The sequence below is a fragment of the Perca flavescens genome, chromosome 13 (assembly GCF_004354835.1).
Source record: "Perca flavescens isolate YP-PL-M2 chromosome 13, PFLA_1.0, whole genome shotgun sequence".
NCBI classification, from domain to species: domain Eukaryota; kingdom Metazoa; phylum Chordata; class Actinopteri; order Perciformes; family Percidae; genus Perca; species Perca flavescens.
The window spans coordinates 17,213,978-17,286,066 of NC_041343.1; the positions used below are offsets into that span (position 1 = coordinate 17,213,978).

General features: G+C 40.2%; 2 protein-coding genes across 6 annotated transcripts; both read right to left on the reverse strand.

The window, feature by feature from the left end:
• Positions 1–2,631: 2,631 nt before the first annotated feature.
• On the reverse strand, positions 2,632–33,522 carry grik1a (glutamate receptor, ionotropic, kainate 1a). Of its 5 annotated transcripts, XM_028595071.1 has the most exons (18): positions 33,081–33,522; positions 24,693–24,860; positions 23,841–24,098; positions 22,634–22,815; positions 21,842–21,895; positions 21,595–21,765; positions 21,085–21,228; positions 19,920–20,027; positions 19,626–19,670; positions 16,783–16,899; positions 16,108–16,311; positions 14,375–14,598; positions 13,573–13,691; positions 11,911–12,128; positions 10,258–10,483; positions 6,361–6,611; positions 5,418–5,584; positions 3,104–3,189 (listed from the first exon to the last, which is right to left on the reverse strand). In XM_028595071.1, exons 1-17 carry the CDS (start codon positions 33,160–33,162, stop codon positions 5,459–5,461), a joined length of 2,697 nt encoding a protein of 898 aa, XP_028450872.1. In that variant the 5' UTR covers positions 33,163–33,522; the 3' UTR covers positions 3,104–3,189; positions 5,418–5,458. The 5 variants fall into 5 exon arrangements, with proteins under 5 accessions (XP_028450871.1, XP_028450873.1, XP_028450872.1 ...); XM_028595070.1 differs by lacking the exon at positions 5,418–5,584 and having other exon boundaries at positions 2,632–3,189; XM_028595073.1 differs by lacking the exon at positions 19,626–19,670.
• A 1,636-nt stretch (positions 33,523–35,158) lies between these two features.
• LOC114566691 (T-lymphoma invasion and metastasis-inducing protein 1) lies at positions 35,159–55,735 on the reverse strand. The gene is made up of 15 exons (XM_028595365.1): positions 55,456–55,735; positions 54,971–55,183; positions 53,540–53,673; positions 43,273–43,497; positions 42,867–42,935; positions 42,617–42,742; positions 42,149–42,257; positions 41,564–41,743; positions 41,278–41,396; positions 41,070–41,178; positions 39,863–39,921; positions 39,439–39,535; positions 38,099–38,186; positions 37,800–37,972; positions 35,159–37,683 (listed from the first exon to the last, which is right to left on the reverse strand). The coding sequence occupies exons 2-15, from the start codon at positions 55,122–55,124 to the stop codon at positions 37,013–37,015; spliced, it is 2,313 nt and encodes a 770-aa protein (XP_028451166.1). The 5' UTR covers positions 55,125–55,183; positions 55,456–55,735; the 3' UTR covers positions 35,159–37,012.
• Between the last annotated feature and the right edge of the window lie 16,354 nt (positions 55,736–72,089).

A 72,089-nucleotide genomic window follows, 5' to 3' on the forward strand; every position in this document is an offset into this window, starting at 1 on the left:
CATGAACACAGGTGAAGACAGAAACATTGTCCAACAGCAGAACATTGTTCAGGTGAGGTTATCTTAGGTTAGTAAGGAGGAGAGTCCTGCTCAGCCGAGGCCAGAGTTGTAATCCATGGCCTCATTCGTGAAGGATTAGATAATGATAAAAAAAAATATATACTGCCTTTGGTTTTGATTAAGAATTATGGGGTTAGAAGATTAGAGACAACCAAACGCTATTACATTGGACTGAGACCAATCCCAGAATTAATCTGAATACCAAAAAGAGAAAACTCATTACATGAAGAGATTAAGAAAAGCTCGGTCCAATTCTCTTAGGATGCACACAAACCCATGCACACTATCCACCAAGAGAAATGTCACAACAAAACCTCTGACTGAAAAAATTATATCCATTTTGCTCTATCCTCTTCAAAATGTCATCACATTAGCTGGTAAATGCTAGGTCAGTTTTAAAAGTCCTGACATTATTGATAATGAATTGTATTAAGATTTAATGGTTAGAGTGCTCCATTAACATTCTTCTTTCCATTTCCACTAGTTAGTTTCTGACCAACTTTAGGACATGTTGACATTGTCAGGATAATTGTTAGTGTTGAATGATTACTGTATATTATTTATGTTATTCAGATTTTACAGATGGTAGTATTTAAAAAATGTCAGGAATACTGAATTGCTGGCTTCAAATAACACATTCCACTAACAGAGTACAAGGCAGGTGCAAACTAAAGGGGCAAAGGAAGGACAGGAAGTTGATGCTGCTAAAGAGAAGAGATTTAAAGGTTGGGCAAAGAGTTGGCAAATAGACAAAGAGCATGAGTAAACTCTTAAATTCTCTAATTAATTTATTTTAACCTTAAGTCAGCTTCAGAGGACATTAACAATCATGAGGATTTGGAGAAGCTCTAAATGTAGCATTGAGCCCAGAACACAGTGGAAATGAGATAGATTTACAGGACATGTCAATGAAAATGTTAATTGATGCTCTTTGTATTCATGCTGCAGAGGGGTAATTGTGCTGCAGCTGCTGAAAAAATATTCACCCCTCATTCTGATTACCTAAAGTACAGAGGTTTAGGCAAATATACTGCATACACTGCTGTCAGGCAATGGATCTTCCTGCTTTAAATTTGTAAAAAAGCAAACTTCCGTTTTCGTGAGTACTGTAAAGGCAAATTGAATGTCTATTAAAAAACGTTTTCAGCACCTATTTCAATCAGGAGAGACTTCATTCAAGAGTGAAATAAGAGTCTTTGGCGATTAGACTCCATCGCAAATGTTAAATTATAAGGGGTATAGAGGCCATGGATATATAGGAAAATCCCCCCGATGGAGTCTAGACATTGGTGTCGGTGATGAAGGGATAAAGGAAGAGCCTGAAGATCTGGATGCATGTGATGTGAAGAGGGGCTTCTGATGGAGGAAGCCTGGGCGCTTGGAATGATGAGAACTGGAGGAGAATGGGATGGAGGAGGGTTGCATCGATTTTGCCTGAGCTGACAGCAGCAAAGAGTATAACAGATTTAAAGTTTGAATGCAAACATTTGACAGCTCACAGAGATTGAGGAAAAATCTGGTTGGTTTAATTGAAAGGATGAAGCATATTCCTGGAACTTTTTATGGGAATAAAAGTTAATAAATGGTTAATATAATCGTTCTGTCTATGGATCATAATCTTGTCACAAATTATATTGCACCTAAATCTTCCTTTAGGTAAGCTATATAACTAACAAGCTAATGTCACATGTAAATAGACTGTGAAGTACTTAAAGAGAAGCTTTTTACTTTTTTAACTGCACACATCTACCATATCCACGGTCATTACTGGGAGACAAGATCTTCCCTCTGGCTTTCAAATTTGACAACTGAAAACAGAAAAAAATCCTTGAATTGAAAAACAAGACCGTTATTCCCAGAAGGACAAGGGAATTGTCTTTGACCTACTGAGAATTTCATGCATAACATAAAAATAAAATAAAAACTTCTCATTTCTCCTTTCCTTCTCCCCATATCATATCCTTTCTCTGATGCACATGCAGCATTGATATATCATGATCACAAGCATTTGTGAGTTTGTGAGGCTGTGTGTGTGTGTGTGTACGTGTGTGTGTGTTCATAAGGTCCGCCATACTTTCCTAGGTTTGGATTAATCACATGCTTTATCAAAGCATGCTTTCATTCCAACTGAACACAACACCTGCTGAGTTCAGTATTTAGTTTAGTCTGGTTAACATCACAATAATGTACTAGGTTGAAATTAAAAAGAAAAAGGTTTAATTTGCCTTCCATGGTCCTGATTGGATATCACATACAAATAAAATTGAGGCTGATACTGTAATTAATCCGCTGATATATTGTTTGGTCTATAAATAAAATAGTGGGAAAATGCCCTTCATAATTCAGTTTTTTTTATAGGGAGGGGGGGGGGGGGGGTGCTGTTTGTGATTTTGAGCTTGAAGGGTATAATATAACAGCAGGTGTGTTCTTGACTTACTTAGAGGTCCTCTCTTTTTACTAGCCAGGGTTGGCTCAGCAATCCGCTCTGAAGCTACTTGTGCTGCCTGCCAGTAGGCACACAAAGAAACATGCGCACACACTGCTGCCAAACATGAATCGGTCAAAAGCTTAGAAAATGCAAAAATCTTTTTACTTTGAAAATCACTGAAGTTGCCATACATTTACACAATGGGTATCTATAAAGTGTGTAGATTCAACTGTGCAAACTGCTCAGAACAGTGAACTACAGACATGAGGAAACAGCAATGGCTTATGCTATGAGAGAGCGCTCATTCTTGTCATCACCTGTTTTAACGTTATCAATGTTGATACAAGGCCAAGACTTTGTAAACTACATATACAGTAGAATGCTTTATGTATAATTCAGTCACATAAAGACAGGGGTGATGAGGGAACAACTTCATATACAGTAATTCTGTGGCCCACAAACAAATCTAATGATTTGAGAGCGATCAAGTAGCAGTCTCTGATCCAAGTTCCGTCAGTTTTTTGATCCAAGGCTCACGTGCTGGAGTCCCGTCTTGCTCCTTCCCTCTTTGCAGTGCGTTTGGGTTGACAGAGGATGCAAGCTGTCCTTGCTCCACTGTGGGGTCCCAACCTCATCCGGATGCCTTTGTAACACTGCAGGGAGATACCCAACTCCTCCATCAGGGCGCTAAAAGACACGCACTGCCAATGAAAATGACAATTAAAGGCCTGGGTTAAGACACAAATAAAGCTGATTTCCAATATAGCCATTATGACCTTTATCAACTTTTGCCATGAGTTTAATGACAGTGTGAATGTGCCAACATAAAACAAAATTACTGCTGCTGCATAATTGGATCAACTAAGGAATTATTGGATAAAGCATTAATTGAAAGCTATAAGTTTAATCCTAAGGCAATGACATTTGATTCAACTTTGCAGGAGCTTGCCTGCAGCTGAATGTGAGCCAGGAGCCAATTACTGAAAGTTAGCACTAAAGTCTGACCAGGCAAACACAAATGACAAAACACACATGAAATGTAAATCTGTTAAAGACTTGTAAACTCTGTTGTCTCATTCTGAAATCCAGTTACACAGACAAGAGATGAAGGACAATGTCTGCTGTGCAACATCCTAATGCAAGGAGCTATGAATTCATAATATGGTAATAATTTGAAATTATCAAAGAGAGAGCCATCTAAAATGAGAAGCCTAAGGCTTATTTGATTCTGCAGAATAATACATTGCACTGAACTCATTAATTTTCGATCATGTTTATTTGCCTTTTATTTTGCTCCCCTCCAGAGGGGGTGTTTGCTAAATTTATTTTTCAAATTATCATTTGCAGCACAAAGACATCCCGTTTTTATCTATTGGTCTTTGCATCCAACGACCATAGAAGGTCTTCCTCTTTCATCCTCAGGCTTTGCTTTCTCAAATGAATGTGGCTTACTGCTGGGTTACCCACGGCTACCTGTAACACTCTGCAACAGTGGGAAAAACCTGGTACCAACCTCAGAGAAAGAGGAGCAAAAACTGCAAGTTGAAATTCATGCATGTTTGGGTCTTGGTAGAACACTGTAAAACATAAACCATACTTACTTAATAGGAACTGAATCAAGTAAGAACTTTAAATTAATTTACTTGTTAAATCCCACATTTAATGTTTCCACTGAAAGCATTTGATAGTCACCTTTGGAAACAACTCCGACCATAGATCTTGTTGATTCTGGTACCTTTTATCTAGTAGTTCACACAATTCTCTAATGTATACTGATTTTACACCCTTTAATAACCTAGTATCAATAATTATTCATAGTGGTTTATATTTTCTAAAACTCACTGAATATTTTCTTGTGTTGTATTTTACTATATTTTGGAGAAAGACGAATCTTGCGACTAGATGAAAAGGTGAGTCCAGGGGAGCAGGGAAGACCTTGAAAGTCACAATCCCTCTGTGATCCCATCCATCATTACTTCAGTTTAAATGTCCTGCAGTCAGCAGATATTATTTATGAAATTACAAATGTACTTTTGGCTTTGGATATGTGCCAGGGGATATCTTAACTCGACAGATTGTTCCATCAGCGTTATCCAAATTTCAGCCAACCAAACCTGTACCAATGAGCTTAATGAGGAGAAAAATATTCAAATAACTTTTCCTATCTTTTGATTTCCCAGAAGGCATATAGTGTCTGCCTCAGTAGGCATTTGTGTATACAGAGACACTGAATCAAGCAAAACTTGTAGGAAGGCTACTTACCAAGTGCAAGCATAGAAAACAGCAGGGCAGAACTGCAGAGCTCTGCACTGTTTATATGAACTTAAATTTACATTTTCCTGAATGTGAATACATGTGTGCTCAAAAGGACATAAACAGGTGACTCACACATTTTATATAATAACTTGCGCCTAAAAAAAGTGTTTGTCCTATTCTGTATTTTTAGGCTTTTATTAGTTAAGTGCTCCTTGCATGCTATATAACAAAAGCATGCAAATAGGAGGCTTTGCATGCTTTTGTTATATAGCATGTAAGGAGCATGTCAGGAGCATGCCCCCCTCAGCCCTCAGGGGGTGATCACTTATGAAGCAGAAATGCTCTCTTCACAAAACATTCTTCTTAGTTCCTAAGAAAGTAAAGTATATGACTGCTTAAATATACACACTTGAACAATATAAAACCACACAGTAATCTTAATACACTTTGTCATAATTTAACATTGGCCTTCGGACAAAAGGAATACATTTGAGACATTTAACATTTTAGTTGAAACCAGTTCAAACCATTAGTAAAAAGGACATAGTAGTGTGACACGAGGGGCAAGGTACTGGAGGTAAAATACTAACATAATTGGGATTGGCTGACACAGGTGCAGATATACTGGGGTATTTTCAGCAGGGGGCAGAGAGAAGGACACCTAGTTACAAACCTATCGTCTAGTGTGTATGTGTTGTAAATGTGCTGCCATGGCTACTCTGTGTCATCCCCCAGTAGCCTGCCGCTCTCCAGATCAGTAGATAAGGAGGTGCCAGAAGAGGAGGTGGAGCCACGCCGCTGGAATTGACGGGACTGCACCCCATAAAAGAAACAGAAGGCCTGATGCAAGCATGCATAGAAAAAAAAAGAATGGAGGAGAAAACAAAAGAAAAACACAAAAGAGATCAAAACAGACATCTAAAGAACAAGTTAAAATGTGACAAAGAAAATAAGAACATAGCAAATAAGACACAAAAGCAAGGCAAAGTAAAGAAACTAATCATGTGAATGTTATTGTTTTTCTTTCATAGTAACGCCTTTGATAACGATAATGATAGTGTGGAAAGGGATGTTCTTGTTCTGGAAAGCAGATAGAACTCCTGCTTCCGCTAAAAAAAACTAATAATAGTTAGTCATTTCATTTTGCATTTGTGCTTGATTAGCAGACAGAGAAGATGTAACTAAACATTGCGAGTAAGTTCACTAAGTCCAACCCACTGTTTACTAGGACTGTCAGACACTGATAAATCATAAATCCATCTAGTCCCTTTCTTGTTAACAGCAGGAAGTGCGAATATGATTTTGAGTAAATTAATTTTGATCAAGCAAACATCTAACAAGCACTTCCACAGTTAGAACATAATAATTAGTAAGTGATAAAGAAAAACTGAACAAAGCATTTTCATCAGTCTCTGAAAATGTGTGTGAGAATAAATTAGCATAAGTATAATTTTCTTACAATACTTGTGATTTTAAACAACCTGCAATAAAACTGCATCCTTTCTTAAACAATACTTCTCATTAAGAATGCAAGTTTCCTCAGCAGATCTGGTAACCTTTAATCCGGTTAATTTGTCATCACTTGGCCGATGAACAGCAGTTCCTCACCCACTCACCTCCTCTATGTCGGCGTTCCTGCGTGCCTTATAGATGAACTCTCCAATAGCCACAAACACAGAGAGAACCAGACCAGCAGCGAGGACGATAAAGATGCCGCCAATGTTTTCCACGCCCAAAGCATTGGCCTCCTTGTTGTCCTCCTCTGGGCAGCCATTGCCTCTCCACCACTTCTCCTTCATCATGTGCAGCTTCCCTTCCTCCTGCAGCTGAAGGATGGCAATGGTCACTTTATCCCTGTATGGAGACCCTGGGAGGGAGGGAGAAGGCAAATAGAAAAACATTATATACTGACAAAGCATTTATAAATAGCCTACCTTTAAATGCCCCATTATTAAAACAAACCTTGGCAGCCCTGCCGAGGCGACCATCTGTTGACAGTGTTTTATTGAAATTATTCTGTTTTCTGTGAAACATATTTCAAGGAAATATGTTACGAGAACAGAATTAACTGTATGTGACAGGAAACATGAATCTACATGTATCTTGATGATATAAAAGTCCAATTTGCATTTGTAATGTTTATTGTTATTCAAAATCCACTTCACCGGCTGCAAGCAGAGCAGACAATAGGTGAGTGCAGGAGAAATGGATAGGGCCAAGGAGTTAAAGGAAATAAACCACCACTTAATAGTTTTGAGACAGAGGCTAGATCATTTCCCTCTACTATCCTCCAATGACACTCCAGGGCCTGAAACATCTGGGACATTAAAGCCTGCTTATCAGATAAGAAATGAGCTGAATAGACTCAGTCAGATCAGTGCAGCTCAGCCCAGGCACGGCTGCATCTGATCTGAGGGGCATCATCCAGGTATTCTGTCTGGATGTATAAGGTAGGGGGTTATGTTCTAACTTATAGGGGTATTTCAGTAGTCAACGAAGAAAATACCTGACACACAAAGTTGGGAAATCATTTTAATTACAATCATTTACTGGAGGTTTAAATTGCTGGGGTCAAATTGCCCCCAAGGATAAAAGATGTTAGTACATTTGAGGATAACAGGAGGGTCCTGGGCTGTGGAAACCATCCTGCCAAACACACCAAACAACTAAAAAAGCCATATGTTAATTGAAGGGGAAAAGTCATCACTGGACATCCTGCACTTTGCTTAGCAGCTAGACTGTGGTGGAGAATGGCATAATTTTTCTGCTTCAAATCATATTTTTTTATTTGGATTTAATGCTATATCACCTGCCCTGCTCTGGACTACAGTCAGCCACAATATGTACCAGGTGCATGACAGGCTGTCACCTATCTCACATCTCTGCCTTCAAATCAAGCTTGCTAGTTCTTGTAGCTTGCACCAGCAGGGCTGTATACAGACAAATGATGAGGGGTGAACCACCTGCAGCTCAAAATCAAACTTGACTGGATGAACTGCCCTCTACAAGAGTGCCAACTGAACTTTCTGAAAAGGATCTGGTCATTTGCCATCTACAGTCCTATGCTGCAGATACTCATTTACTCAGTGGTGGTCATCCTTATATCCTACACAGATTGGGTCAGAGTGAGAGCAGCTGAAAACCCTAGAATCAACATGCTCATCAGGAAGGTCGGCTTGTTGGTGTGAGTGGAACTTGGGTCACTGACGGAGGTGCGTCAAACTACAGAGGATAATTAACAATCCTTACATCTGCTTGAATCCTACAGAAAGTCCTTTGTTTCTCTGGCCATCAAACTGTACAACTCCTCCCCCTGCTGCTGGGAGGAGAGCCTTGCAACATTTGACTTTTGGCTTTTGTTTAATGTTACATTTTTCTTGTATATAATTTTTTTCATGATTGCACTTCTTACTTTTACACTGCACCTTTCTCTGTTGTAAATTCATATGAGTAATCCTTTGTAGGATTATTTCCTTTAGAATAAATATTGTTTTATCTTACTAAAGAATAGAGTTGATAAAAGAGGTAATAATTGCTATGTAATAATATAGAGTATTTAGTTGTCAGAGATACTGACAGCCAGCGAACATCTCACGGTAATCATAGAAATGAAATAAATGGGGGTTGCCCCACCTGCCTTAAAGGGGTGATAGAACGCAAAACCGATTTTACCTTGTCATAGTTGAATAACGACAGTTTGGTGGGTAAATAGGACATACGTAAAATCCAATTGACACCTCTTTCCTCTGCAAATCTCACAATTTGAAACTGCCTCTGAAAACGGGAAAATCTCAACGAACCACCGAGTTGACGTCAAATCGGTGGCTCCTCCTTATTTGGCTCTAGTCTCTACCTTTGTCACGCCCCAACATTTACATAGGCTACACCACTGATCTGAGATCAGGTAGTCTTCTGAATAGGTCGTGCAGATCTCAGAAATTGTATACATTGTTTGTCTGCTATTTCGTCACTAAATTCACTTCTGAGACTTTTTTTATGCCGTTTTACGAAAATTGATGGCTAATTGCTAATTTTGTCCGACTGTGTGTTGGAGTTCAGCACAAGCTCAGCAGGCTAATGTGACAGCGGCCGGTGCTGCCTCACCGCCCGGTGTGTCCTCCTTCACAGACCCCGACCCACTGTGAGCTAGATGGATCTCCGTCATGGCCAGCAGCCCGCGGCTCTCCACACCCGCGCAAAGTCACAATTTCTGGGTTACAGGACTACCAAATGCCGAAGCCCTGATGAAGCTCCAGGGCCTGCAGCTGGCCGGGATCTTTACCCATAGGATTGAAGGGACACTAGCAGCTAACGAAACCCCTCAAATTCACACAAGCGTTAGCTTTGTAAGACCTTATAATATAAGTGGTGTAACGAAATTCAAACTGTAAATATACTATAGTTCGCTGAGCCCCGAGCCCCATTAGTCCAGTAACCCAGAAACGGTGACTTTGCCCTGGGTATAGAGCACAGCGGGCTGCCGCTGTCTCGTCAGACTGTGTGGACCTCCTGAAGTCCAACACGCCTTACCAAATTTGCAATTAGCCATCAATTTTCGTAAAACAGTCCATATTTGAGCTTTATACAGTTGATTTCACGCATAAAACGAAACATTTCAGTGTCTGAAATATGAGATCTTCTGTCTCGTCTCAGATGTATGTGCATGTGGTTCGCTCAATCAATCAATCAGCGCGCAGCTCATCTAAATATTCATGAGCATACCATATTTGGAAGAAAAGCTCTCGTTCCAAATAGGGCCAAAACGCAGGGATACATAAGGGCCCATAGAATTGCACCTGGCCATTTTCAGCCCAACCAATGTTGCATACCCTATTAGGAGACCTTAAGGAACAGTGTGAAATACCCTATATAATCATTCTATCACCCCTTTAACTCCATTGTCGTGCCCATACCATAAATTTAAATGTATGGCTTGTACTTGCCAATTTATGCATATGTGGAGAATGTTATTGGTGAAGATTTTAGGTTATGCTCAGCTAAACCAACCAAGTTTAAAAATATATTGTAACTGGCTCTACTTTTTTTTTTTTACATCTCGAGAGGAAAAGAGAAAACACAAGAGAGACACAAGATGTTAAGGCCAGCTTAAGTAAACATCTGACTGCAGGCACGGTCCAGCAGGTTGACTTGCTTCCAGTTAAAGTTCTCAATCCAGCAAACTGGCCTGAAACCTTGCAAACATTTGCAGTGAACAGCTGGCAGATATTTTGGACGGACTTGCATTTGCATGTTGAGGATACAGGATAGCAGCTCTGTACTCTAAAATTCTAAATAAATTGAAGTCAAGACATTTGGTCTCATTTTCAATATAATGTGAAGTTTCTTGAAAATCATTGCTCCATTACAGTAACAAGACATTCAAATTTGATAGTGCTTTCTCGATCAACAGTTCTTTGGGGCTTTTCATTCTCCACTGACAAAGATGGTGGTGATGATGGTATAGACACACTTTTCTCCACGTTTCCAATCTCTTACATTGTCATTCTTCTTACCGATTGGTGTTCCTACTCCGTAGCCCTTGGAGTCGATGAGACCTCCGATCTGTGTGAGGTTGCAGTTTCTCTGGCTGATATACTCAATGCTGGTGGACTCCATCAGCATGGCGTAGTCCGTTGTCAGAACCCGAGTGATGCCTTCCCTGTTGTTCTTAACCAATGCAGTGTTCTTCCTGCTGCTCATAAACGCCCACATCTTCTCATAGGTGGAGATCTTTGATTTCTGCCAAAGGAGCCAAACAGGCAAAATTTGGTAAGAAGTGTTGTGCATTTATACTCTGTACTGTGTGCGCGCACACACACACACACACACACACACACACACACACACACACACACTTTACTATATTTATATTATATAAATGTATATATTATATTAAATATTATAACACATACGTTTAAGAGCAGGATCTATCTTTGAGAGTGCATACTGTGTATACGTGTGTGTGTCAGAGAAAATGGGCCAGCTGTGTTCTAAATCTCCTAAAGCTGATTCAATTTGTTCGAGCCATCAACACAGCCTGCTTCTTCCTATCCAGGGAGCCGTAATCACTAGCTGCAATCTGGGAGGATAAAGCACTGCATGGATCACGCCTGCTGAGCCACCAGGATCCAAGGGGAGTGGGTGGTGATGGGGGAAGGATGTGACAGTCCTGCTTGGGGACATTGGTACAGCGATATATTATATAATACAAACTAACAAGTTAACATATGTTTAACTTCAACACAGACACCCCAAAATGCAAACACAAGTAGTCCTTATATGCATCTTCTCCACTTCTCATCATAAACTCACCTCTTGATGCATCTACGTTGCCTTTCATTAAAGTAAATGTCTTTTTGTCTGCTTCAGTCTTTCAAATTTTTTCTTTTTCATGTGATGTTTGGCAAATATACAGGATGATGGAGGGAGCAGCTGAGAAAACCCCTGATGACTCTGATTTTATGGAAGTGAAGGTTCTGTTTCACAGATTCATACTCACGTCTAAAGGTAGGGCAAAGATCACAGAATACAACGTTTTTTTCAACTATTTTGTGAATTTACTCACATGACCAGACAGGAGTAAACTACAAATTTATCAGAGATGAGCACACACTTTTGAGACTATGATGTCCAGAGGTTGATATTAATATTAGTTCTAGTGTGGTACTAAGTAACCTGAGCTATTGGTGTTGTATATTTAAATACAAAAACACAGCATAACTTAATCACAAAATTTAGGATTACAGCTGTCAGATGTCTTGAATTAATTTGAAATGAGAAACATGCATGTTCTTGGTTTTACTAAAAGACAAACATTTTATTTAAGAAGGGGATATTTAAAATAAGGATTGTATGCATTTAATTTGTGGAAATTATTTTGAAATTTGAAATTATATATATATATATATATATATATATATATATATATATATATATATATATATATATATATATATATATATATATATATATATGGATGAGGGCTTTATTTAGACCTGCTGCAATACTTATTAAATTCCCCAATTTGTATAATATAATTTGACAGTATCTACAACTTAAAAAAAAAAAAGTAAACAGCCACTTCTGCATAGTAATTTCAACTATTACTTTTTCTGCTGTGACTTTGATAAGGTTACAACATAATTAAGAGCCTACACCAGTTGTACCTTGAAGAAGGTCATGGTGGATCCATCCCTTACTGCCCCATATTCAATCCTGGTCTGCTTCGCCAGGTCGTCTGCTGAGTCGATTGGCGCGTCCATTCGTTCCACAGTGAGGAAAGCAGCCAAGTTAGCCGTGTAGGAGGAGATGATGATTAAGGTAAAGAACCACCAAATACCCCCAACTATACGAGTGGACAGAGCCTTAGGCATCAACTCCGAGCCTGGAAGCACAGCAATTGGGGACAAAAGGTTAAAACATAGCTTAAATCAGTATGTGACAACAACAATGGTAAGAAGTGCAGTTTGTGTGTGTACTACTGTATGTGTAGATGCTCTATAAACAAAAGCAAAAAAATCATCTATATTCTTCTAAAGCAAAGCCAAGTACCCTGGTCCAAATGGGGTTTTCCTAACAACTGGATTCACATCAGAGCTCCAATTGGTTTTCACCTCAGCCCTAAATAATAAATTGGTCTACTCAAAAAATAAGATCAATGTGAAAAAGCAGACCTTATAAAACTTCAATAAAAACAAATGTGAGGGACAAAAGAAGGCTGAATACAATGCAAATGAGGGAACATATGCCCAAAACATAATGAAACATAAAATTGAAAAAGCAGAATGAGAAGAATCTTTTCCTCTCTGTGCAGAGAGAAGAAGCAATGAAAACAAATTCCCAGGTTTGAAAACATTTGTGCCTTTTTTTCAAAACCTTTTTCACTTGTAACTACACTTTTAGGGTAAAAGACAGATGCTGGAGGGTTGGTTTGACAGCCATGTATCTAAGGTAGTAGTTAGGCTTCTCTCAGACACAGCATCCAACAGAAAGCTCAAGGCCACCAAACACTTGCTAGTCTCTTCATTTATCAGTACTGTTGCATTTCTGAAGAACTGATACATTTGACAAATGTAGCTTGCGGTCAGCATAATCATAAATTTTCATCTGCATCACTATTATGTTGTTTACTGGTGTTGTCAGTAGGTTTGTTGGCCATCCAATCAGGCATGTCGGACTTATCCTGCCCAAATCTCCTGCCTGGAGGGAGGTCAAGTCCCAATGAAGTGCAACATGATTGTTATTACAGGGTATGGTTGCAATTAATGGGAATGGATCCAGGCAACGTGGAAAGGACATTCACAGAAAATACGAAGCAGATATTGATGTTTTGAATTAAACAGCTTAGAGCAGAGTTTACAGTGTCAGTACAGTCTTTACTGCTGTACAGGGAGTTCTCTCGACAGCTCTACAGTATTGCAGTTGCACTCTTTGCCTTTAGTAAGCCTAAATAATTAATAATTAATAATTAATAATTATTAATTTTGTTAGTGTTTCTGACCATCTGACAAATTTAAGTCCAATATTTAATCTCCTTTAGCTCAGATATGGTCTCTACTTTAACTCCTGAGGGAAATACTTGTTATGTTAGCTGCTAAATGCTCCACTGCAGTTTGGTGCTGGGTAAGGTAGTGTACAGTGGGTTATGTCAAAGATTTCTAGCTAAAAACAGCTGCCTACTGCGATCAAAACCAACACTGGTGAGAGCGGTGAGAGTGAACCAATTAACTAAATAAAAAATAGTGAAGTTGTGGGCCTGAATACCAAAACAATCCATTGTTAGTATAAAACATATTGATAATGATTGCTTTAACTTTGACCCAAAATACCTTGCCGCATGAGAGCTCCGACACCAAACCAGAAACTGTTGAGTAAAGTGAAATTGTTCTGTATTAGAGTCGAGGACGGGTTACATGGATGTGGGTTGTACCACTCGTACGGAGTAAACCTGCAAGACAATAAAAGAACAGAGAGAAAAAGATATAAAATGAAATTACAATATTAGAAGAAAAGATGGAAAATCTAAACAAGAAAAACCTCCTCTATGTAATGTAGCTAGTCTGCAAGGGGAGGGGCAAACTGACAACACACTCACTTTCCAGTTTATCTACATCACAATCTACATGGTCCACATTGATTTGCATTTAGATTTTTACAAAAATGTATCTTAGTTAGGATTGCTAGGTGCAACCCGCTGGAAGGGGGTTTTACACACTACCTGAGAGGGAGTTGATGTGCGAGCTCGCAATTACTTTGCACAATGAAAGCCAATCTGGCAGTTGACCGGCAGCTAAATCACGTTTGGTTATTTTAGAATAGCAATGGAAGATTAGAAATTTCCTGAAGAACAGCCATGCTAATTATTCCAGACTATTTGTGATTCTTGTCGTGTGAATTTGATACAAGAGCCATGACTCAATGCTCAGTGCTGGCACCATCTCGCAGTTTTGTTGTCCGTTGCACTTTCACATGATTAACAAAAGAGCTTGTGGTAATGCTGACCCTGGCTCTGGACAGCTCAGTAAGCAGTCCCCATCTAGCCTATCCGACAGTATACATTCAGCAACACTTCTATTTTTCTATCCCATCATACATCATCTTATTATCCCAAGCATCTATCCACCCTCTTACCTGGCAATCACAAAGAGCACACAGCTAACTCCTGTGCAGGCTAGCAGCACGTACATCCAGATGTCCGGAGACAGGGGATTAAGAAAGGAGAACACGCCCGGATTGGTGCCATTAGGTTTTCGGTAGAGGATGCTGATACCTAAGGTCATGAAGGGCTTGGAGAAGTCGATGACTTTCTCTCGAACGTACGTGATGGTCAAGGGGGCCACAGCAAGGTCTGCAACCTTGAAAAGCCAGAAGACAAAGTAAGATACTACAGGGAGAACGAGTTCTGCTCAAAGTTACATATGGCTTCTTCCGGTATTTGTTTCTATTCATACAAATGTCAAAACTTTAAACCTCATTAAAGTTTTGTATTCTTCCCAATAAAAATCTCTTACATTGAATTAATTCATAATACAAAACAATATAATGCTACAAAAATATTATAAAGCTATAAGGGTTTAATGGAGATTTCTAACTTCCTTTGTTCTCCCTTTCTTGGTGATAGAGTATGAGTGCAACAGGCTTCATTAAACCAATCAGTGTCAAACGTCATGTGAAAAAATTTCAGTGCTATTTATATGTAAGTGTAAAATGTATTCATAATTTATGACCATGGTCAACCTGTTTATATAGCCAGAGGCTAAGTCCATTGATTATACAATACTGTACCTCCTATTGATATTATCGAAGACAGCAATGTGATTTTCTGGACTGTAAACACATCACCTTTCGAACAGGCTTTGTTACCATCTGTGAACTTAATTTTCCACTACACATTACGACCCTTAGGTGCAGAGCGGATTCATGAAGCGGTGGACCTTTAATTCATTTTTGATACAGTAACCCAAACTTCACCTGGTCTGGAGCAGATTAGTCATGAGGAAAAGTAACTCAGTACATTTACGCAAGGTCTGAGGTACTTGTACTTTACTTAGGTATTTTCATTTTATGCTACTTTATACTTCTGCTCCACTACAATTTATTGACAGCTAGAGTTACTGCATACTTTTCGGATTAGGATTTTACATTATAAAAACATAAAATAAGCTTATAAAATACAATACATTGTTAAACCAGTGGTCCCCAACCTTTTTGGCTTGTGACCTCTACAAGCCAAGAGCCAAGAGGTAATGTTAGCATTTCCACCAAAGAGAGAGAGACTTATCTATCAAATATTTCACAAAAAAGCTAGTTAGACATTTGTCCAAAAAAGAAATACAGATTTGTTTGACAGAAATTACCCCATAATCATCTCACAACCTCTCAGATTTATTTGATGGCCCTTTAGAGGGGCCGGACCCCCAGGTTTGGAACCACTGGACTAAACTAGCTTTATAAGTATATTCTATAAGTATTTAAAACAGTAAATTACAAACAACATAAACATAAAATAAACAAACATTCATTAATCTACTAATGTCATATATTTAAAAAAATAAATCAGTTACATGGGACATTTATCTGCAGAGTAAGTATTTTTTACTTTTGATACTTTAAGTACATTTTGCTGATAATACCCCTGAAATTTTACTTGAGTAGGATTTTAAATGCAAGATTTTTCCATTGTGGTACTGGTACTTCTACTTATGTATCTAAATACTTTTTCTACCACTGAGAATAGGTTATCATGGTGGCCACCTTCATGAAGAAAAAACAGGGTTATGCCCAAATGTCGCTCCAAAATACCTCCCGGCCAACTAATATCCCTGTAAACAGAAACTCCTGTAGTCTGACTGCTGTTAACTCACGTGGTCTATCAGCTCCCGCACCATCCCGTTCCACTCTCCCTTGTCATTCTGGGCTCCGTATTTTCCATCAGCCACCAGTCTGACTTCATACGTGAAACCCAAAATGTTGGAGAGCTCTTTCAAAAGGTCCAGACAGTAACCCTCAAAACGATCATTTCCAATCAGCTCCTTGTCGGACTTTTTCTGCATCACATATGGATTTTCCTGTACAGCAAAAGAAAACACTGTATTTCACTGTTTTCAAGCATTTCCTAATTCAGATTCAATCATTTTTATGCTAAGTCCTAAGTAAAAGGGAACTGAAGTCGGGGTTCACCACTTCATCACGTCTCAGAGCTGACAATCCGTAGATGAGTGGCAAAATGTCCAAACAGCAAATCCAGTTGTGTTTAAATAAATGGGCCTGAATATTCTATGACTTTGAAGACTAAGAACCTACTTAAATATATTTTCTTTTAGGATACATTTTTTCTGTGTACATGTATGGCCTGTGAGCATAACTACTAATAATACAAATTCAAACTATCCAGTTAAATTTTCCTCTCCTTCACACCCCTCTCTTCCCTTTCCCTTCTCATTGTATTTTCCTTTATTGTCCCCCTATCTGCGCTCTACACATCCCATGCACTCCTCTCCTTCTCCCTATGCTGTCCTCTGTTTAACCTTCCTCCTCACCAGTATTGTGGTGACAATAAGAGTCCTGTTAGCCAGAGAGTCTGTCACATTGTTATTCTTGTCTCGGCTGGACTTCTCGGTCAGGTTCATACCCCTGTAGGAGTTCCACACAGCAATCTGAAAAAGCAAATGGAAAAGGCATTTTTTTTCTTTGATCAGAAAAGGTACTAAGGAAGAAAAGTGTATAGATATTGACTTCCCTAGGCTGTATTTGGATAATTAATGATTACTGACACTCGTTGCTGTGTTAAAGGAAAGAAGCGGATTGATTATTCTTATACCGACACCAATAATACAAAGCCTGATTTAGTCTCTAAGTCTTAACAGGAAACTAGTAACTGTTCAGATACATTGCATATTAAGAATTTTTCTGAATCGTCGAACAGAATAATTTGAAAGTAGAGGTTAAAAGACCTGACACTCCTGGCTCATTTTCAGCGTTGTGGATATAGACTAGTTGCAGCCCTACTTAAATATGATGGTGAGGATTTGGATATCACACCAGCAAGGATGGTATGAATGATGAATGTCAGGATCAGACGAGGGGGAAAGAGGAAGACATGGTGTCTGCCCTCCATACTGTCACAGTAACTTGTGTCCAGTTCAGCGTATCAGGCGGTATAATCCAGACAGTTATCAGATTAGAAACTGGCATCTGGCATCTGGGTTTTGACCCTTCTAAATCCCCTCACTGGATAAGAGCTGATCAAAGGTCAAGCGGGCTCCTGAGTCCTGACGTTGATGCAATAAAGTTAAGTGCATTAAATGATCAAGCTTCATTGTTAATAGAAATTAAGTAAATAAAATTAAGTCTGTGAACAAAAAGTAATGCTTTTGGGTATTTTTAGTCAGAAACAATGGCATTCACTGCGTAAGAGGACGAGTAGTAGTGAATGAATCAGTAAATCTTATTAAACTGAGCACTACAGAAGGGAACAGTCTTATTTTTCACAATTTATTTTTCAGAAAGGGTTATGTGGGATTACCTGTTGGAACAGATAAAATGCTTTTCACTCCCCATTACGTTGTATTTGATTCTGTTCACCCAGTCAGACAGACAGAAAATGTGCTCACGTACAACCTTGCTAAAAGCACTCTATATCTACAGCGTGGCACTTTCGCAAGGGTCCACTCTGCGCGGGAGTCCATAAATCTTCTTATCTCTGGACACTACAGATGAGGAACACAATGGGGTTGGATTTAATTTAATTGTATTGTCCTTAATCTTAAAGATAAATGGGCCAAGTGAGAACAATATTTTTGGGGAAGTGTGGAAGGTGTTTTCGTCTCAGATTGTGAGGTTTCATGTAATCTAGCTCATGTTATTTTGGAAAACATTATCCTCTGTGAAATATCAACTACACAATTAGTCAGTTTAAGTAATAAAGTAATCTGACCAAGCCAATGAAATCACTAAAATATACCCTAGGACAACTGCACGGCATACAGTCATCTTTTAAACCTCTAAAATCAAGGATTTACTGTGTAGCCTCACAAATGTATCACGCGTACCAGAGCAGCTCCCAACAACAAAGTGTGCAATAAAAACAGACAGAAATTCTCTCCCATACGCTGGGAGTAAAATGTGATCTATGAATCCTAAAGCTCATCTCCATCCAGAACCAAATCAGACTGGAAAACCGTTACCACAGAGCAGGAGACATACTAAGCCAGGCCAAGAAAGCTGAGAGGGGGAAAAAACCAACAACTTATTTCCAGAAAGTCAACAACTTTAAAAGAAAATATTTTATTTCCTGGGAGACTCTCACTTTGTTTAATCCCATCATCCTCTTCAGAGTGTATTTAACACTCCAGTGCCCAAGAACTAAGACGACTGCAACGGACTGATAATTCATTTTTCATGTACATAAAGTCAAGCGTTTTATGGGATGTGCTTACCATGTTGTGGTATTTCCTCTGAGGGGAGGCTTTGAGGGCTAAAGGTACTGAATTGAATTAAAATTACAGTATAAATCACTGCTTCTGCACCTGACAGCTGCTGCCTCCATACTTGTCTGACAACTGAGACAGACTGAGAGGAAGAACTTCTGACAGTAAACTATGAGTTTGAGGGGATATATATATATATATATATATATATACATACACACACACACACATATATATATTTATTACTCTTATAAACTTGGTTTCAAGCTAATAAGTAGAGGTAGTAAAGTAAAGAATATTTAATTTGCACTTTAGTGTTAACAGTATATTTTGTGAGACTAAATGAAGAGTTTAGGACAAAGCTAATTTAATTTGGCATTGAAAGAATGATTTGATAAAAAACAAGGTTGATTTGATACACAATCTTTAACAATCGCATTGGGGTGAGCATTCAACTTGTGCACTGGTCTCAATCTGCTCCTCTTGCAGGAAGTCTCCTCTGCCAACTGGATCCCTCTTGGCTGCAATTGAGTACTGCTAGTGTGTGTACGATTTCCATGAAAGTATGAAGGCAGTCTAATAGCGAAGCACATTATAAGTAGTGGAATGACATGTCTCTGCAAAAGTAAAAGGATCGGTAGGATAAATTCCCTTATTACACCAAGTGAAATTACAGGACTTCTTATGGAGGTACAGTTATGTCTACTTAAACATAAAGCTGGATTTTTTTTTTTTTTTACTGTTGATAACGTTTTGCAAGTGTCCGAGCAATACCTTGACCCAAACACAGGGAAAACTGAAATGTCAAATACAGAGCATTGCACAAAACCAGTAAAGAGAAACCGGGTTGACAAGGCAAGGAGCAGGTAGGTGCGTGGCATACAGAGTGAGAAAAGAGGTAGGAAGGGGGGCGAACAACAAAGGCTTGAACAAAACGTGGCACTGGTACAAACCTTGATCCACCTTTTCGTGAGGCGACTTCCGCCTTCCACAATACCCTTTTGGAAATGTGAAGAGGGCAACATGAAGCACAGACAGTGTGGGAAGAAATAATCAGTTGTTGCAGCATTAATATTCATGACCGGACACATTCAAACTAAAAAATAAATGTGTGGATGGATTATGGGAAACTCTACAACACCGCTCTCTCTCTCTTTCATACACACACATGCCTTAATGGAATGAATCAGCAAGGTGGAAGCAGCATGAGAGTGGTGTAATTGGCTGTTTTAGGCCCCTGTGCTCACCCTGGCAGTGCCGTCCTCTTTGAGGCTGATGATGTCCAAATCAAAGTCTCTCCTCAGGCCATCTGTCTTATTAAGAACAATGTGCCCTGTCAGTCCATCCCACTGTGCCTAAAGAGAAGAGATGCAGAGGGAGAGAGAAGTGGTAGTCTCAAATGGCGTTGGAGTCCTTATTGGAGCTCTGCAGCAGACTCCCCAGGAAGGGAGGTAAGGTATTGTATTCTGAATCGGAGAATACATTTTCTGCAGTTTATTCATATCATTTAATATCCAGGATTAACTTATTCTTTGTGTTTTCTGTCATGAAATGATGTGCATTAAAATTCTATTCAGTTAATTTTGTCCACAGTAACACACTTGACTATTGTGCTCTGAGATCGCTAAAGGGGAGACAAAACATGCAGGTTATAGTGCCCAGGATTTAATTTCAGCCATTGAAATGAAAGCTGTGTCCCCATTCTGCACTCTCTTGTCAGAAATGTTTTTTAATTAAGTTCTGTGTGAGAAACTTTTCAAACAAGCTCTTATCTAGTGATGAATAGCACACAAGGACAGATGCTTCAAAGGATGGGTAGTGGCGAACAAAACGAAAACAAGATGATGAGAAGAGAGACATTAAGATGCAAAGAAAAAGAGAAGGAGAGAAAGAAAAGGAGGATGGAGGGCATAAAGAGGAAACTATGAGTGAGGGGATTGAAGGAGAATGTTCCCTTTCCATGGCGGGGAACGGTCCTCTGCTGGATTTAAGACTTAAGAGATCAAAACACTTATGCATCAAAGGCCTCATATCTGTCTGTAGGCATCCAGTCTGACAGTCGGGCCAAACCAAATGCTTTCAACTTATAAGTACATAAATACCGTATAGTTATATGTTGTGTACTTTTAGAAGCAATGCATGGCCTGTCAGAAGGGACCTAAAAAGTAGCGTAACGTATCACAGAAAATTATCTGACATCCAGTTTTGGCAAGTTCCCATGCTTGCAACAGAGGCATTACGTGGGGAATCTGAAGGATCTTGTGCTCATGAAACCCTTTTAAAAACACACTGAAAAACATCATTACAAATGCAAGGTGGTCAAGCTAAAAGCAACAGAGGTATCTTAAGTCATGCTGCTGATGTAACATGGTTTTTAGTTATCTGTGATCCAAGGCCTTATCTGACACCGACCTCTTTGAAGAGGTTCATGAAGCGAGGTCCAAAGCGCCAGGGTTTATGGCGGTGACACTGCAGGGAGCTGACGGTCATCTGAGTGGCCCGCTGCGAGGCAACAGCAACCATGAACACTGCATCATACATCAATGCTGCGTCTGTCTGCGGAGGAGGCAGTCAGAGGAAGATGTTTTTTTCTCACACTGCCCTCAAAGCCCATGTATAGTACACAACTAACCATGAGCTGTAAAATTAAAGTAAGGAACCGAGAAAGCATGTCTTGAAGATAAAATGTAGTCCGGGCAAATTTAACCATTATAATATAGATATAATGATGAAATACAATACAACTAAGGAGTACAGCTTTAACATTTTTGTCATGCTGAAATACTGCTCCTGCAAAGAGTTACAGGTAAGCAGGTGTTTATTATATGCAAAGTGCACACAGCATGCAAATGTGTATCATTGGCTTTCAGCAAAGCAGGGGTTTGTATTGTTAGTGCTCTGAAATAACAGTACAGGGCTCACAGTCATGATTCCGTCCATCAGGCCACTCTCTTGTTTGGGACCCTGCAGCCTTTCCATGGCCCATTTGTCCATCGTGGAGGCTACCCACGGGTCATCTACGTTCAGCAGTCTGAAGCCGGTCATGTTGACCCCACTGTAGCGGTACGGCTCCAAGTCCAAGGCAAACAGATCCTGCAACCACACAGGCGATGAGCTTGGTCTGCTATCTCCCATAAAACAACTTTATTCATACAGTTTTTTAACTCACCAAAGTCGTGAAGAAGAAATGGTAGTACTCGGTCATCATTCCCATTGATGAAAGCTGCAAAATGAGGAGAAGAAATAAATTTAAAAAAAATGCCAGGCCACATTGCTTATTTCAAATATGATGCTACAGCTACAGCGTCACATATTCAATAATAAAATAATGTGGCTGGTCATTTCTCTTTTGCGTGGTGCATGAAATATATGTTATACATTTATATGTTTGAGTTTACTTGATTTTATGACATTCAAAATGGAGTGTATACGTAAATAAGACAAAGAACAAAAATATTCATGAATTTCACTTCACCTTAGTTATAAATGAAACAATGTGCAGCATAATAAAAAAGAGTTAATTAAAGTTTGGACCTCTGAAATCGTCAATGATTGGCAATATAGATAAAAACAACAAAGAAATGGATATAAGACTGTTCACCGTTCAGTCCATCAGGCGTGTTGGAACTGATGCAAGGATAGCCACAAATACGTTTGTCAGCATGTCTGTTAATTTCATAAATCATCAGCTACCGCACTTCACTATCTGTGTTAAATTAGCTAAATAGGAAAATATTTCATGCGATGGGAAATTCTTGTGGACCATTTAAAAGTCTGACTATTATAAGGGAAGTGCCATTTCATCCTTTTCATTATCATATCCTTTAATGGCTATCATTCAAATATAAGCCTCAGTAAACTAGGTAATAAGGTGTTGCTCCCAAAGGACATAGTCTACATGTGTTATAAAATCTGTCGAACAAAATAATGTAAAGACACTTAGATCAATCCCTGTACAAACCTGCTTGAGTAGCTCTGAAGCCATGCGATAGGAGCAGTCAAAGAGTATAAAAAATTCCTTGTCTTTCTTCAGTTCCTTAAGCAGTGGGCGGGCATCTTGGTTACCCGGGGTCAGCTGGCGGATCTTGATCTTCAGGTTGAACTTTGCCGGAGCCTTGATCAACTCCTGCATCCGCATCAGACCTACAATAAATACCAAGGTAGACGTTAAATTTATCCCCTCTTAAACAATTGTAGGCCAGGGTCAAGGACACTTCAGCACAGCACATGCTTGTTGTCATGGGAACTTGGACCCCTATCCTTTAACCAAGGGGTGTGATCCCTATTCAGTGCATCACCCCATCGCCCAATGTCCTGCTTAACTTCTTGCATCTTCTTCTCAGATTCTTCTACTTTGTTTTTAAACCCATCAAAGGCAATAGCCTGTACACATACCCTGCATTCCTGTATCTTGGCAGTGGGTGTGAACAAAGTGTATAATTATGCAGGTGTGTGTCTGCGTGACATTTCAGGAAAAAACATTTCTGATTGAAAATAAAAGGCAAGAAAGAAAATCTATAAACTATGACATTTTACCAGAGACATTTCATATTTTCTACATCCTGAGCAGGCACTCTATATGGGACACTGCTGGATTTGAGGCCAACAGTGTTGTGGTTTGGCTCTCTGTGTGAAGACAGAGGGCAGGGGTACTGGCAGCTTTTTGATATGAGGCACTCGTGACCTGTCAAAGATTGGGTTCACTAGCCAAGACCAGGAAGGTGGCCGCGGTTGACAGTGGAATTGCATTTTGTGAGTAATTATAACCTTGACATATGAATGTATTGTACGGTCCAGAAAACACAAGCCAGCACTTTTGACCTCTTCTCCCAATCCTAATTCTTTACTTCAAATGTCACACAATGTTATAGTTGATATGCAGTAATGGGCTGGAAAATACAATCATTAGCAATTATCTTATTTATTTATTATTATAGATATTCAGAAAAAGAGTGTTTTTAAAAAATCCTTTTGTCAAATTTATATCACCCCTCTATCCTGCGGATACTACTTTGTTTCTGAAAATTTGCTTATATTTCCACATAAAAGGCAGACTAAATCAGATGGGTTTACCTTCCATTATGTCCCTTTTCATGCATGGCAGAATCTAATGACTTCTTGAAGTATATCTGTGAATCAGTTTTGAAAGTGATGGCAATGAGCCCTACCCGTGCTATCCTCATAGACCACCGTCAGCTTCCGCCATTTGAAAAAAGTGACCACGTCCAGGATGGCCCTGGCAATGGCGGTGTACTCTGGATATAGGTTGATGAAGAAAGTGTCTTTGTTGTCCACTGACGGGTGTTTCCAGCGGGTCTGAATGTGAGGGACCTCTAGAGCGTTGCAGATGGACTGAACAGCACTGACCGAGGAGCTGTGAGAAGGGCCAAACACCGCGACCACCCCGAGCGCTAGCTGGTCACACACTGGCAGTAAAAAACAACACAAAGTCAGATGGTTGTTGTTACAGGTTGTTTCTCAAACAAAGTCCATTGCAAACCAGGTTCATTTTCTGTGGAAACAAGTTAATAATGTTTTTTAAATGGACTGTTTGGTTTCGGAGAACTGAACTATATTTTCTTTTTATCCAAAGTATTACAATCACCTTATGTTACTGTGAGTCATTAGGTGCTCTCATATGTAAAAAAAAAATACATATTTTGTTCATGGAATTAGAAACTTTATAAATAAATAAATACATTCATGTTTGGAGAACTGCACATGCATTATCCTACTTATCCACTAATTAAGCTAGGTTATGGTAATCTTATTGATTCAACATGCATGCAAACTGCATGCAGAGACATCAAAAATAGTTTGTCCCACTCTGGATAAGATTAGAAAATAGTGAAAAAAAAAAAAACTTAAGCCAAAAAATCCCTTTAAAGCTAGAGCCTCCAGAGCTCTTGCTATACACAAAAGAAACATGAATGATTTAGGTGATTATTTTGTCATCACTTACAGTAATAACAGGAAAGCCCTTAAGCTTAACATATCTACCTCCTATAATAATTTCCTACCTCTCCTCGAAGCCTCAAAGCCATCAAAGAGGTTGATCCTCTGAATGTCGTAGGTGAGAGTAGTGTTGGGAATCAGGGTCTTGTTGCGGTTTATGTTATTTACAGCAAACTTGAACGCCAGCTCATCCATACTCACTAACTCACTCTCCCGGGTCTCAAAAATACCACCTGCACATGGAGGACAAAAGACAAATACACTGTCACATTCTCTGTGACAACAGATATTCAATTGATGGATTCTGTAATACTGTGTGGGTTGAGAAATTCTGCCACCTTTGGTTAAATGGTTAAAACGCCTTTCAAAACCCACCCACAAATGTAACAAAGCGAAACAACATCACAGAACCAGCTACAGCCTTAAACCTGCATTCTATCTAATTTCCATCAGGGGGCGACTCCCCCAGTTGCAAAAATAAGTCAGTTTCTATAGAAGTCTATGGGAAAATAGTCTCGCTTTGCCAGACCAGAAGGCTTTAAGAGCTTCTCATGGAGGTTCAAAACGGCTTTTGAAAGATGAGTCAAGTCACTCAAGACACAAACCAACACAAGAAAAAAAAACATTGGTACAAGTAATTATCAGGCTTGTAGTAACATCTTTCAGGATAGTTTCCTTAGTATTAAACAGCAAGCTCGCTGATTCAGCAAATATTTGCTCAGACTGAATCTAATCATAAACAATTCTATTTCTAAGTCTATTTGTTCCTATTATTTCTTCAGTTCTAATACAATGCTTCCCGTCTTTCCTCTGCTGCATTATAGTGAGCAAAAAATCATAATATTGCTCACAATATAGTGTATGGTTTTGTGTAATGATTGTGCATGTATGGGGTGTTTCCATTATCCTTGAGGATGTTGCTTGGGCCAGGCCAAGCAACATCTTAAGGATAGGTAGGTAGGTAAAAAACGTGTGTCGGCATAAATTTGTAACAACTATGTGGTGTTCTGCGCGTCCATAGTACACTATGGCTGAGATGGAGGGCTGGTATCACATTTTTCTGATATGGTACATACCTGAGTTTTGGCATCGATAAAAAATTATACCTTTGTTTAGGGAAGCTTCAGGTCTCAATAATTAAACGATCTTTCACCATGCCAGCTTTTGGTTTTTGGCCCAACAAAGGTCCTTTGAGCTACAGTTTCTCATTTTCACAAACAGTGGCAGTGATAAAGGACCAGGGGAGTCGTTTGACGCATCCTGAATCATTGGGCAGTCAATGATCATTTAACCTGGTTAATCGTGGCTCATTTAACAAGACCTTATAGCAGGAAGTGGGGAAACATACTAGGACTTTGTACGCTTGTTAACTGCTGGTCAAGTACTACACATGTAGTATTGCCTGAGGAGCCCATTTGCCATGTCGAGGTTAGCAGTACTGCACACACTGCACATCTTGGACACAATATAAAATGACCAACCTGATTTAATGTCAGGCTAGTGGCTAAGTTGGCAATCATGATCAATAGTCGATATATGTCACTCCCTAAAATGACTTATCTGTAAAGCTTTGATTGGTTTTCACTGCATGCATGAGGAATATGAATTTGTTTGCAAACTGCCACAGATTTTCATGCATTGACACAATGTACACGCACACATACATACATTACCCACATTCAAAAACAGATAAAGACACTCAAAATAGGTCACAAATAAGTCCTTGTAAATGCAAGCCAATTATCAATTATAATCAAGAACCATTTGTCCATTAACATAAAAATGTAATTTCTTCAGCAATTACTGTGATTACCAGGTAAATAGCTGTAACTGGAAGAAACAGATGTGTAAAAATGTGAATATGGTACCCTACAACAGACAGATGAGGAATTTGTCTGCCTGACAAGGTGTTTTTTTTCCATCTAATTGAATTAATGTACCTCTGAGCACTAAAAGCATTCATTCCACTCCCAAAATAATGAGGAATAATTTGCCTCAAGAACACACATCCATCTGGTCTATAAAACAGCCCAAATGGGCGTTAAAGGTTTCAGGAGGATACACTGGACTCCGTAAATGCCTTTTAATGTGTGTTTGCAGGTAGATTTTATCTGCATAAAATATAAGCACGCAAGATGCACTGAGGCTATTTAAACAAAGAACAGCTCATTGTGGCCAAATTGAGTGTGTAAAGTGTAAACATAAAGTTTTATTTTTCCATTTGCCTTAATGGTGAATAATGTTTGTGTAGAATTTGTGCTATTTAACAATGTTTTATGGCATTTATTAAATGGTTTGACATTTTTGTACAAGATTTTTTTTTACATGCAGATACAACTTTGCAAACCTGAGGAACATGACGTTGGAAGTTCTGTTCCACTGAATTTTCACACTTTCAACAAAAAAGAGTGGACTAAGTTCTAGAGGAAGAAAAAAAGCTAATTAATAATTTCTTCTTGTGTTTGACCTCCAGATGGTGATCACCAAAAAGCATGCTGCAGTTGAGTCATCATTTATTTAGCACTACATTTCAGTGGAGGGCAGTTACACATCAAACTGCCTCTCAATACCTGAGGTAGAAGAAATGTGGATCTTTCTAACAGCTCTGGGAGATCACTGAGCTGGACAAGAGAGTTCTCCTTTTAGCTGACAGGAACTACTGGCATCTGTGTCTCTCTGAAAACAGGGAATGTTGTGCACTTCAACTACAGGCAGCAGGAAACACATCTGGGACGGCAGAAAGAAGCGGTCTCAGGTGTCAAACTAAATGACTGACATTTCACTGCACGCTGGCTGAGAAAACACAGGGGAAACATTTTGTTCCTGACAACAAATCAAGGGAACCGCAGAAATGGGCAAACAAGGCAAAAATGCAATCAGCGATGTCAGAGGGGAGAAAAAAAAAAAAGAGACAGACAAAAAACTGAAAATAACTGCAAGGGCACAAGTCAACAAGACCTACATCACTATCAATGTGCACTTGAATAAGTGAGAGTGATGTACAAGAAGAAGAATGTTATACAAAATCTAGAACATATGATGCTTCTGGTCCAGAAATCAATTACAATGCTACAGCTATTCGCTAAAGGGTCTAGTCAAGGAACTATTCAGTGTAGGTTTTTACCATGAATGCAGTACAGTATGTGTTGCAGTTGCAATCATGCTGGTTAAAGAAATGCAGATTCCTTTTAAGTTTAGTCTTCCGTAGGTTCCAAAATCATTGTTTTATGGCACTAAATCAGACAAAGAAAAGGAGGCATGGATCTCTATTTCTCTGCCCATCCTGAACTCAATCTGCACGTCACAAGAAGAGCCTCAGGATCAATATGTACAAATTCATACAAATGTAATCAATGCAATCCCGTGACAAACTACAGCTCTCTCTTCTTTCTCCCAACCAAAAGTCCTGGGTTTCTGGCAGCATAATTAACTACGGTAATTAGGCAGCCAACTCCACAGTCTCTGTGTATATAACGTATCTTTGACAGAAGTGAGCCCAAGTTTCCAAAACTCTGGCAATTTGGCTGAGGAGAGATTCATTTGTTTTCCTAATGGCTAGATTTGGAGAGAAAATAACTAATGAATACATTTAAGCAGACACCCTTTTATAAATGTAGGTTACAGCTCCAACTTAACTTTGATTTAATAGAAAGCAAAACCTTGAGCCAAACTTCTGCGATTTCTCACACACACACACACACACACACACACACACACACACACACACACACACACACACACACACACACACACACACACACACACACACACACACACACACACACACACACACACACACTTGTGTTGGTAAAGGAGGTCTGAGCTGAACCATCAAAGCTGAACTAATTGGTCTTTAATGGTCCTGAATATATAATGTGTGACCCAGAGCTAAACTCCAGATCAGAAACCCTCTGCATGTGCAACTGTGGCCCAGATGAACAAATGCTGCCCATGCTAAAAAGAGACTCACTCATGGGCGAGCATACACCAAGATGTTATCATGATATACAGCCTATAATGGCATTCTTATATTCTAGCTAGAAAAAATATATTTTTCACAAGTACCACTTTACAAAAACCAACGAGAACAGCCTGCAAAAACACATATGATTTTAGCTCATCACAGATACTATCGGTAATGATGTTTACAGTAGCTCATCAGCTGATAAGTGACAAGACATTGCAACACAGAAATGCCCAGATATTTTTGAATGTAGAGTGTGTACAGTGCCACAAAAAAAGAGCACTGACAAGATTTTTTTTTTCCAACTTTAAAACATCTTGCTCATACATGTCTGAGTCACATTTTTTTTGCTTATGTTACACATGTATGCTAAGGAACAAATATAAATAATTTACCTTTTATATAACAATATCAATATCAGTGACAGTATGAGCCATAAAATCAAGTATTGGTTGGGCTCTGTTATGCAAGCCATTAACACAACAGCTACAGTAATACTTTTTTAATCAGGAAAAGCAGATATGCAGTTAAGGGCTTATGTTAACAAATCTTTTGGTTGAATGATGCATAGAATTATGTCCATCCATCCATCTTCGTCTGCTTATCCGGTGTCGGGTCGCGGGGGGAGCAGCTCCAGCAGGGGACCCCAAACTTCCCTTTCCCGAGCAACATTAACCAGCTCCGACTGGGGGATCCCGAGGCGTTCCCAGGCCAGGTTGGAGATATAATCCCTCCACCTAGTCCTGGGTCTTCCCCGAGGCCTCCTCCCAGCTGGACGTGCCTGGAACACCTCCCTAGGGAGGCGCCCAGGGGGCATCTTTACCAGATGCCCAAACCACCTCAACTGGCTCCTTTCGACGCAAAGGAGCAGCGGCTCTACTCCGAGCTCCTCACGGATGACTGAGCTTCTCACCCATCTCTAAGGGAGACGCCAGCCACCCTCCTGAGGAAACCCATTTCGGCTGCTTGTACCCTGGATCTCGTTCTTTCGGTCATGACCCAGCCTTCATGAGCATAGGTGAGGGTAGGAACGAAAACTGACCGGTAGATCGAGAGCTTTGCTTTCTGGCTCAGCTCTCTTTTCGTCACAACAGTGCGATAGATTGAATGTAATACCGCACCCGCTGCGCCTATTCTCTGACCAATCTCCCGCTCCACTGTCCCCTTACTCGCGAACAAAACCCCAAGGTACTTGAACTCCTTCACTTGGGGTAAGGACTCATTCCCTACCTGGAGAAGGCATTCCATTGGTTTCCTGCTGAGAACCATGGCCTCCGATTTAGAGGTGCTGATCCTCATCCCAACCGCTTCACACTCGGTTGCGAACCAATCCAGTGAGTGCTGAAGGTCACAGGCCGATGATGCCATCAGGACCACATCATCTGCAAAGAGCAGCGATGAGATCCCCAGCCCACCAAACTGCAACCCCTCCCCACCCCGACTACGCCTCGATATCCTGTCCGTAAATATTACAAACAGGATTGGTGACAAAGTGCAGCCCTGGCGGAGGCCAACCCTCACCTGAAACGAGTCCGACTTACTGCCCAGAACCCGGACACAGCTCTCACTTTGGATCGTACAGAGATTGGATGGCCCTGAGTAGAGACTCCCTCACCCCATACTCCCGCAGCACCTCCCACAGTATCTCCCGGGGGACCCCGTCATACGCCTTCTCCAAATCCACAAAACACATGTAGACCGGTTGGGCATACTCCCAGGCTCCCTCCAGGATCCTTGCGAGAGTGAAGAGCTGGTCCGTTGTTCCACGACCAGGACGGAATCCGTATTGTTCCTCCTCAACCCGAGGTTCGACTATCGGCCGAACCCTCCTTTCCAGCACCTTGGAGTAGACTTTACCAGGGAGGCTGAGAAGTGTGATACCCCTGTAATTGGCACACACCCTCTGGTCCCCCTTTTTATAAAGGGGAACCACCACCCCAGTCTGCCACTCCTTTGGCACCGTCCCAGACTTCCACGCAATGTTGAAGAGGCGTGTCAACCAGGATAGCCCCTCCACACACAGAGCCTTGAGCATTTCTGGACGGATCTCATCAATCCCCGGGGCTTTGCCACTGTGGAGTTGTTTGACTACATCTGTGACTTCCGCCTGGGAAATCAACGACAATCCCCCGTTATCCTCCAGCTCTGCCTATAACATAGAGGGCGTATTAGTCGGATTCAGGAGTTCCTCAAAGTGCTCCTTCCACCGCCCTATTACCTCCTCAGTTGAGGTCAACCGTGTCCCATCCTTACTGTACACAGCTTGGATGGTTCCCCGCTTCCCCCTCCTGAGGTGGCGAACACTTTTCCAGAAGCACCTTGGTGCCGACCGAAAGTCCTTCTCCATGTCTTCTCCAAACTTCTCCCACACCCGCTGCTTTGCCTCTTTCGCGGCAGAGGCTGCAGCCCTTCGGGCCCTTTGGTACCCTGCAACTGCCTCCGGAGTCCTCCGGGATAACATATCCCGGAAAGACTCCTTCTTCAGTTGGACGGCTTCCCTGACCACCGGTGTCCACCACGGTGTTCGTGGGTTACCGCCCCTTGAGGCACCTAAGACCATAAGACCACAGCTCCTCGCCGCAGCTTCAGCAAGGGAAACTTTGAACATTGTCCACTCGGGTTCAATGCCCCCAGCCTCCACAGGGATGCACGAAAATATCCGCCGGAGGTGTGAGTTGAAAGTCTGTCGGACAGGGGCCTCCTCCAGACGTTCCCAATTTACCTGCACTACACGTTTGGGCTTACCAGGTCTGTCCAGAGTCTTCCCCCACCCCTTGACCCAACTCACCACCAGATGGTGATCGGTTGACAGCTCCGCCCCTCTCTTCACCCGAGTGTCCAAAACATACGGCCTCAGATCAGATGAAACAATTATGAAATCGATCATTGACCTTCGGCCTAGGGTGCTCTGGTACCAGGTACACTTATGAGCATCCCTATGTTCGAACATGGTGTTCGTTATAGACAATCCATGACTAGCACAGAAGTCCAACAACAAACAACCACTCTGGTTTAGATCAGGGAGGCCGTTCCTCCCAATCACGCCTCTCCAGGTGTCTCTATCATTGCCATAGAATTATGTATGTGCAGAATTTGACACTGGAAGGCTGTTTTTCCATTCATCTGCTGAAGGGGGAAAGTTTCCCTGTGCTTGTCTTAAATCTGATTCTAACACGTGTACGTACAAGCAGGATTTGTAACATCACAACTAGTTTGGATGTCGATCGTGGTCCAATATGTAACTTACACAAGTGAGATGTGGAGAATCCTCCAGTGCACATACACTTAGAAAGTCAGTGAAGTAGGGAACAGCTTGTGTCAGCAGTTAAACTTTTGAAACATTTTCATATTCATTCTGAATTTTTCAATGAGGGAGAAGAGAAGAGTAGATTATCAATTTATCAGAACCTGGATCAGATATTTATACCTCTCCAATTTAGGAACAGGTGCCAGTGACACCAATTCTCAATTTATTTGGTCAATTATTTCCACATATTACAGTTTCGACTAGGGTGAGATTCAAAGCCTGAAAAAGGGATGCTTAGATAATGAACACAGGCCACAGCTCACCAGCCTCCTCCTGTCTAATCAAGTCTAGGTGAGGTTCTCCTACTCCTCTTAACTCCACTAAACGGCCTATGACAGCAGGGCTGAGGATGATTGCAACGCCTTGCTGGCTACATTACATCCATCTCAATGATGGATAGGTTTCAGCTAAGATCAGTTGCTGAGGGACATGATTTGAATGAAAATGCCCCAACAACTCTGGTGGCCAGAGGAGTATACAGGGAAGAATCAATAATCGATTGCTTTCAGCTGTGTGTGTGTGTGTGTGTGTGTGTGTGTGTGTGTGTGTGTGTGTCAAGAAGCACTAGTAGTCTGATCGATTTCAATTTAATCAATTCAATTTAAATGATTCAAAAGATTATTGCATGAGCTTCAAACAAACCCTTCAGTCAGTCACAAAGTTCAGTCAGAATTTTAGTATTATAATAAAACTTTTTGTCAATGCATTTTTGAAGACTTTTTGACAAAATGATGTTACCAGCCAGACATGAATGATAAAGATGAGTGTGTTAATTATCAGCTAAGATGGATCCTTCATACATTTCAGGTCTAATTTGATATAAAATGAATGTGTGACTATTGCAACGACCTTTGCTTTGTGCATATTAATTTAATTTGATAGGTGTTAACATGTAGCTGCAATTAACTACTGGTGAATGAGGTTGTCAGAGTGTAGATACTATGAAGAACAAGTAATCCCATAATCAATGTCATGTGATACAGTGCACAAAATACCACATACCAAATAGGATGAGGGAGAAAAGAGAAATCTATAAACAAAAACTGTATTTGACTTGCAATCGTATGTAGTGACAGATGTTATCCTATCTCTAACAGAAAATGGGACAATGCATACAGCATACAGTGCTACTCTTGGTTCAACTCGCCAACAACACCGTGCGTAAACAGCTGTTGCGCTTACCGATTCTGAGGACTTGTGTTGAGCTCAGACAGAGCTGTGCTGCGAAGAAAAGATAGAAGAAAAGTCTCTTTCTTTCCTCCATTGTGCTCCAGGCGAACTCACCGCGTGTATTGACACCATGACAGAAAGAAACGGCCTATATCCAGGCGCTGAAACACCTGATGTGCCAGCGCGTAACTCAAGTTTTATTCCCAATTCGATCCTTTCCACTCTGCATCACACCGTCGCACCAAATAGAAGAACACTGATGACCACTAGTCACGTTAATCCAACTTTTCTGTACAAATTCAATCGAACGAGTCACATCTTCTGAATCTGAAAACGACTGGCTGCGAAGAAACAGTGAACCAGAGTAAGCACGTCCACTTTTGCTCACTAGTCAGTGCGCCTCCGAGGCGACAGGAGATGCAGGCAGAGAATCAGTGTCAAGACCGCCGAAATGTATTTGATTTCCGGTACGATTTTTCAAAATAAAATAATAAACATTTAAGTACCTATACCTGGTTCTGGTACTTCATGGCGTCCAATCAAGTGTTTTTTGTTACTCCACTGTCCACAGAAGTGATGTGTAGTTTGTGACCAGTGTAGGCTCATATGGCCTTCAGGTACTTAGGTTAGGTGACAGCTGTCCATAATGCATATTCAATCCCTCTATTTTGACTTTGTTTTACCCCACAGAGAATAGAGATTTGCACCGTTTGAAGCAAGAATGGTGGCCATCAATTGGGAAATACATTAAATCAAGTAATATTTTTGTATTCAGTATTTCCCCAAATAATAGGTATTTGTTTTTTCAAACTTGATAGACAATCTTTTAAACTCAATGTCCCCATGGTCTAATTCTGGTTATCTCTGGATAGTTTGGCTGCATTTGGTTTGGATTAAGGAGCAGATGGATTGGCAGCAGTTCTCTCCACCGGTCCTGATGAGAGAATAATCTTCAGGTTACAGGGCAGATGCAAGATTATCTCTCACTGCAGACAAGCACAGTCTGGGTCACCGGATGCCTTCCCATCCTCAAATTACAACTACAAGACATGGGGATGTATTTTAAATATACATTTTTTTAAAACAGTCACCTGATGTGGTCTAACACCCACCCTCCACCTGACAGAATCCATATTTTCATCATTCTTACCATGTTTTGTTATAGGAGTAGCAAACAATATGTGGCTAGGCAACATATATTCTCTTCTGGATTTCTGTAGATTAACTCTGGACTGCTGTGTGATATGGTGACATTTGAAAAAGGCAAAAGATTCCAGGTGCCAGCCATCTCAAAGTCTTGCTCTCCTCAAGCAAAGTCTGCATTACGTAAGAACTGACATTTTGTTTATCACAATGTTGTGAATTCTCTCAAAACTGAGAGCCAATGTGATCTGAAAAAAAAAACTACCAACTTCTACCTGGACCTCTGACAAACAGCCTATAGACAAACTTAATTAACTCAGAAAATAACCATCCAGCCTCTCAAGAAGGAGTCCTTGGGCAGAAAACTCACCTGATATGAATATAGAGCAGAATTGTCTCTCTGGTAAATACCATGCATGTAAATGTCTGCTAGAGATGCACAAATAGGACTAGTACATATTGAATTAAAACATAATGTTATGGACACCAGAAATTATTTTCTTGGTCCACGCTGGTTCTGTGAATTTAATTTCTTTTTGTCTTTGTGTCCATTTTACTTTGACATTTATATGGGATGGCTTTTACTTCATACCATGCCACAGTTTTACTAAATCAAGCCTCCACTTCCTTTTAAAGTTGTACATGCTTCTACACTTTCAGAATATTTATTCAGTTATCTATCCAAACTGATCTGATCATTTGTTTCATCTTTTGCAATACTTTAAATTCAACACAATTTTAGACTGCAATTGAATCTTCAAAGCATCTGGCATCAATGATTTTTATTTGATCAACTGAATGCGATCTTCCAGTAACCTCAATGAGGCGGTTGTGATGTTAATGAAAACACTAGGTCTCTAAGCTTTGCATCAGTGTTGTAGAAGAGGAAAGCAGCCATTTGACTCACATGTGCAAAATGACAAATAATTAGCACTTCTACACAAAACTAAATTTAGAAAATTTATTTTAAACTAAATGATAATACTCCACAGTTTTATGTACGAACACAGTTTTACAAAGGGAGGAGTCAAGGGGTTCTCACAGGATTTGCCACCAAAGCCAGGTGATTGTACCTCACAGTCTGAACATCCCTACTGGGCATCATCACCCAGAAAGCTAAAATCTAAGAAACTAGCATCATAATAAAAAGACAATAATAAGAACATCCAAAGTGTGATATTTCCCTCCCCTCACACTCTGAATTAGAGCAGTTCGCAGATTTCCCCCCTCGCAGCTGGGTATTAAGTGCATGTTCAATACATCCATTAAGGTGCGCATGACAGTGTTGAGCTCAGCAATCAACGTGTTGTTGTGATGGCAGATAGTAAAATAGCACAGCCTGGTGGATATGGGAAGAAATGCAGGAGGGGTGAAGTGGAAATATATGTAATAGGGATTGATGTCAAATGTCATGGATGTGAATTCTGTCTGAGCCAGCTTCTCTGTGGTTGTGATGCTGCTTGACAAGACAAAAAGTCAAAGAAGCTGGAGAGGGAGAGAGAGAGAGAGAGAGAGAGAGAGAGAGAGAGAGAGAGAGAGAGAGAGAGAGAGAGAGAGAGAGAGAGAGAGTCACTGGCATGGCTCTGTAGAAAAAACCTTTCAAAAACAACCAAGAAAATTCAAGTAAAACAGGAACGTTGGAATTATTATGCTATTTATCAGGGATGTGGATCATGAAGAGAGCATGGCCTGTGGGGCAAAAAAAGGATTAAATCTACCAGTTACCAAAAAAACAATGGCATTATATTTGAGCAACAAAATTATAGACTGGACATTCATGTGAAGGGCAAAAGTGTTGGCTCTCTTGAGACAGTTTCTGGCACCAAACACACAAAGGTGGTTTGTAATTACAAACCACCTTAATAACACTGGGCAACAGAGTGTGGTGTAAACATTACAAAATACAGTAAAAAGGCAATAATTAAATAAAGAATAGGTAGACTGTCTTTTAAAAAGGATATGGTAGGAGATAAAAGTGAGCTTCAAAGCGTTTTCATACAAGAGGTTAACGGCACTGTATTGTACTCCTGACTATACACCAATGTGCAGCTGATATTAAGTTAAAACAATTAAAAGCACAATAAAGCTAGTTGGATCTCACCATCTTTTACACAGCAGTCATTAAGCCAAAAGCCCCTGAAGATAATTTCAGTAACACACAGCCCTTGAGTGTTAAAATACAAACACAGTTTCTGAGTCAGAAAAATATAACACCCATATTCCCGTGTTAAAAAATAGACATTTTTGGCCAGAAGATCACAGTTCAGTGATGACGTCTCTTCAGTACAACGTGTGCACGGTACACTAGCTGCCAAGAGTCACTGTGTCTGTGCTCCTGTGTAATTTATGCACTTACAGTGTTCACACACACACTTGCTTGTTTACTTGCGTGCACATGCGGTGCTGTCCTTGTTCTTACATTCACATACAATTCCACAGGTGTGTGTAATGCCGGGGTGTATGTCCAAAACAGTGAGGACCGTGTATTCTTTCGGGTTGACGTTTAAGCAGTTCGGGATGAGAATCTCTGAGTATATTTTACTTTTCCTTACTTGCTTGGCGTTTTAATATTTTAGGATTGTCAGAACAAGGGAGATGCAGGTGAGGTGGGAAGAGGAGGGTTGTGTAGTGAAACAGGGAGGACTGGCTAAGGTTTAATACCTTCTATACACAAATACCTCCAAATTCTACATATTTAAAGCTTGTATCTCTCCCTTATTTTCTTGCACTCCTACAGTATGTAAAAGTGTCAGAAACCAGCATTTGTCTCACTTCTTCATCTTGTTTTCTATAATTGCCAATCAGAAGACATTACTGTTGCACCCGTTAGCAAAGTCGTCCCGCCGCACCCAGATGGCCTCATGGTCCTTGTTTGTGGCCCCCTCCACAGCACACTGCTTTAAGGGGGCAAGCTTTAGAGTCGGGGTCACACAGCGGGACAGAGAGACACCGCAGGAGGTAAAAGAGTCCACCGAGCCTGAATCATCCCCATGCTTCATTCGATCAACTTCCTCCTCCTGCATCCCACTCAGCATGAGCTCACTGCCAGACTCCACTCGTCCGTTCAGGTTGTGGCTCCTCATCTCTCTGCCCTGGAGGTCAAGACCCCCCATCCTCCCCTCCAGGTCGTCTGGTTCTGCTGACACGGCTCGGACAGACTTGCAGTATTCGTCGTCGTCGCTCAAAATGTCCGTCTCCTTCACCTTCCCCATGTCGATGCCCTCACCCTGGTCTTCGTAGCAACCCAGGTCGAACTGCTCCTCCACCCAACGGTCTGTGTCCTCTCCTTGAGGTTTGTGGGATCGAGGAAGGGCATGCTTGGACAGTGACGAGGAGGAAGGGGATGAAGAGTGGTGGGAGGCGTCTAAATCATTGCGGTTGTTGTTGTTGCCGTGGAAAACCAGGTCGGTGTCGATGGTGAAGCGGTTCCTCACCAGCTTCCTGCGGGTCAGCGTTCGTGATGGAGCTGATGCTAAATAGACAGAAAAAAAATTATATTTGACTCATATTATCTTGTTAATGTCATGCACAAACATTGTAGGCTCTTCTTGTCCTGTGAACTGGACGCTATACCTAAGCGTTTGTCACCTGCTCTGTTCATGGTGGGCCGCGCCCCTTTGAGGGCACACAGACGTTTGCCCCCAAATGGGACGTACTGCCGGTTGGGTGGCAGAGACTCTGTTTTAAGAAGCTGTCGCCGCTGTTTTTCCCTTAGGATAGAGTGGACTGCTTTCAGGAAGTCCTTCTTACTATCTGGAGAACTGCAAAATGGACAAAACGTAAGAACTTAAAAATAACATACAAGAGAAGAGTCTTTTGATCGATGTCTCATACCTCAGGTCACATGTTTTGAATATATTTGTACAGTTTTGGAAACAAGATCATACCTGCAGCACAACTGGAAGGTTCTCTCTGGTCGTCCTTCAGATTCAGATCTTGTGTGAACTATCTCACACACCGCTGTACCCTCAGAGTCTGAGAGGAGGGAGAGAAGAGGGGAAAAGAGAGGTGATCTACATTTAGAAAAGCATTCAGTTAATTTCCGTCATCAATTTCTTTCTCCTTAACAATTAGGCCATTAGGCAAATAAACGATAACAATTGAGCTGAATTGCCGAAGGATCATTTAAGGTTGAGCTAGGACATTGCACGCAGACTTAATAGGTATCCATTATATTTTGTTTACAAAAAGTTATTTATTTTGTGGGAAAGAAAAGCAGCAACACTGAGTGGACGTCAGAGCCTTTGCAGCCACTGTCAGAAACTATTGAGTCATCAGAAACAACCTTTGTGGTTTTGGATGACAGACGCCCTCACATACAAATTATCTTTTACTATGACCTCACTATAAAAATGCAGTATACATTTATTCCTAAAGAACAATATGATTTGGGCTTACATGCACTTTCAAGTGGTGTGCAAAATTACTGGGGAAAGGAGATAAAATCTAGTTAAGGCACAACCAAAACACTAATTGTAAAGTCCAACATCTCCCTTGTGAGTATATATTAACTTTGATTAATAACAGACTTTTGGTGCAGATTCAAGACACATATTCTCAGAGAATGTGTAATACAAGTATGCATTAATTAAGCACAATCTGTAGCATGTGCAAAAAAAAAAAAAAAAAATCTAAAATCCCTTCAAGTTTCCCCACTGAACAGACTTTCATTATGGAGATATCTGGCTGACCGATAATATTGATTATGAAATCTATGCTTCCCTGGCAAGACAAATTAAAGTCTCCACATGGCGCCTCAAAAAGCTTTGTCTAAACATTTAAATTCTTGTACAATACATATTTTAAACTAAAGACTGGATAATTAAAATGTTTTTCTGAAGGAATTTGATCATACAGGTCATTTATTCCAGTTATGCTGCAGCTTTCTCACTGAACTTTTAAAAACTTGAGTGAAAAAAAACAAAACAAATAAATGTATCAGTGATTTCACATTTAACTCTTTTATCTACTTCTTTTTTGTATTTAAACCACCTACATCAATGTAGTTGTTTTCTATATAAGTCAACTAGGTTGGGACAGAAAAAGTGAGAAAATGAGTTTGGTGTGTGAACCAACTATGGGATTGACCATTCACTAAGCTAGAACTGTCCATAACAGCAATCTGAGACCAAACCAGTCCTTAAAGTGCTAATAATACCTGGAGAAATGGTGATTCAATATTCAAAGTTACATTTGCTGCATTGTAATGTATTTAAAATCAACCTACTTGCAAGGGCACGGACTTGCAGAGAGTCCGTTGCAATCATGTGACGGAAACGGAAAGGATCTTTGTCATCACTCACAGACGCACGGTGAGATCCACCCTGAAAGAGAGAGACTGGTTGGATCTAAAAAATAACCACTGCAATACATCAACATGACAGCAGAGAGCACAAGAGTGCTATGACAGGAGGCACAGAACAAGGGGAACAGTAGAAGTGTGCATAAAGTCTCTTCAGTCTATACAACTTCCCTCATTCAATCATTCAGTCTATTGTCCCATGATGAAAGATATTAACCTTAACTTCTTTGTGGTCTCAATGTGCCATCCAAATCTTAAGGGGCCCAGAGCCCCAATCTGCACTGTACATCCTACAACAGTGTTTCTCTGACTGGATTAATCAACAGAAAAACGGAAAAACAGTACTCACGATTTTTTTCCTGTGCTTGGAGCTGTCTTTGTACACAAATACAACCGCTGTTTTAAACACTAAATGAGGACAAGGGAGAGATGGAAACTATTAGGAGGGTCTGCATTCATTCAGCCATCGTATAAATCAAAAGACTTTTCATTAAAATTATTTACTACAGTGACAACTTAATGCAGTATGTCAATGGCCACTTGAAGTCACATCTTTCATTTGAAAAAAAAATAAAAAATAAAATTTGCTCAAACTCCTGGCATGCTATATCAGCAGCACAAAAATGGACCAAAGTCACGACATCGCATGCACAAAGCCACCACATCCACTCACTATGGCCTTGCCAGGAAAGCCCCTTATACCATGTAGATGTAATATTTATATCCAAAAGGTGTCTGAGCCGAGTACAATTTTAAAACACTGGGCACTTCTGGGTGTGTGAGAATAGCATGCGATTCCATTAATGTAAGGATAGCATGATGCACTTTATGTGAAAAGTGAAAAAATAGATCTCTTGTGTTATATCCCCAACTGGGTCCTTCCTTCCTTTTACCAAGGCCATTTCCTCACCAACTGAAATACTGTAACAGCCAGTGTCACACTATGCATGACAGTATTATGTGGGATACAGTAAAGTGCCATGTGCCTGCCAGTGTGAAGATACAACAAGCAGCGTTTCTCCAGAGCAGAGAACAGTAGACCTACAGTAGCATTGCTCTTTTGTTGCTGAGAAAAGTGTAACTGGAAAATATTTGCTTATTCATCCGTATGAAAACATCACACACACTGTTTTAGTATTTAGTACAAAGGAAAGAGCACTTTACACATTTGTCCATCTGAAATCCTGCAGATGTGACAGGATTTTCACAGTTGTATAATGTTTTGACCAATCCAGTGCGTAAAGATGCAAAAAGGAATGTCATCTAAATGCAATAAATTCTACTTTTATAAAGCTTTTATCATGTCTTTGGTATAACATTATGATATATTAGGATGTACTCCATGGCTGTTGAATTTAATTGCATTGGATATAGTTAGGTAAATCTAAAAGAAGTCTAGCTGTAATTATGTAAAAATGTTTCCATTCCTGTTTAAACTGCTGAAACTTTTAGAAATTAAAAATATTTCAATCTAAGAAATTCCTATACACTGAAAGACAATAGTATGGCATAATCAACACCACAATATAATCCAAAATTAAAACATTAGCGCTTACCAAAAGCAGCCAAATCAGGATCCTTTTTGCTCTTGACCAAAGAACCTGGAGGGTTGAGCCACACCACAGTCGAGTGTAGCAAAAGATCCCCCATGGAGAGGTCAGCCACCTGGAATAAACAGGCATGGATATATTCCTTTTAGTTACTGGAAAATCCTTTGGATTCCTGATGGAGAAACTTGAATGAAATGTGCATTATCATGTTTACCTCTTTTTTATTTGCCGTCTGTTCGTTGATGAGCTGGTCGAAAACAGCGCCGTACTCCTCATGAAGCTTTTGCATCTCATTGATGTGACTTGCAACTTTGTTCATGGCCTTCATTGCAACTGAATGGGACAAACATTCATCATCTCCAAATCATAATTACCACAACGTCTAGTATCCTCATTAATTATAGTTCCATGGGTCTGAAGCTGATATTATACAGTTTCACACCAGTTAAGTGCTGCATCAAAAAGTGCATGTAAATAATAAATAAAAGACCCTGGCTTACCATCCAGGTGGTAGTGTTCCTCACTGTCGGGGTCAGTAAGAGAGTAGAGCTCCTTTAGCAGCAGCGGGTACTTCAGGACCCTCTGGATGGGTTTGATCAGGTAAGACTCCAGAGTGGAGGAATGTTGTTGTCTGGGGTTTCTCTCAGCCAGGAAAGCCTTGAAATCTGGGTCAGTCTTTGCTGGAGGAGCAGAAATATGAGCATTTATTCATTTTGTACAGTTGGCAAGGAAACTACAAGGACTTGAGATGAAAAACCATAAACAGGTGGCCATTAAAGTGTCTGTCAAGGTAGCGACTGTAGTAGTAACTGCAGAACTCGACTGTACTTTCAAATACCTCTCAACTGTGTGATCACACACACACACTGACGACTCAAGTTTATGCCTCACTGTGCCGATACTAGTTGCAGCTCGCCCTCTGTACAGCAGGGTATGTAAATAAAACAACACACTTCCTGTGCTACACTAGTCCCTCAGCTTTCAACTGCCATTGATGCTAGAGAGCAATAAACTACCATATAACTATCAGAGGAGTATGCGGTGGCTCGGTGCTTGATGCCAGTCAATGTGTAGCATGGTTTTACCTTTAGCCAGGACCTTTGGGACCTTGGTGTGGCTGGCACAGAAGGCGCTGTAGATCTTGAAGCGATCGGCATAATACAGGAAGGAACCACCCAAAGAGAACAGTACTTTCTGTGGAAACAAACGAACATGTCATGCTATCACATTAGAAATATCTATTGTTTAGTTTTTTTTTGTTTTTTTTAATCGAGGCTGCACTATTAGTAAATGGAAATTACTTTTTACTTTTATAAGAAAATGTTTGACCCTTTTAGAGTCAAAGTGAATGGGATTTGTGTCAGTAAGTCAGTAAGTCATGGCAAACGCATGTCTGCGATAACACCATAAGGCATACAGTATATCATGAACGATCTGTGTAATAGCTAGTTCTAAACAGCAGTCCCAAGTGAAAGTGACCCTAAAGTGCGACAGAATTACTAGGGGATTAAAAACTGAAAGATGCAGAGTTCAAGAGATCAATGTTCCCTCACCTTAAACTGATCTACCCTTTCCAGTCTGTCCAGATCTGGCACCAGTCTGATTCCATCTTCCAGCGTCCGGAGAAACTCCACCTGGAACTCCACCATCTCCCCGAGGTTACCGAACAAAACGTCCAGCTACAACCCACACGGAGCATCAGTCTATGTCTCTTCTATATTTCTATTCATTCAATGTTATGTATATCAACAATTAATTTACAGTTTTTTTAATTCTTCGATTATTAAGATCAGGTAGAAGTACCTCATCCTGTGTAAGGAAGCTCTCTTTCTGCAAAGGTGTCAAGTAGCACTCTATTAGACAGCTCAGGTCCTAAAAAAGACAAAAACAAGATGATTAGTAGTTCAGAGAGGAATGAGAAAGGGCATGTGTGGGCACCTGTTTAAGGTGGAGTTATTACGGAAAATGTTAAATAACAGAAAGAAATCAGTTCTCACAGGTAGGAACATAACACACCATGACACCAAAAGCATACTTAGCAATGTACCAGTGTTCTGCTCACCTATTACAATGATTATGACATGCCCAACAAGTGGTGTAGTGTAGTTTAACCAGAACAGTGTTTTCATTATCATTAAACAGATACAAATATGATCCACTAAGTATCAATTTGTAGGGTAAAGATGGTCTTAAGAGAGCCTGTACTGACTTTGACATAAGTCTTCTCCGTCTCCACCAGCTCACTGATGACCTTGCGGAGTTTGTCTGCGTGGGAGAGCTGTCTCTGGGTGGCAGTGCCTGCTGTGGGTGGAAAAGCTGACACAGGGCTCGGGGAAAGGGACGACGAGGACGACGATGAGGAGTACAACACAGGGCACTCCAGGGGATTCATGTCATGGAGACTGCGGCAGAAAGCAGTCACCTGCTCCGTGCTCTGTACAGAAAGAGATAAAGAACATGTCATATTCTACACATTTTTACCATTGCTTTAAAAATGGTCATTTCATGTCAGAGAAGGCTGCTATGAGTGCATTTTTGACATGTTAAAACATATTTGTTCTCCTCAAGAGCTACTGTAAAAGGAAAGGGAAATATAACAGACGCAAAAATAAGAAATCATGAATTGGATGTAAACTTGTGTAGAGCAAAATACAATAAAAGCATATCACGTGCCAATATTCATAATGCTCATACACAGATACATACTGTTAAGGAAAAACTCAGAATCCACACATCTCATTTCACATACATGAAGAATGTTTTGGAGACTTTGATGACTTACACAGAAGCATTTAATAAACATTCAATTGAGGAGACAATTAAGCAGGCAGTACAGTTTAACCAGGATGTGTTATTGTGCAGTGCCGTCCCAACTCTCTGAAGTTCCTGTCTTCCTGAAGGTGTATTTAAACTCATGCTGGAGGCATTATGAACCTTTAAGGTAAACAAAGATAATGCAGTCGCACAGATGCTAAAGTCTCTCTCGCACCCTCTCATGCTAAAGTGTGGCAGGCCCACTGACCTCCAAAAAGAGACAGTTCTTAGACAAAACATTCCCTTATCATACAGCTGCCTAGATTCCCTGAATCTGTAGAGAGACAAACATGAATAGGTTTGGTTATTAGAAATCTGGCCCAATATTCTCATCTCCTGAACTGTGAACTATGAATGACCTGATTTTCTAAGCTTTCCCTTTAGTCTCATCATACCACAACATGGTGTTACCGGAAATTCCACCACATATACAAACTGGAAAACATGCACCACCAACAAAAAAAAATACAGTACATTCTTGCAAAACCTGCCATAACATAAATCTACATCCCTTTTATCAAAACAAATAAATAAATAAATAAATAAATATATACCAAGCATGAGCAGACCTGCCAGGCCAAACTGGTACAGTAGTAGGCCTATATTTAAAAAGAAATAGAAATAGGGGGATCTTCCCCTCTGCTTCTCTATACAGACCAATATAAGTTGATATTTCTGCTACTCTTAAAAATAAAAAGTCATATTCCTTTTTCAGTACTAGGCTTTGCAAAGAAAGGGACAACTTCTGAAAAAAGCACAGATGCATCATGTTCCATGCAACAGCAGTTTGAGAATGACAAATTGAAACCCACGCAAGAACATAAATAGTGAGGATCAAGGAGGTTCTGTGCACATCTGACTGTTTTTTCTATAGTCCCAAGGCTGTGAAGGTGAAGGCACCACTGCGTAGGCATTGCAAACAGAAAGCTAGGGAGAAAGTGACATAGCAGCGTCATCAAAAGTGAGAGGCTGGATCTTTTAAGGCACATCTGAAATGTACCTGAGCAATACAGAAATACTTACTTCTACGATACAGAACACTGTTATTAATCTTTCCAACGTATGCAAATACAACCTAATGATGAACTACCTATAAAACACAAATTCCACTATGTTTTTAATTTATATCAAACATTGGTAACACTTAAAAAAAAAAAAAGGTACACAAAAATGTAGGTAGTTACTGGGTAATGAATGAGGAGCGACTGGTTACTAAGTAGTTACCAATTAACTGCGATTCAAGCACTAATGATTAATTACTGGTAAACAGGCTGGCAGTTACTGTATTAATGAATGAGGAACAAATGGTGAGTTGTTCCTCAGTAACTAACTGCATTGTTGTGTACCTTATTGTAAAGTGTTAAACATTGTTGAACCTGTGGTTTCCTGGGATTGTTTGCACACCAAGTCCAGGCAGGCTGATGCTAGGTCTGTTGAGAAATGACAGAGGGATGTACATGTAGATCTTTTCACTGTCTCTACTCAGCAAGGACTAGTATATTAAAGAGACAATTAGAAAAATAGAATCTCCTTGAAATGTGGGTGAATGAATCACCTCAGCCCACACGTTGATTGCAAGGGATTCATACTCATGTCTCATTTAAAACTCCCCCTAATTAAGAAATTAACCTTTAAAAAGAAAAGTAAAGCTGTGAATTGGTAAGGCAGGACAACAACTAAGATTTGCCTTTCTTGTGAGATATTTAAGACTCAAACGAGCACAATGAAACCACAAAATGGCACGACTAGTTGTTGTGAAGGTCTGCAGAAAACACAAAAGCAATCTAATTTCCAGCCATTATTGAAGCATTAATGCTTCCAATTTAACCCTGCAGTCATTAGTGTAGTTCATCGAATGTACTTTTGCAAGTGTATGTCACAAAAACATCCCTCCTTTATGTGGGGTCAGTGAAAGTGTTTATTAATTGTAATCCGTGACAACACACTGTGTCTGCATGTGTTCCAACTGAGTGATTTACAGACAGCTGGTGAACATGGCTTGTCTTTGCTGATTCCATGGCTTGTCTTCGGCTGGGCTTCAGCGATGGCAAACACAATTTTCCACTGTGGTATTCAAACCAGTTTCGACACACACGCACACGCACGCAGATGCTAAAAATGTGCTCTAAGTGATGGGACACATATTTTTAGGCTACAACATTTTTTGTCACATACATATAGTTGCCTATCCCCTGAACACACTGTAAAAAAAAAAAAAAAAAAGGCTCCACAAACAGCAACAAAAACAAACTGCGGCAACCTTCACCACGAACCATAACAAACCATGTTCCAGCTAACAACAACAACAATAATAATAATAATAATAATAATAATAATAATAATAATAAGCTGGTTGAGCCATCACTGCAGCAGTGTTAGCACGTAGGCTACTTCCACAATGCGTATTCATGACTCAACCAGCTCCTTCTTGTCAGTTATTGGCTGGAACACTGTGTGTTATGGTTTGTGGTGCAGGTTGCCGCAGTTTGTTTTTGTTGCCGTTTGTGGAGCCTGGGCTGTCTACAGAGACCGCGTTTTTTTACAATGTGTTCAGGGGACCGGCAGCTAGCAGATAGTGAGGACAGGTTTGCTGTATGTGACGAAAAATTTTGTAGCCTAAAAAAAACGTGGGACATCACTTAGAGCACCTTTAAATTTCTCCCATCGATGGCGCCCAGATAGCTCAGTTGGTAGAGCGGGCGGCCACGTGTAGAGGTTTACACCTCGACGCAGTGGACCCGGGTTCGATTCTGACCTGCGGCCCTTTGCTGCATGTCATTCCCCCTCTCTCTCCCCTTTCACTTCTTCAGCTGTCCTATCATTAAAGGCCTAAAATGCCCAAAAAAATAATCTTTAAAAAAAAAAAAAAAAGTCAAGATGAGCTTCTTCAGTCAGTTGAAGAAAACTACATCAAACTACCACAAAATAAACCGAAAGTATAAATTGCAAGTAAGACAATACAGCCTATCATGTCTGATTAAATCCTTAATGTCCAAGACATTCACACTGCATTGTGAGCGTCGCTTAAAGAAGGTTAGTCATGTTAGAACAACCAAAGTAGTATCTGCATTGCTGACAAATTAAAACTCTTCTGTAGTGGCTTTGAATCTTTTCAGAGTCACTTACCAACATAGGCGTATGATTTGAATGCACAAAAAACATCCAAAAACAAAACTCCATTTCATGTCCGTCTGTTGTCTGTCTGTGTGTAAAGATTTTAAGAGACTACACAGAAACAAGTTGAACAGTTATAGCTATCCCACCTCAAGCTAATATTCCTTCTAACATACTTGATAAAAAGCAAATACCTGTAGGAAACATTGGGGGTGTCAACAAAAATAATCAGGGGGAGTAAACAACTAAGGTATGTAAAAAAATTATACCATACAAAATGTAGGTAGGGCATGTCATGCTAACACAACAAATGGTAAATATAAAGTACATATGATAAGCTCAGTACATGGCTCCTACAACCTCCTTAAACAGACAAACACAATATGCAAAGAGAAACACTGTGACCAATGACATTGACAGTCTTGCTGCTCATAAGCGAGGTCTTGCCCTTGACAACCTGAGGACTTGGTGACGGCCAAGTGACAGATGGAGCAGCGACAGAGACAAATGACAGTGGGAGATGGAGACCGAGGGTGCATTATTCTTTACCCTCACTAAGAGGTGAAGAAAAGAGTGTCTGTGGACGTTTGAATTTACGACTTATTTTTAAAAAGGGGAGCATAAAAATACAGAAAATGCTGATACACATTTGTTAGTAATTTGACCGATTTAACGGATTAAATTCTAGATCAGCATTGTTCAAATATCATTAATTGCATAATGCAATAATGTTTTATTCAATTCATTTAAAAATAAACAGGATGATACGATAAGGTCTGAACACTGCAGGTCATGTAATCAAGATGTGTGATCGGTCACAAGTCTTCCATTAATTGTTATAATGGAAATGTGTTGCTCTGCTGGGAATTGAACCTCTAACCTTGGCACTGCTGGCACCATAACATAATCACTGACGTTGGCAGGATCATATCCACAACACAAGCGATCACAGACACACACATACACACATGGCTCACCAGCTGTAACATATCATAGATGGATTCGGTCGAGCATCTGGAGTTCCTACTCCTCCTAAAGGCTGCCATGCTGGCAGGTCAAACAGGGTTCAATAACAAGTCAGACGTCCATTTCTTGTCCTGCTTTTCCAATCTAGGTAGCTTCCACTCGTCTGTGCCACTCAGTGCCAAAGTGATCAAAAGAGTAAAAGTAAGTACCTGCTATTTAACACTCACTGCTCTGTAAAACACTATTGCTGGTAAAACCATTACAGCTAAACAAATAGGTCAAAAAACAGATTGAATAGAACAGATTGCAATAAACAACAGCACACTCATGCCACCTTATCCTAAAGCATCTTTCCAATCTCTCTCTCTCTCTATATACGGACTGCCTCTGCATGCTCCCCTTTCATCTCTCCTTCTTCTCCCTCCCTCCGTCGTTGTTGCCTATTTCACTTCTGTCCAGGTGCTTGAGAGCAGCAGCAATGGAGAATACAACATTAAATAAGAAGATCACACATCACATCCTCACGAGAGATGAAAGAAAAGAGGAGATAGGAGGGAGGAGAGAAGGGGAGGGGGCAGTGGATGGTGAAAGCCAAACACAGGAATATAGGAACAGCATGAAAAGACAACAGGCATATCTCCCTCTCTCATCGCAACTCACAGATACTTGTCACTACACTTATAACACCAGCCTTATTAAACTCCCTCTCATGTTTCAAAATGAGTTTTTGAAATTCCAGAAGCATCAACTCAAGCAAGCAAGATTACATGATTGAAAGGAACAAATCCCGACACCAATATGAAATAAAAACATACCCAGCAAAATATGAAATGCCCTGATGCACTTGACATCTCCTCCTGGTAGTCAAAGCAGCTTATACAAGTATATTCTACAAATGATATACTGTATGATCCAGGTCAGACTGGATCCTCAAGTTATTGTACCATACTGTAATTGCTTCCATCTGAAGCCTGAAAATTCACTTTGCATTGCCACACTTGACATTCCAATGATGGCTCACCATAGCACACCTGCTGCACACTTGTCTTTCCTGAGAAACAAGAGTTACATAATACTTGCAGGAATAAGAACATTATTTACTCCATTTATTTACATCAATGATTTTCTTCCCCAAAGCTGGAATACTGGTTGATACATTCCACAAGTATGTGATCACACAAAAATCCAAATCAGTAATCAGCAAGTGAGCATATGTATGCAGACCAACACACATGCAATACGCAGCAATTTGCCCTCAGACACATGAGAAAGACAACAGCTTAGCAAAGAATATATAAAAACAAACAATTAGAGACAGGCAAGAAGTAAATAAAGAGAGCTCTGGCAGCAATACCTTTTCTCGAGTCAGTCCAACACATGCATTTCCTAACCCAGAAGCAAATCTTTACGCCTTTACAAAATGTACTACATATCCTAGACCCGCCCTTCAGAACACATAAGTACAGCATGAGAGAGGAGCGTGGAAGCAAGCCCCAACCTGCCTTCACACCAGTCAACTGAACAGTGAGAGCCAAGATAAACAGAGATTACACATATCTACATAACCTGGCAGACAGAAACACATCATACACATTTATACACACTTGGTATATTGTATGTAGAGACATGTAGTATTATACACTATGTATAAGTAAATAGAAATATAGCAATTGTGATGGCATGTACTCATACTCAAGAGCAGGCATGTACTTGTCAGTAGTTAACAAAGAGAGGGGGAGGGGAGGAAAGGGAGGGAGAGTCTTGAAGTTCAGTTTCATCTAAAAATCAGGGAAACATGCAAATCCATAAATCCCTGCATGGAATGATGGGATATTCACCATAACACACACACAGAGAGAGAGAGAGAGAGAGAGAGAGAGAGAGAGAGAGAGAGAGAGAGAGAGAGAGAGAGAGAGAGAGAGAGAGAGAGAGAGAGAGAGAGAGAGAGAGAGAGATTAATCATTTAATCTGAAGGGAAAGGATGATTATGTTCTGACATCAGTCTTTATAAAGCTATGCATGAACATTTAGACTTTAAGACATTTGATTTGCGGGCTGCAATCTTCCTCCTACAACTCAAGAAGTTAAAAAAAGAAAATTCCGTTTTCCATGTTTAAATTAATCTAAATTGTAGGCTATACTATCATATTATAAACACACACAAGGAATGAAATCTATAAATGGCTGAATATTGAAATATTCCAATCAATATTGGTAATTATACTATTTTGAAGCAGATATGTTCTTGGTTGTATGCTCAGTAATGGGAGGCTTCATTAATCAGCAGAGTGCTCCACCTAGTGGAAGACTGAGATGACAGCACCAACTAGGACCAAGCTGTAGGGCCTGAGGGCAATGAGAAGGAGAAGTGAAAGAACAATTTTAAAGAAATAATTGTAAGGCTAAAAGTTACTGTAAGTTATTTCTGAAGTTAGAGACACTGTATTTAGTAGTCAGTAACTACATTAAACAAATGCACTGCATACAAGGAGCAATTTAACCTGAATTATACCATCACGAGTCAATCAAAACATCTTGATGAAAACTGTCCCCCCTCCCCCACTAACACACTGAATGATTTGCATTTCCCATGTCAAATACCCCCAAGCCAAACTGATAGAGGGTTGTAAATTATAACCAGTACTTGTCAGTGAGGCTGACTACACCTTGGAGAACACCAGCAATCATCGTCATCTCTATTATCACCGTTATCACAAGCAATCACCGTCTTATACTCCAGTTGGTTTATCATATTGAGGAGGTGGCTCTGTGCTTTGTCTAAAATAATGAACCTCTGCGTTTCCTCAGGCTAGCCAGACACTCATTTATCTCCACTAAATGATGTGAAACACTGTGGAGATCGAAGTAATTAGAATGGGAGGATAATTAAAATTGTCCCACTTTGCCTCTTTTTCCTTAGTCTGCCACCATGTTACCACAGGCTGTGGGTGAAATGGGGTAAGACACAATCTTCAGCACGTTGGAGGCTTTCCAAAGAGGAGAGTGGTGGAACAAAACCATAATCAACATGAGCGCAAAAAAAAAAAAAAAAAAAAAAAAAAGGGCAATACAAATTTAAGAACATAAATAAAATTGTTTTGAAAGTTCCCAGGGATTCTGTGGCATGTTTGAATTGTATTTGTTGACAAGAGGAAGCATCCAAGTGCTTCAGGTCAGGGCCCACAGGCAGCTAAGGGAGCCGTTCAACAGCAGCCTCATGTTTATGGTAAGAAGGAGCAGTGGGGGGTTAGTGAGGAGGAGGAGGGTAAACAAGGACAGGAAGTCACAAGGAAACTGGAAGGACAGGAGAAAAGAAAAAGCGTTCAAAACAAAGAGACAGGATGATCAAACGGAGAAGAGCACTGAGATGTCATGTCTGACACAGGACATGGTCACATTGTTGCTCTCAATAATGGGGATAAAATATATAAACAAAATATATGACAATACATCAATCAACTAAACAAAAAGAAGGGTAGGTGAAAATAAGGATTAAAAAAGGGAGGCCAAACCAGACATCAGATGGAAATTAGGCAATAAACCAAACAGCTCACGTTACACTGGAGAATGAGGTGAGAGACTGAAAAGGTGAGAATGAAGATCATTCATTTCCAGAGCTTTGTTAATACTGTTGCACTGCTCTGATGTACTGTTTTGCCCTTTATTGCCTTGCCTGTAGGGCTTTATTTTTCCTTCTCTATTTATGTGGAACAGAATCTGATAATAAACCAAAAAGCACATGACTAAGCATTTAACACCAAGGGACAACATTACAGACAGGGGTAAGCCATATCCCTTTCCCAAGCCTTCATTATTGTCTCCAAAGTGACTACACTGTATCACATATGGGATCTAGTGGTATAACACAAACAGATTGTATTCATTTCATGCTAACTGAAGACTTGAAGCCTGTTTTTTACTTAATTTGCATATATAAATGTGCCCTTGTTTAATGGTAATAAGATGCTACAATTAGCTTCCTTGACTGTACAAAACATACAGCTACTCTGACACTGCATAATCTTTAACATTAAAATGATTAAACCGCACACTATCAAAAAGTGTGTTATATAAAAAAAGTGTTAATGTAAAAATGGCATGCTGCATTTTGTTTGTTTCACTTGTTAGAATAGATTTAAATGGATTTCTTCTTGCATGTAGAAAACACTGAGTTTTAAAAAGCAAATTATTAATTAATAATTAATTAGGAGCTTTGCTGAGGTTCAGACTGTTTTGTTAAGTTTAACAAGTTTTGAATTGCTGGATGTTTTCCCCACATTAAGTCCTCCAAATGAGATTTAAGCAAGTCTCTAGTCCCTATCCAGCCATCCCGGCAACCCTATCTGTCGGTATTTCTCTTATATTCTCATACTCTGCTTCCAACGAATAATGGCACATTGGAGTCACAGAACCAGCACCGGACTGGAGCCGACTCTGACCTCACCCATTAGTTCGCCCTGGGGACTGAAGCTCAGTGACACATATCCAAGAGAGAACACAGCGCTGTCCCTTTCCTCATCTTTCGTTCATGTCTGAAAAAAAATGTTTCCGGTGGTTACTGGTTATCAGACATTGCCATGGTAATGGAAGTGACAACCGTATCCAAGGGAAACCGGCTGGCACACGGCGTGTCCCAACAATCACTGATCAGATTAGACGTAATCTTAATTAGACAGCGATGCTGTTCACTCACTCTTACACTCACCTGTCTATCTCAATCTCTGTGCTCCAGAGCACACATCTGTTCATGTGCTGGGTCTGACACTCTAGCTATTCAACACACCAAAAAGTAGTCATGTAATAGGTTGTCTGCACTGTATAAAAATAAATCTGTTATTTCTGCAAGAATGTGATAAAGATTACAGTATGTTACAGGTGTCAACAAATTACAAATGTAGTGCATGAATTAATCATTGAGTCAGGCTTGAATTTACTAAAAAGCAACTTCAAAACCGCTATGAATGTGTGAAATATGGTGCAATGGCTGTGCGTGTATGTCAGACCACTTACACACTTGTGTTTCTCGTCTCAGATCTTTCAGTCCCAAACCAGCCTTTGTGTAAAGGTCACAATTATCACATGAGAAAAAAAAGCCTCTGAACTTCTTGGCAGCTTTCTGGCTACATGCTACACACACAAAAAAACACCTGACAAGGGTAAAGAAATATTTTAGATAAGACCTGCCAGAAGGTTTTCATTTAATCATAAACACATGGACTGTCAGTATTTGTTCAAAACGTACATCCAGAATGTTTTGGATTGTTGCTCAGTGCTTTTTCCCCCCGACAGATTTGAGATTAAAAACAGTGAGAAATTAACTACACTGCTGCGGAATCTTAAACAAAAATTAAGCCAACAATACATCTAATCAAACACCTGCATTGATCCACAGGTCACAAACACATACACATACCAAAACTGCTGGTCTTTGTCTTTGCAACACCACATTTGACAGAGTGTGTATGAAACTCCATTCTTTATAAAACTAGATAATCCCCTGCTCTGTTGCGTGTATGTGTCTGTGCATGTTTGTCTTAATGTGTATAAATATCTAAGTTGTGTCTTTGCATTCCATAGCATACCTTCTGTCCAGTCCCCTTACAGGTTTTGTCTTCCTGATAATCGCCGGGACTCTGCAGGGTCAGCAGAGAACCTTCCTCCAAACTCTCATCTGGGCTCTCTGCCGTCAACCCCGACACCTCATCCAGGATGTCCTCTACAGACAGAGACAAGGGACAAAGTGTATATGCTGTGTGTACCCAAATATGAGGAACTTCTCTCTTATGCTCAGTTACAGCCCATTTAGTAAAATCCACATCTCAACCTGTTCTTATGGATTAAATAATATGCACTTCCTTTAATGGTGTTTAAGATAATATGAGTGTTTGGAGATCCTTGTAGATTCATGCACAGTATACTTGTATTGTAAAGTAACCTGTACTGTAAGTAGGAATCCCTACTCCCTCGAACATTGCTTTCTCTTATCTTAGGATATCACTGTATGGTCTCTATTATTCCATCCGTATTCATGAGAAATTTCCAATTTATTTCCTCTGTTTTGAAGGGCTCACGTACACTCGACTGTTCCTAAGTATGATATCATCGATAACCTCCATCTGGCTGCTGAAGGGTTTTTACTCGGTCTGACCCTTTGCGTATGGCATATCCTACACGATGACAGCTCCACACTGCTGAAGGATTCATATTAATATTCATAGTGCTCCGAGTCCCTGCATAAACAATGCCAGCTTGTCAGCCTGTGCACTGCAAGACCCAATTTATAAAAGGAATACAAATGGTGCCCTTGCTCGGATAAAAAGAGCAGGTCAGAGGAAAGATGGTGGCTGCCTGGAGGCTGGTTATCAGACAGCATCCATGCATAATTAGCAGATCGCGCTATTCACCCTTCGCTTATAAAAAAATTAAAAATTAAAAAATTAAAAAAAAATAATCACCATCTGCATTCTCCCTTTTTTTCCTCTACATAAAGTTGGGGATTCAGAGGATGTATGATAGTACAAGACAAGAAACGTGAATATAAACTAAAAAGGACTAAAGAAGCACTGCTATTTTAAATTCCATGATCTAATAGGGTAGGTTTATTTTAGTTTTAAGAGATTTCACAGATCACTTTAAGCTGTCTTTCTAACATGCTGTCAAGCTATAGATATAGAAGACATTAGTATGGATAACACTGATCTGATTTTAACTGAACAGAAACACATGTTACATAACAGCATGATGCACCTTAGATTGTGATTGGACTGATTCCTGCGACACCCCTGTGTCAGAGCTGGACAAAGCTGCAGGTCAAGTTTCCACTCTTGACCTTCTCACTTTGGCCCTCAAACTGAAGTTATAATTTTGAAACTGAAAAAGAAGCTCACTAAATTTGTCACTAGAGGACACCGTCGGTACACATGATCTAATAAAACTTGTTCAAAATCCAAATAATGAAAACAACTTATCCCATGCATCTACAACTTTGTTTATGTGGAACCGGATTATTTTACCTTGGCTCTGGGAGAAGATGTCTGTGGCTGGGCCCTGCTCCCCATCGGAGCGCCGGGGTGGAAGGGAGCACAGCACCCGAGGGTCCAGCTGGGGCAGGGTGCTGACGCTCAAGGTCAACGCTTGGTTTAGAAATGCAGCCCTCATATCATCCATTTGGAGGGCAGATGCAGGTTTACCATTTAGCAAGAGAATCTCATCCTCTGCTTTCAAACCTGGTCGAGAATGAAAGGACAAAACAAAGTGAGAAAATTCAGCTTTTATTGCTGAAAAGCAGCAATCCAATCCTTTTAAAGTGGGTACATTTTGGAGAGAAATACAACGCAACAGAAAAAGCGGACAGTAATATAAAAGCAGTGTGAAAAGTGAAAGGATTATCTGTAAATAACAAAGCACCATCAAACACAGTAGCTTTTCTGTGGGCTATCAACTCAAGAGTGCTAAATGTGTACAAATGATCTACAAATACAAGACTTTGGTGCCATACTCTTCAACAGCAGCTCTGTGGTCAATCAGACATGTTGGGACTCTAATGTCTTCCAATACATTAAAAATGCATCCTTCTATGCGAGTTCGCTTGGGGCAAATGCTGATCTAGCAAGCATGGATGGCTTTAAGACAGAGAGTGCTGCAATGCTTGTCTAATCCTGTCCTGTCATCAGATCATCTTTGTGGTAGTATATGAAAAAGAATCCATGGCCTTCACTGGAACACAGCTTCAGTTTGAGGCTTTTTTTTTCTTGCCCCTCCCCTTGACCACCTGTACCCAGCTCTGCTAATTGAGAATTAGCACTCAATCAGCTAACCAATTAGAAGACAACGTCCACCAATAAACCTGATTGGTTGTGACAGCTGTTTAGGAGATCTGACAGCAGTCTCGCCTGCCCTTACTGCAGAATTAAGTAAGACAAAGGGTTTTGGTCCTGTTGACAGTCACACATCAGCATGTTTGCTTGCTATCCTTTCTTCAGTCTCATTTTGTATTGTCTACTGTAATAGAAACAGCAGACATTCTGTGATATGGCTTTTGTAATGCATTGAATGCTACAGACACATGCAAGCACACACAGTTACATATATAGGCACACAAGGCACACATTTAGCCCTAAGTTATGACCTAGTTGTCTGGGATGTGAAATGTCAGCTGTAGCAGAGTCTTTATTGGACAGAGTGAGTTAACCCCTCTGGCCATTTACTGCTGAGTGTGTATGTGTGTTTGGCTGTGTATGTGTCCGTGTGTGGGCTTCTGTAGGGGGAGGAGGAGCGGGGATTACAGTAAGAGAGAGAGAAACGACCCTTTGGGGCTCCTTGTCCAGTGATGGCCTGGTTTCTGCGTATACCCTGCAGAAATTGAAGCGTGATTTCTTTCACTCCTCATTCATTCTCCTCACTCTTAGTAAACGCGTTGCACGCACACACAGGCTTATCCCAGCGGACACATGGACCTACTAATGTTGTGGCTGACATACTTTCACAACTGTGATTCAGCAAAATATAGTGTATTCTTACAAAAAAATATGCATTGTGTTGTTGGATGCCACAAGCCATATCCATCTTTACTCGCCTATAGAGGGGGAGAGTCACTACAGCTGTAGCCTTTGTTTGCTGGCAGTCTGCTAAGCTAGCAGCTTTTTAGATTGCTAATGCACTGGAGGACACAATCTCACACTCGAGTAACCTTGGTCTAACCCTGGGGCACAATAGTGGAGCATGTTATTTTCTATATATTAGTGTTGTATCTACAGAGCGGCCGTGTGATTCTCAAACCCATTAGGTCTCCCTGGCTCTGTTAAAAGATAGGAACTAGTGAATGGGGGTTGATCTCGAGACCCAGAAGTCAGATGCAGACAAAGGAAAGCTGTTTTTCTTCTTTGCTCTCAGGAAGGAGAAGAAGAATGCCACAGATTCATAGCTCCTATGTAATATTTTTATTTAATTTTTTAGGCACATAATGCCCTTTTTCAGAATAAAAACCAGTACTCGTCAGTCTGACAAATATAGTGTGTAGGACAGGTGATTCTTTTTTAGACATATTGATGCAACCTGTTTTCTATTTTCGGATTTTCAGGTTCATATCATGTGGGAATACTGATGTTGGAGGCCTTTATTGACTGTGAATGATCTCTCTACAGACTCCATTTATAAGTTATTGATGATTCCCTTGTAAATCCTGAAAAAGGCAAGATGAGCCAAAATAGAAAAGACTGCATCAGAGTAATTACTGTGCAGCATTGCCCTCTTTCCTTTGACATCTACCTGCGAGCCAACACACTCGATAAGGTTTTCTTTTTCTTCATCTCTTCTCTACTCTGTCCTAAGCCACAAGGTTCTCTCAAACAAACAAACAAAATAAATGCAGCTATGTTGGCTCAGTAGCTGACGCAATACTGTCACACAAAGCTGAACTGATAAGATGTCATGTTGGATCAGGTGTTTCTCAGGTCAGGTGTATGGGTGTTGAGTGTGCAATGTCAACTTAAGAGAGAAATATTCAGCAAGCTTCCACATACCCTTTACATAACCCCTGTTGTTACTGCATTCATATTCAACTATGGTAATTGTCCTGGATCTTTTGTTTTGTTTTGTCTTTAAGCCCTGAATATCAACTCTTGGGACACTGAAAGAACAGTACACTCCACACTTCATGTTTGCTTGTTAATAAAAAAGAAATATATATACCTTTAGCTGAGGCCAGTCCCTCTGCTTTCACTTCAGTAATATGGAGCTGCTGCATTCCATCCTCATCTATAACCGCCACAGAAAAACCTATAGACAGAGTTAATAAGACACAGGATGGGATTCATTCACTAATTCTTTTAGTCCTCCAACATATCTCAATTTGACAGTGTGCACTGCTGCCTCAAAACTACTGCGGGATTAGATCCACTTAAGACAAAATACACTCACACTGGGTCATCCCTCTTTAGTCATTTGAAGAAAGCATGACTCAATGAAGTATATTACGAAATTAAATCAATTAGATACAGAATTAAGAGTATGTCAAGAAAGGGCTCAAAAAGGGGTATTGTCAAACACATGTATACCATATCCAATGGTGCAGGACTCGGCTTTGTCAAACCGGATCACCTTGGTAGCTTTGGGGCACACCTCAATCTCTTTGTAGAGCTGCAAACACAAGAAAATGCTATTTAATTGGCAAGTAATTGAAGGATAGCATTGTTGTTGGATGGAGGAGGTCAACGCCATGCTATCACTCTTAATAAAGAATGGATTGATTCATGTATTATTCACTCTCCTTAACAGAGCAACCGCATGTGAAGGTTGTGGGATTAAAATCCAGGTCAAGTCTGAAAAGTGAGTGGGTGCTCATACAAGGGCTTGACCTCACAGCGGACGAGAGCATAGACACAGCTGTGTGTATGAAGCAACAGAAGGGGACAGAAGTCTGCAGTGTGTAATGCGCTTCACTGTGGAGAAATAATAATGTAATATCATAGACTAAGGATGAAAGAGGGTGAAATGAGTCACTGATCAAAGCAGGGAGATAAAGGACCTCTTGAGGAAAGCGAGTTGTACAATGACTTTGCTTTGAGAGAGAGTTCAGTGTATCACCTACAAAGCACTGTCACATAGAGAATTCATTTTGGTGTTTACAGCGGTTGAATAATGTGGAGGTGGTCTTTTTCAATGAGAGTGATTGTTTATATGAATAGCAGTGCACATAATACACTCAGAATGCTATTTTGCATAATTTATAGCATACGCAATGGTGCTTCTTTTACATCCTGGGAATTTCCTATGCATTGCAAATTAAATCTGTCAACCAAGTCATAAAACATGCACAAGCTTGCATTCAGATCTGCCTGGAATGAAACAAAAAGTATTAGCAACAAGGTGAAGACCACAAAATCGAAATGGGACATTGTGTCTCTGCTGAGACTGTAAAAACAAATACAAATTGAAACTTTCGATTATGCATACAGTGAAATAATTCAAAATTATAATTCTTAATATTTCATTACTGTATATGATATGGGTGTGTCATGAAAATATTGTACTTTCACTCCTTGACATCACAGGTTATTATGACTATGCTTCAGTGTGCGTTTCCTCACCAGATCAGAGATGTCCTCTTCAAGTTTGGGAACATAGAAGAGCATTTGGTTGTCAAGCCACATCTTCAAACGCAGGTAGTGGCCAGAGGGGTCTATTTTATGGGTCTGGAGGCAACCAGACAGGAGGGCAATGAAAAAAAAGACATGTTTACTGTTAGTGGAGAAAACTCCTAAAATAGGCAATTATAAGCAAGCATTCTTCTTTACAAAATAAGACATAATCACTCTAATTACTTGTGGTTTATTCTTCCTGCAATTTAAAGTCAAGTCTTCTCATGTAAAACATAGGATAAGGATAATGTTTTAAACTCACCTACTGTATCAAAACACCATTCTCTTTACTATTACCACAGTCTATAGCTTATGACATCCCCTTACACAGGACACAGACATATATGTATCCAATCATGTACAGTATATAATCCACAACGTATATATATCTGCATGCATGTAACACACAGGGCCATGAATTAGATGCTCCAGTTCCTTGTGACATGTGTATAGAATGTATGCACACAAACACCCAGATACACGTCAATGCTTTACACATGTTATAACAGACCCGTATGTGGAACGTATACGTACAGTATCATTAGGCATCATTATTCTAGTTTGTCTCTGGCTGAGACCAATTAAGGAGAAGAGGAGATGGAGTGCAAGTAAACTGACAAGACTGTGTGAAACCGTAATATGCAGTGCAAATTGCAAGACAAGAAAATGACTAAGAAAAGCTCAGTGACACTGTCAGTCTAAATGCACAGGTGACAGTGTTCACTTTTTGGCCTCCCTAGAAGTACCAGAGACAGTCTCATATCTCAGCTACTCTCAGATTTATATTCAGTTTTACATTCAAGAAGACAAGAATTTATAAGTTGACTTTTACATTTGTCTGTTTTTAGCTATCAACAGACTGTACAATTGTAAAATGTTATTATCCATATGTAACCACGTATTGTATTCTAAATTCCCATCAACAGCGCTGTGTGCAGTTTTATGAGACTCATTCCTCAAGATTGCATGTTTGTCAAACCTGTTAAAATGAATTATCTGCATGCTTAACAGCTATCGACTGTTAGCAGTTTTGTTGGAGTATTTATGTGTGTCTTTATGTGTGAGTGCAGGCTGACGTGCAACAAAGCAATGAGCTACTAAAGCAAAAATCACCAGTCACTCCAAATGGTTGAATAAGTGCATAACATTTGGTCTGTAATTATCACCCTTATACACAATTTAGTGTACAGGTGCACTTCAACATTTGCACTGCTAACCAGTAATGGCCCACCTTGCAGACGGTGCTAAGGACTTCCAGCGCTGTCTCACCGGGCTGTATGATGGCCAGGACAGGCTGATTGTTTGGCAGACACACCCAGGAGGGAGTCAGGTAATCAGGAACCCAAATGTCACTGTCTACATTTTGCTGAGGAAGACTTTTCACCGAGCCCTCTCTCTCCTTCTGAAAATGCAACACACACACACACACACACACACACACACACATACACACACAGAGAGTTAATGCATCTTTGAGTAGCCTTTGTGCTCAGTGAAAACAGAAGGCAACCCATAATAAATTCAATGGTATCATGAAAACCTTTCAGTTGTTCTAGTTCAGGTTCTGAGTGACTGAAGAGGGAGTGAAGAATGAGAAAAACATATTCTATTATCCATAATTGCAATTGCTAAAATCATGTAGAAATCCTCCTAATTCATCATTATTCCCCCAACAAACAGATTTGCTTAGATTGATTAGACAAATATAATGGAAACTGGCGGTGCCTGAAAGCAGCAAGAGATCTAATTACAAAATCTAATTCATTTGTGGTGATAAGAGCCTCTTGATGCAATTGTCTCCCTGCGTGGGTATGTGTTACATATGTGTGTGCATTCTGTTCAAAGCATAGTCTGTAACCTTTAAGCCCATCAGTCTGACCTCTGACAGTGTGGCAGCCATGTCAGCCTCTCTCCTCTGATTCTGTCCTGCTGTCTGTGTCTTCTATTTGTCCTCACACTGTCTGTCGCTGATACCTTATCTCCTCCTATCAAGTAACAGCATCCACAAACTCGTTTATTCTTTTCATTCCTCTCATTGCCCCTCACACTAATGATTGACTCTCCTTCTGGTGGCCCTTCCCCTCTATCTGCGTATCACTGCATCATCTTCCTCCCACCCATCTTTCATTCACACCATACAATCTGCTGACTGTTAACAATTCGGCCCGGTGGTCCCTGTTTAAATGAGCTATATGTGTGTGTGTGTGTGTGTGTGTGTGTGTGTGTGTGTGTGTGTGTGTATACGTATGTGTCGGTTAGAGTGAAAGTGAGACAGAGAACAAAACAGAAGGAGCAAACTATATGCAAAAGTACATTTTCTATGCACAAACAAACACACATTCAAATTGCACAAACAAAATACAGACACACGCACACACACACACACACACACATTTTCTCACACAGACAACAGACCGGGGGGCCCATAACTAGTACCTCCCCCCAACTCCCTGAACTCCCCAGCCCTGCTCGGCACCATCTGGCTCTCCTCCTGGTCCATGTAGGATGCCACTGCTGGGGGGCGGGGGTCGTAGGCAGCACACTAAACTCTCTTTCTCTCTCACATTCCCTTTTTTCTCCATCAGTGGGATTCCTCAGAACAAACAGGTAATTGGGACAAGCCCATCAGATGTGAACATTTGTAACTAGCTACAGTAATCTTTCTGGAGATACTCATTTCTACTGAGGCAGCATTTCCAGCACTATGTACAACCAACTGAAGCATGTTACTTCCTATGCATTTCTTCACTGTCATCCCATACCCTGCCAGCTGAAGCTGGGCGTGGGTGGAAGGAAATCAATCTCCTATGGTGCCACTGGGGGCCTTCACGGTCAGAGTGGGTAAGTGCTGCAGAGTTTTCTTCCATCTACTGAGTTCAGACAGATGCCCGTCTTCCCTCCCCCTCCCTCATCTCTGCTGCATTCTACCAGTTCTCATAAAATATGGAGCTGGCTTGCTTGTCCTTGCACAACCCATGGGTAATTGGGCTTTTTTTCTTACAGTTCATATAAATTTAACCATTTACCAGCCAGTGATAATGTACTCCTGGAAACCTACAATTCTATGGTAGCCTCGGATAATCTATTTTTCTCTTTGACAATATCATTAATTATTTTCAATTGTCTGTAAATTGTGGTCAATATGACATATACACAACAGCGCAGATGGTGTGAAGCCAGGTCCTTTGGTAGCAAATGTCTGCATAATTTGTTGAAACATCAGAAAGCTAATGAGCTGAACATTTCAAATCAAATTTGTCTCAGAGGGATTAGCAGACAGAAATATCCCTACAGTTGATAGCCAATGATGCTGATAGAGTTGGAATTGCCTGCAGCATATGAAAAGAATAAATGGGAATCTGTCAACACTGATTTGAAAACAGTGTTTGACATGCAAAAAGATGGTAGAGAAGAAAGAGAATGGCATTATTTCTGGCTATGACGCATAGTGGTCAGTAGTAAGAAAAAACAGAAAGCAGTAATAAACCTAGTAATAAGTCCCGCACAGTCTGGTAAAGTAAATCATTTGTTGAGTGGCGCAGGATGAGGCACAGCTGGAGAAGATGAAACGGGTTGTTTATCTACCACAAATAAACTCAAGAATCATCTGATAACACTGAGGAAAGACGAGATCTGCAGCTTTTAAAGTTTTATAGTCTACAAATGTCTCCCTAAACTCTTCAGCTAGGAGAGAAGTGGATGTCTGAAAACATTAAAGTGCTTGAATATGACCTCAAAGAAATGCTCATTGATGCAGAAGGGTGCAGGGATTTTGTGCTTCCCCCAGATAACCCACCAAATGAAGAGCCAGTGCACCAAAGGATCTCAGTAAAGTGAATGGAGGTAGAAAATCTAGCGATGTTGCTGGCCTCAGGGTCTTAAGAAGCCTGTGCCCATTATACAAGTACAAAGGTTCATCAGATGCCCCAGTGACTTTTATGTCGGCTTTTGCGAAAGGCAAACAATGACAAGGAATTAGCCTACAGCTACATGAGATCTGTTTCTCTGTAGTGAATGCCAAACTAGGAAAGGGGGGGAGGAACTTAGTGTTAATCCTTCGGAAGAGTAGTACTGTATAGACATGAACAGTTACCACAATGGAAATGGACAAAGTTTGGGCCTACTTGCAATCGACTCTTACCTCTAATTTTCAACAGCAAACCTTTTCCAAATTTTATTTATACAATTTTAGTTCATCTTGGTCAACATTAAAACAGGACATATACAAAATAACACACATCTAAAATGGCAAGAGGGATGCAATTATATTATGGTCCTTAATATAAAGGGACATTTGTGTTGTGTTGGTTCTTTTGACTAGTAAAGATGGCTGAACTCTTACAGATTTCTCACTGGCAGAGTCTTCAAACATGCGCTCCAATGGCTTTTTCACTGGCTCCATCCCATCAACAAACACCTGCAACCACACAGAGAACAGGACATTGCATTTGCATTCAAATATATCACATTCACAACAGTAATTACATGTACAAGAAGGCACTCTCAACATCTCAACAACACTGAACAATTTATCTGCATTATGTTTATGTTTATTACCATCTTACAGTTTTACCATTTCAAATACCCAATCAAAAGCTTGTAGTATAGATGTGTCACTATGGAAACCTGGTTGATTGAAGGATGTCCCTTGGACTTCTTCTTTGAGGTGGTGTCCAGACCCCAGAGGGAGGAGAAACGGCTACGACGTTTACTGAAGGTACGAGGCATGGCCTGGTTCCGCTTCCTGATGCTGCTTTCTGTACGGGCTGACACCTGTAACAGTGATAATTACAGAAAACATGAATGCAATGGAATTTGAACCTTAATTATAGAGTTGTATGACAGTCTATCCAAATTGTTATTTTAACAATGTTATTTTACATTGAAAGACATAAAGGTTTTAGTTGGACTTGTATGTATCTCCTTTGTAGATAAAGATTACATTGTATACAGTTACAATAATCCACTTACAATCCACGTATCCATATCTGTTACTAAGCTTTACTTATCTTACATCTAAATGACCTGCTATCTACAAAAGGGTTTAGAGTCTAGAATGGCATTGTCTACACAGTTTGTCAAATCTAGTATCTATTGAGCATTTGAGAGACAAGAATGCAATGCACAAAATCTTTGCGTGGAGTATATGTATATGTGGTATATGTAATTTCTGAAGTACTTTAAAATAATTCAGATTCACAGTTTGTGAAATATTCTGAAAAGCATTTCTCATAACTCAACAATTGTATTATGATGAGGATATTTGATACTAATCTCCTTCTTATGCTTTGGTTTTATTAAAGTGTTGAGCTGCTGTTTAAATGAACAGACTAAGAAAAAATACTGGGGGACTACGTATGTATACTGTACACTGACAGCAGTGGCTGTCTGTGTTTGTTCTATGAGTCACTTCATTCATTCATACATATAACTACTCACACACAGTCATGTAAACACACCAACATATAAAACACATATTTTTAGCTGTACAGTATATACTAATGGTACATAACACACTCAACCTCTCATCTCCTTCAGTGACCCACTACACATTCAAAGAGAAACCATTCTTGGCATTTCTGGGTTAATTCACATTGGACTACTGGGCTATGAGCAGATCTTATTCCCCCTTATGTATGTATGTATGTATGTATGTATGTACATACTGTATGTGCACATACATTACTTGTGTGGGTGTGTGCTTATTGGTCTCCTCACCAGTCACTGCTCAGGAGACACACACACACTTCAAACATAATAGGTCAAACTGTCTTCAAGACTCTTCTTATGTAAGCTGCATACAAGATGCCTTTTTACGGCCTATTGTATTACTTTAGGAGGACAAAATTTGTCCTTGTTGGCTACGGATAATAACCACTGAAGAACGTAAAAAAATATATATTTAGTTGTTCCTTTTGTGACTGTGGAAAAACAGCCAAGAGTTAAAGAGTTAAATGAATTGATTCATTTAAATGTTAAATTAAATACCAAGTTCTATTCTTTATTTTGTTAATGTATTTAATTTTCATTTAGTTTATATAGTCAAGTATATAGTGCCCATTTATAGCAGTATTTAACTAATGCAAAAATGACATTTTAAATCTGGAAAAAGAGATGTGATAATGAACTTAGAGGGAAAGAAGACGGAGAAAAACTGAGATGGTGTGAGAGAAGAGGAAAGGGTGAAGAAAATAAGGTGGATATGAAGGAGAGACAGAGAGAGCGAGACAAAGGAAGTGAGGGTGTAGGCAGTAAAAGGAATAGGGGGTCAACAGAGCAGAGTGTTAAGTCTGTTAGTGGGAAAGTGCCTCAGGGATGGCAGCTTACTAACAGAGTTGTATTGATCCACCAATCACAAAAAAATACTATCAACCTCTGTAAGTGTGTATGTTTGGTTTATCCGATGGCCTGATTGTATGAAACTGGCCCATAGAGATATCACTTCCACCTCTCTCTCTCTGCTCTGCTTTGTTCCCTGAATGATATTTGGCAGAGCGCACGGCCGCATATATAGATCATTCCATCTATGGTGGCGTTCCATTCTGTACATCCTTGGAGTGCTCAAGGTGACAACGAGAGCACGGTTCAGAGCTCTGAGCTAATGACTTGGCTTTTAGCCACAGCTAAAGCAGTAAACAGGACCGTTTATGAAGAAAATTATCTGAATGTGTAAGGTGAAGACAGTTTGTGCAGGTATGTAAATGCAAGCATGCATCTAGCTTCCTGTATCCTTACAGGGAACACAATATCCATGAAAGAATAAAAAAGTGCAATGCTCTAAAGTGAGGACAATTTTGTTTGGTCCTCATTTTGTTAAAAGGCTAGTTTAGATTCAGGTTGAATATGAGTTTTAAGTTGAAATTTGAATTAATGCCATATCGTTGATTTTCAATTTTATTTCCTCTGTCGGGAGTCGCAGCTGAGAACAGCATTTATGAGAGTAAACTGATTTTCCCACAGAGTAAATTAAAATGTATTTTACTACACACTGTAAGGGTCAAATACAACAGAAATAATTCAGTGGTGAGGCAGAGGCTCAATAGAGACCAATTATTTCACCATTGCAGTGAGCTGTAATGTGGATTGCTTCTAATGAAAACTCTGTACTGAGGGCTTCAACATTTCTTCAGGGCTGGCCCAATGTAACAACCAATGCCAATATGAACAAAAAGTCAATTAATTACTTAAAATGTTAAGTTAAGTGTGTTGACTTTTGCAACATTTGGGCAGTTTATCAAGGTGTGTACTAGCTCCACTTGGAAGGACTTAGAATCTCTAAACTGTTAGACTTCCTAAAACTAATATAGCCAGCTAGTGTGCAAAGCTGATATAGGGATGTTCATTATTTAGCCTTCCCTTTTCTGCTTCCTCCTAATTAACCATGGTTAAGTTGTAGTCTGTTTAAACCTCAGGCTACATGCAATGTCTATTAGTTTGCAGATTTGTTAGGAAAGCAGAAATTATTTTATTGGGCGTATGTGAAAAGATAAGAGCCAGATAAACAAACCCACTCTACAAGCTGGGCTCGTTTCAAGGGGCAGCAGTTGGGAGCCTCTCACGCAATGCTTACTATGACATGTCGAGACACGTGGGACAGAATTTGAGTTTTGCATTAAGGAGCCCTGATTAGGCTTTAAGAGTCAAATTACAGCAAGTGAGGAAAACAGTAAGAATGAATAGCCCCACACGAGTACTAAAAAATGTGTGTGCATGAATGTGAGTGGATGCATTTTCCATACCAGTGCATGGAAGGAAGAGACAGAGAAGATGCCCAGTCGTCCCATGGCCAGCTTGGTGGGACGAGAGGCAAAGCCCAGCAGGCGTTTGGGGTTGGGTGGTTCGCCGCCCTGCAGACTGGCCAGGTAGCACCGACAGCGGAACAGATCCATGTGAAACCGCTCCAAGTTCTGCTCCCACAGGAAGATCTAACAAAGGGAAAGATGACTAAAAAGTTAAAGGGATGGATTTGTGATTATGCAAGATAAGCTAACTTTGTTGATTAGATCCAGATTTATCTATGGAACTGCTCCAGATTTGGCCACTGATATACATATGTATATATATATATATATATATATATATATATATATATATATATATATATATATATATATATATATATATATGCATAAAATATCACCCTTTGTTAGATGGTTATTTGGTCATTTCAGGAGGAGTGAGATGTGGTAGTGCTGAAACCCCTGTGGAGAGGTATTACTCACCAACACAACCCCCACCAGTCGCCGACCTGCTGTGCTATGTGCAATGTATCACAGGGTGAGCCGTGGGAGGTGGAACACAGACACACACACACACACACACACACACACACACACACACACACACACAAACACAAACACACACTCAGATACACACAGACACATATACATACACAAACACACACACAAACACACACACACACACTTGCAATGAAACACAATCTAGACGTAATTTGCGCTGGTTCCTGCCTTCCCCTATTTGTTCAAGGACTTAACACAACTGCTATCTGAGTCTTTAATTCAACGTAGATCATAGGCCTGTCTATTTATTTAAACTCATTTTGTAGATTAATGTGGTTCCAGATACCAATCTTGAAACAGTCAGACAGACAAAGGTCAGGTTAAGGCTTTTTCACTCCTTAGATCCCACAGTTTTGGTTAATGTGCCTTTATAGTAGGCAATCAAAATCCTAGTGTTTTCTCAGAAATGGGAGGTGTTCTGCATGGTTGAGGTTAACCACTTCCTGATGCTTTTTATGTAATATTGTTTTCCTTTAGTGACTATCAACCAAATGCCACACACATACACAGACAGAGAGGCTTGCTCCCGCAAGGAGCCCTATTGTTTGAGGGCACATTCTTAAACTCTTCTGGGCAATGCTGCTTTAACATCCAGCAGCAAATCAAGACATGCATGGAGTAAGAATAAAGCAACACATGCAATTTTCCACTGAAAGTGAAAAGATGTGATCCTAGAATAGCCTTGAAATTCCAGCTGTGACTCGTTTCAAAACAGCTATTGAAGATAGAAGAATTAGCAAGAGATTTCAGGCTCACCTGCTGGCTAATAGTATGCATTGCATGTGTTTCAACATGTGTTAGGAATATTCTGCATTCTGCTGCACTTGAATGTGTTAATAAATGAGCACCAGTCGGAATGTTTGAACACATCTGCCGTTGCAAGTACTCCTTAAGAACATTTTGTCTGGATGACGCCATGCAGCCGGTAAAGATGATTTAGTGCCGAGATTTCAGTGTGTCAGAGCATCAGTGTAGTTTAAAGGAACAAACATGTGCATCTGTAAAGCCCCTGAGGTGTTTTCACTCAACTCAACTGGAGGTTAAAAGCACTCAGTTGGGTGCTCAACATATGAGATCACAAAACTGGTTATATCAACATCACATGGACATAAAGTAACTAATTTGCAGTATGATAATATGAAAAGGCCTTTTCACTCTGAGACTGATTCCTCTCTTTTTGACCGTGCCTTGCTGTTACTGTATGAACAGCAGCTTTAATCTATTTGAGTACTTTCAGAGTTCCTGACTCATAACTCCCTTTTGCATCCTTCCGTCCCTGCTTAGATTCTTAGGCGTCCACATTTCAGACACCCTCACATGGTCCTTCCATATCAGCTGTGCCATTAAGAAGGCACATCAGAGGCTTTACTTTTTGCGGTGTCTTAAGAAATACGGTATGTCTCTTAACATTCTACTGAACTTCTACCGTTGTACAATTGAGAGTATACTGACAGGTAATATTGTAGTGTGGTTTGGTAGGGCTACTTCACATGACCTTAATCTACTGACAAAAGTGGTCAGGACTGCATCTAAAATCATCGGGGTACCACTTGAATCGCTCCAACAAATTTACTGGAAACGCAGAACTAAAAAGGCACAAGATATTATACAGGATTCTAGTCATCCTGCACACAATCTCTTCTCCCATCTTCCATCAGGGAGACGCTTGCAGAGCATCCAAACACGCACAACACGTTTTAGGGATAGTTTTTACCCCCAGGTAATAAGGTTATTGAACAATAGTACAACAGGAAGGAGGGCTGTGGTCTGAACTTAGTCACTTGTATATATTATGTTGGATATTTTATAATGTTTTTAATACTATTAAGTTTTTAAAATTGTTATTATTGACTTGTTATTGACATTGTATTTCATTGCTGTGGTACTTTGTACTAATATGCATATGACAATAAACTTGAACTTGAACTTGAACTTGAACTCAATACCTGCTCTAGTATGGTTTTCCTCTTCTTGGCGTCAGTGACGGTCGACAGCTGCATGTCTCCCATCTTCTTCATCTTCTCATCCATGTCGATCTTCTGCTCCAGCTTGCGGATCTCGGTTCGCAGCAGTCGCACTGTATCCTCCCTGTGGTGTTGCCGAGCCAGAGCAGCAGCGCACGCAGAGTGGATCGCCGTGATCCAGTTCTCCAGTTCTGTCTGTCCTGACGTCTGACAGGAGAGGGAAAAAGGGAAAAAGAATTGATGATATCTCTGAAGAATAATTCCAAGGGAAAAGAAATCAAGAAATTGACAGCAAAACATAATTGAAGAATAATGGAATCTCATCATCATTTAATACTTATCTTCCTATTCACTGATTGAATGTCACTGTCGACAGCTGCCATGCATATAAATAAACACATTTTAATTTTACACAATGGTTGCGTGGTGGATCACTGTCACAGTATGACAGTGTGGCCTTTAAACATGTCAGACATAAAACAAACACATGGACACTGGACTGGCTTATCTTCCACACATGGCTAAATGTCATGTACTTGTGTACCACACGCACGCACACACATGCACACACATACACACAAACACACACACACACACACGCACACACGAACACCCCTGGAGAAATTAGGTCTCTTTTTATTCCCATTCATGTCTCTCTTGGTGATCTGTTGACTTCTTGGAGTCACAAAACACAATGAAATAAGTGAAAAACTATTTTTGACTATGAAATAGAACTGTTGTTTCAGCCTTAACTGTATGTTTGAGTAAAATACTTCCCTTCCCCCCTTGTTTTTGTAAGAAGGTGCACTGTTACGTCCCATGGATGATTTAAATACCAGTGTCTCTCACCTGGAAGAGAAAGGCGTCTCCCACTGAGTTGCTGAGGCAGAAGACAAAGTCTTTCTTGGGGTGTTCAGGTACGGCCTGGACAATGCTGTTCTCCACCCACAAAGCATGTTTGGGTACGCTGTTATGGTCGATCCCAGAACGACCGTCTGACTCGTACAGGAAAAGAGTGCAGCCTTGAAGAACACAGAAGAAAAAGATGGAGAGGAAAAAAAAGATAGAACATGTTCTTACTGATGTGCCATTAAGTACTGTATTTGCCATGTTATTTCAGTTTATTGAATCCAAAATTGTATCTTTTCCAGAGGTACTTTGTTGTACCTGTGTTTAAGGTACATTATTGATCTCCAAAGGTATAATACTGTCCCTTTAGAAGGTACAATTTTGTTCCTCTGACTTAAGGTACAACAGTGTACATTTGAGGGTACCAACCCAGGGACCAGCTTTTGTTCCTTAAAGGTACTGTTTTGTACTTTTTTTTCTGAGAGTGGAAAACAAGGTTTTTCAGCACTTAATTGCAATAATATACAAATCTAAGGTGTATGAAAAATACATCAAAAACAAAAATAACAAAATGTTTCCCTTTTATACTAATATTGTATTTAATCCATAATTGGTACTTAAGCAAGATAATTAAACAAAAATTTAAACCATAGTTGTTTGTATAACATGATGTCAGGAGGAATACTATGAGACAATTTGATATTTATTTAGGGTGTTGGGGGACAGGAGGCAGGCTGGAATGCAGCTGCTGTATTTTGTTCATTTCACAAGGACGAGATTGGAATCGACACGGATGCCGGCGTAAAAATTAAATTGTGATGAGGCTGAGCAGAGAAAAAATGTAAGGCCACACAGAAAAGGGTGGGTGAGGACAGTAGAGGTGACAACCAAGGGCATCAACTGTGTTAAGACTGATGTGATTACAGTCTAACAGGGGAGAGAGAGAGTGGGAGATTAAACAGTTGGGGTCAGGTTAAGATGTTTATCCGAAGGTGACATTATGGCTGCACGGTTTTGTTTTAAATCAAACACAGGTAAACAAAAATATCTTAAACATAAAAGTATGAGAGTCTATGCCCTAATATATGCTCACCTTTCAGAGAGACCCAGTAGTGTTTCCATTTGCGCCTTGTTGCAGGTTCCACCTTCTTGTTTTTCTTATGGACCAAGAAGTTCTTCACAGCCAGAGCCCCTGCTTTCCTGACTATGCCTTGTGCACAGCCAATCAGAGTGTCCGATGGATATGCACAACTGAGTGTGCCGCTGCTCTGCTCATCACTCACAGCGGAGCTAGCCTCCTCCGTGCAGTCCCTACCCTGATGTGTCTGATGAGAGAACAATGGAAAAATTGAACGACAAAAAACACGTTGTATTTATCGTTACTGTAATAACTGTATAACACAGACACACACGCACAAAGTAACTAACCCAGGCTTGATTGTCCAGCTCCTTCCGGAAATTCTCATACACTCCTCCCCTGCCTCCCTCGCTGCCACGTCCTTCTCCTCCTCCTGCACTGCTGCTCCCGCTGTCACTCCCGTTGAAAACACTGCTCTCAGCAGCCGAGTATACTGAGAAAGAGGCCGACATGGTCTTACAGCGGCGTGACACCAACTCTCCATCCCGGTCTATCTCTGTGGTGACGCCATCGATGCCACTGTCGCCATACTCACTTCCCTCGCCCAAAACACCAGAGATGTCCTGCCAGACAGAAAAACACAGCAGAAACAGAAGTGATTTACTTTTATTTATTTACCTAATATAGTAAATACAAAACTAATACATTTCATAGTCAAAAGCGCACACACACACACACACACACACACACACACACACACACAATGCCTTGGTGCAACAGAATTTGTGTTTGCGCACATATTC

What these genes read in the sequence shown, in the direction of transcription:
- grik1a (XM_028595070.1), bottom strand. Translation starts at nt 33,162, where the DNA reads ATGGAGGAAAGAAAGAGACTTTTCTTCTATCTTTTCTTCGCAGCACAG. An exon ending in TGATGGACGGAATCATGACT is followed by an intron (nt 21,229 to 21,594) that starts GTGAGCCCTGTA and finishes CCTCCTCCGCAG; the next exon opens with ACAGACGCAGCATTGATGTA. An exon ending in GTGCTCTTTGTGATTGCCAG is followed by an intron (nt 13,692 to 14,374) that starts GTAAGAGGGTGG and finishes ATTGTCTTGCAG; the next exon opens with GTTTACTCCGTACGAGTGGT.
- LOC114566691 (XM_028595365.1), bottom strand. Translation starts at nt 55,124, where the DNA reads ATGGATGATATGAGGGCTGCATTTCTAAACCAAGCGTTGACCTTGAGC. An exon ending in GGAACACTACCACCTGGATG is followed by an intron (nt 41,397 to 41,563) that starts GTAAGCCAGGGT and finishes TGTCCCATTCAG; the next exon opens with TTGCAATGAAGGCCATGAAC. An exon ending in AGACGGCAAATAAAAAAGAG is followed by an intron (nt 41,179 to 41,277) that starts GTAAACATGATA and finishes TGTTTATTCCAG; the next exon opens with GTGGCTGACCTCTCCATGGG.